This window comes from Phyllobates terribilis, unplaced genomic scaffold (assembly GCF_046119375.1).
Source record: "Phyllobates terribilis strain yellow unplaced genomic scaffold, ASM4611937v1 Scaffold_120__1_contigs__length_5212024, whole genome shotgun sequence".
NCBI lineage: Eukaryota > Metazoa > Chordata > Amphibia > Anura > Dendrobatidae > Phyllobates > Phyllobates terribilis.
In genome coordinates, this window is record NW_027362880.1 from 467,145 (window position 1) to 539,233 (window position 72,089).

General features: G+C 46.5%; 2 protein-coding genes across 2 annotated transcripts in view; both read left to right on the forward strand.

The window, feature by feature from the left end:
- LOC141201622 (uncharacterized) overlaps positions 1 to 1,983 on the forward strand; it is a 9,969-nt gene extending 7,986 nt beyond the window's left edge. Inside the window, exon 4 of the mRNA XM_073663628.1 lies at positions 1 to 1,983. This exon is cut by the window's left edge and continues 4,411 nt beyond it. The gene's annotated coding sequence lies outside the window, so the exon portion shown is untranslated.
- Positions 1,984 to 28,565: 26,582 nt separating this feature from the next.
- Positions 28,566 to 46,625, forward strand: LOC141201644 (uncharacterized). The gene is made up of 9 exons (XM_073663668.1): positions 28,566 to 29,053; positions 29,486 to 29,557; positions 29,716 to 29,795; positions 29,995 to 30,144; positions 30,274 to 30,453; positions 30,536 to 30,659; positions 30,743 to 30,840; positions 31,039 to 31,129; positions 45,362 to 46,625. The coding sequence occupies exons 4-9, from the start codon at positions 30,067 to 30,069 to the stop codon at positions 45,688 to 45,690; spliced, it is 900 nt and encodes a 299-aa protein (XP_073519769.1). The 5' UTR covers positions 28,566 to 29,053; positions 29,486 to 29,557; positions 29,716 to 29,795; positions 29,995 to 30,066; the 3' UTR covers positions 45,691 to 46,625.
- Positions 46,626 to 72,089: the final 25,464 nt, after the last annotated feature.

Here is a 72,089-nt window from a genome sequence, read left to right on the forward strand (position 1 = left end):
TAAGATCTTAGACCAGGATATAAGTTGAGTTCACATGATACTACTGTAATATCTGGCTGTATTACTTTACTTGCTTTATATTCCATGGTTCCACCTAATAGGAATCCTAGAACTGAAAGTTTGACTTACGCCTGTAAAGACAACCCCCAGTTAGGGACTTGCATTGGGATCTGCTTGTTTCGCAATTTCCTACTGTTTTGATATATTCATAATCTATACTTCTTAGACACTGAGAGGTTGACGTTACTATCTACCGTCTATACTTCCTCTTTTCTCTTAACCTTTCTCTCTTCCATTCCCCCTTTTTTCCATATAATATGGCACAACTCAAAACTTGTTCATTGAATGTCAGAGACTTAATGTTCCAGAGAAAGGAGCTCAAGTGTTTTATCGTAGGCACAAACAGCACGTACATTTTCTCTTTCTTCAGGAGTCACACTTTAGAGGCGATCATATACTGTACCTCAGTTTACTAAAAGCATTTTTCTGGGATGCCAAGATGATTAATGTTTTGAAGTCTAAGGTGCTGAGTACAGGCTGCCACAGATCACTGCCGCATACTATTGTAGAAACACTGTCTGACACGGAGGGGAGGTACGTGTTTGTTAAGATCTCCATCTACTCCAAAATTTTGACTTTCGAAAACTTCTATCTCCCTAATTGTGACCAAATTAAGACATGCCGTCATTACTTAAACAAACTAAAATATTTTGCGGAGGACCTTATCATCATTGGAGGTGACTTTAATCTTGTCTTGGATCCTTTTTTAGACGCTGGGCTGGAGTCACCAATCTAAAACACAAACAAAAGCTTTGCTAAACGTGCTCCGGTCTCAACCGGTCGATGTATGCAGGATACTACATCCAGACGTAAAGGATTATACCTATTATTCTCCTTTACACAATATGCATAGCCATATAGTCCTTTTCTTAATTAGCCGTCACTTGCCTACATGGCAACCTACATCTCAGGTAGGAACTGCTGTATGGTCAGATCATGCTCCTGTATGCCGCACTCCACCAAGGCTTCAGATGTTGGAACCTAAATGATAATCTGCTGAAGGACTCTGTGTCTCAGACCTTCTTGAGACTATAGACTCCTTCAAATATATGAGCATGATGAAACTGTCCTACCATTTAAATGGGAAGCACTCACATGCGTCCTCAGAGGGATAATAATAAAACATAGATAAAGGCTAAAAAAAGGAGAGAACAGTTAAAGTCTCCCATTTGCTTGAGCGGATTGATCTTCTTGACAAACAACATAAACGATCTGCTTCCTACCAGGTATATGCAGACCTGCTTAACGCTAGAAGGGAGCTAAAGTAGTTTCATGGATGGGGTACTTGCAAATATTGTGTAATTTCAGGGCACCTACTTATGGAAGGAACCAAGTGGAAGCTTCCATTCTCGGTACTAGATATGGGGCCTCCTCGAGAAAATGACTTAAAATGTCGTACACTAAAGTTAGTACACAAATTATACTCCTTTATGGCATAGCTATAACTTACCAGAGCTATATAAACTAAAAAATGTTAGTGAGTGGAAGGATAGGGGTATATGTTTGGTGTCACAATGTTAAAGATAAGATTCTAAAATCTACTAAAAAACATTATATGAAACTCTGATGTATACTAAATATCTATACTTATATTTTGTTATATGTTATGAATAGTGTTGAGCGATACCTTCCGATATCAGGAAATATCGTATCGGATTGGATCGGGCCGATACCCAAAAAGTATCGGATATCGCCGATTCCGATACCGGAAACCAATGCAAGTCAATGGGACACAAATATCGGAATGAAAATAAACCCTTTCTTTCCTTGTAGGTTAATTCTACATGAAGTAAAACAACTAAGAATAATGTAGAATGACATGAAAAGCCGGCAATTCATCAGCGGCATTCACCGGTACCCGACAATTTACAACAGAAAGAATAGAGCTTCACACATAGATTAGGTAGATAGAAACATGTCAGTCACATATATATGAAGTACAGTGACAGTGTTGATTACTGTACTTGTCATTTAGTGTAAAGGATTTATTTAAAAAAATATTAGTGTTTTCGTGCACCGTCTCTTTAAGAAAGCCGGCCGGCAATTCAGCATCTGTACCCGACAATTTAGAATAGAAAGAATAGAGAATCACACATAGATTAGATAGATAGAAACATGTCAGTCACATATATATGAAGTACAGTGACAGTGTTGATTACTGTACTTGTCATTTAGTGTTAAAATAAAGGATTTATTTAAAAAAAAATTGGCGTGGGGTTCCCCTTAATTTTAGGCTCTAGCGGAGGTTAAGCAGACAGCTGGGGCAAATGTTTGAAGCCTGGGAAGGGGGTAATACCCACGGAGCTTCCCAGGCTACTAATATCAGCCCCCAGCTGAATACCTAGCCTTTACTAGCTATTAAAATGGGGGAACCCCCCCAAAAAAATGACGTGGGGTACCCCCTAATTTAATAGCTAGCAAAGGCTAGGCAGACAGCTGGGGGCTGATTTTAATAGCCCAGGAAGGGTGCCATGAATATTGGCCCCCTCCCAGGCTAGAAACGTCAGCCGCCCCAGAAATGGCGCATCCACAGGATGCGCCAATTCTGGCACTTAGCCTCGCTCTTCCCACTGCCCTGTAGCGGTGGCAGTGGGGTAATAGGGCTGGGGTTGATGTCAGCTTATAATGCCAGCTGACATCAAGCCCAGGTTAGTAATGGAGAGGCGTCTATAAGACACCCCCATTACTAACCCCATAGTCAAAGTTAAAGAAAAACACAAACACCCAGAATAAAGTCCTTTAATTGAAATAAACACACAATTCTTTATTGTTCTAAATTAAACCATACTTACAGTCACGCCCATTCCAGCTGAAGCCAACGATCTCCTGCATTAAAAGAAAAATAATAAAGCAACCTCATCCTTACCTTTCCATGGTTCCCACGACAGCTTCAGCTCTGCTACATCGAGATGACAGGCTGGACCGCAGCAGAACGCTGCCATCCAGCCTGTCATCCCGCAGACACTGAGAAGCGCAGGCTTGCTTGCGCTCCTCAGTGTCTGGCTGTGACGGCATAAAGATGAGCCGAGGTCAATTCCAATGAACTCAGCTCACCTCATGCACGTCACTGACAGCGTGGGAAAATTCTCACGCTGAAGCGCTGAGTGCAGGAGAATTTTCCCACGCTGTCAGTGACGTGCATGAGGTGAGCCGAGTTCATTGGACATGACCTCACCTCATGTATGTCACTGACAGCGTGGGAGAATTCTCACGCTGAAGCGCTGAGTGCAGGAGAATTTTCCCACGCTGTCAGTGACGTGCATGAGGTGAGCTGAGTTCATTGGACATGACCTCGGCTCATCTGGATGCCGTCACAGCCTGACACTGAGGAGCGCAAGCATGCCTGTGCTTCTCAGTGTCTGCGGGATGACAGGCTGAATGGCAGCGTTCTGCTGCGGTCCAGCCTGTCATCTCGATGTAGCAGAGCTGAAGCTGTCGTGGGAACCATGGAAAGGTAAGGATGAGGCTGCTTTATTATTTTTCTTTTATTGCAGGAGATCGTTGGCTTCAGCTGGAATGGGCGTGACGGTAAGTATGGTTTAATTTAGAACAATAAAGAATTGTGTCTTTATTTCAATTAAAGGACTTTTTTCTGGGTGTTTGTGTTTTTTTTAAATACTTTACTAGAAATTCATGGCGGTCATGTCTAATATTGGCGTGACCCCATGAATTTCGGGCTTAGGGCCAGCTGATAATGCCAAGCTGGCCTTAACCCCTTTATTACCCAGTGAGCCACCGCACCAGGGCCCTGGATGAGTTGGGTACAGCGCCAGAAGATGGCGCTTCTATGAACGCGCCATTTTCCGGGGCGGCTGCGGACTGCAATTTGCAGCGGGTGGGGCCCAGAAAGCTTGGGCCTCCCTGCGCTGCAGATTCAAGCCCCCAGCTGCCTAGTTGTATCTGGCTGGACACAAAAATAGGGCGAAGCCCCACGTATTTTTTTTTTAAATTATTTCATGAAATTCATGGAATAATTAAGAAAAAAAGGGCTTCCCTATATTGTTGTGTCCGGCTAGGTACAAATAGGCAGCTGGTGGTTGGGGGCAGCCCGTTCCTGCCTGCTGTACCTGACTGGACACAAATATAGGGCGAAGCCCCACATACATTTTTTTTTAATTATTTCATGAATTTCCTGAAATAATTAAAAAAAAATTGACGTGGGACTTTGCACTATATTTGTGTCCAGCCAGGTACAGCAGGCAGGAACGGGCTGCCCCCAACCACCAGCTGCCTATTTGTACCTGGTTGGACACAACAATATAGAGAAGCCCTTTTTTTCTTAATTATTCCCTGAATTTCATGAAATAATTAAAAAAAAAAAAAACGTGGAGCTTCTCACTATTTTTGTGTGTCCAGCCAGGTACAACTAGGCAGCTGGGGGATGGAATCTGCAGCGCAGGGAGGCCCAAGCTTTCTGCCCCCCCCCCCCCCACGCTGAAAATTGCAGTCCGCAGCCGCCCCGGAAAATGGCGCGTTCATAGAAGCTGGATGCTGTACCTGGCTGGCATACAAAAATATGGCGAAGCCCACGTCAAAAGTTTTGGGAAACATTAATTAAAAAATAAATAATAATTTAGGGACTGCATCTTTATTAACTCCTCAAATGTCATTTAGTGTTAAAATAAAGGATTTATTTAAAAAAAAAATGGCGTGGGATCCCCCATAATTTTAGTCTCTAGCGGAGGTTAAGCAGACGGCTGGGGCAGATGTTTGAAGCCTGGGAAGGGGGTAAAACCCACGGAGCTTCCCAGGCTACTAATATCAGCCCCCAGCTGAATACCTAGCCTTTACTAGCTATTAAAATGGGGGACCCCCCCCAAAAAAATGACGTGGGGTCCCCCCTATTTTAATAGCTAGCAAAGGCTAGGCAGACAGCTGGGGGCTGATATTAATAGCCCAGGAAGGGTGCCATGAATAATGGCCCCCTCTCAGGCTAGAAACACCAGCCGTCAGCCGCCCCAGAAATGGCGCATCCATATGATGCGCCAATTCTGGCGCTTAGCCTCGCTCTTCCACGCTGCCCTGGTGCGGTGGCAGGGGGTAATAGTGGTGGGGTTCATGTCAGCGCCAGCTGCCATGAAGCCCAGGTTAGTAATGATGGGCGTCTATAAGACACCCCCATTACTAACCTACAAAGTGTTAAAAAGAAAAAACACACTACACCCAGAAAAAAATAATTTATTTGAAATAAAACAGACCATTTTATTTAATTCTTAGTTTACTAAAAATAATAGTTACCTGTCCACGTTCCTGCGCTGATCTCCCATGCACAGCTGTCACATCTGGAGATGGTGACAGCTGTGCATGGCTGCTGTAAGCTCACGCTGCCGGGAACACGTCCGCTCCCGGCAGCGGGAGCCCCTGACTGAGGTCACCGGAGTGCATTCAGTCAGCGCTGCTCCGGAGACCTCCTTTACGGCAGTGCTGTACCGTGGGAATTTCTCACGATACAGCAGGGCCGTAAAGGAGCTAACCGGAGCAGCGCTGCCTGATCTCCGGTGAACCCTTACGGCCCCGTCATTCTAACGGCGGCAGAGGTTCAGAGCGGTCACATTCTATGTGGCTGCTCTGAACTGGAGATCTTCGTGGGACACTCGTGGACTACTACGGAGGGGTAAGGATAAGGTTGTGGTTTATTATTTTATATTTTATTACAGGAGATCGATGGCTTCGGGGAATTAGGTGTCTAGGTGAGTATAGGTGTAGTTTTTTATTTTTTACTTTATTTTAGGTGGCGATCGGCGGGGACAGGTAATGTATGAACTAATTTATTGTAGGTAACCACTGGCCACCAATGACATGTATTTAAAATTTATTGGGGCACAGTAGGGCAATTTAAATAGCAGGATCAGGCTGATGGGAACTACTGCTCCCATCGAGCTGATCCTGCTGGCACGAGTGGACGGGGGACAGACATAGGCCGATGGGAGTAGTAGTGTCACATCGGCCTATGTCTGCCTGCATGCACAGACACCGCGCACACCCGCACAAACATCGCACAGACACCCCGCACACACACGCAGACATCGCACACACACCCCGCACACACACGCACAGACACCCGCGCACACACCAAGCATGACCGGTCTGATGGTCTAGGAGGTGAGGCTGACCTGTGCGGCCGTGGGAAAGTTCATGTGAGTTCATGCAGTCAAGCATGAACTCACATGAACCCTCTGAGGGCACCGCGGCTACTTCAAATGAACAGCTGATCGGCATCAGCTGATACCTCAGCTGTTCATTTGAAATAACCGGCGGGAAAGCGCAGCACAGAACGGGAAAGCCGGCGGTGAAGTCTTTTCACTGCCGGCTTCCCCGCCCGGGTCCTTCGCTCCCCGCTCCTTGGTGCTGCGCTCCCCGCCCGGTCCTAACTTACGATCAGGATGGGAGGTGGCGAGGGGAGCGGAGGATCGGGGTGGGAGGCTGCGGGGAAGCAGTATGGGGCTGTGTGATTGTTTAAAAGCCGGCGGCTTTTTACCGCGCGCCGGCTTTTAAACAATCAGGAGAATTCTCTCACGCTGGGATGGCATTCTGTTGACAGGCTGGATCTCAGCTGAGCGCTGCCATCCAACTTGTCATCCTTCACAGACACTGCAGAGCGCAGGCATTATGGGAACTTCCGATTCCGGTATTCGATATTGTAAAAGTATCAGAATTAAGTATCGGAATTCCGATACCGCGAATATCGGCCGATACCCGATATTTCAGTATCGGAATGCTCAACACTAGTTATGAATCTTGTTTTGCATATATCTGTTATATTGGATATCATTTAGTCATATATACCCTCACTTTAATATATAATATGAAAACCTTGATATATATATTAGATATCTGCACTCGTGTGTCACTATATATATATCTATCCTGAAGGAACTAGTTGTAACTGGTTACAGAAGTGGACTTTCAAATTGTTTACAAGAAGAAGACAAAGGATTCAACATGACACCTCCCAAAAGAATACCCTGGTGAATGAGGAGAATATCTGGGGAGGAAACATTTAACCCCATAGGACAACATAATGACACTTAGTCTCTGGCCCATGGTATAGATATTGTGATTGCTTAATTGCCTCAGGGCGACACCCTATTGGGACCTTCCTTTATACTGAATATATATGTTATGCTGGAATAATAAACACATCTTTCCTGCGCCATCTCTCTTCAAGAGAAGTTCAGTATCTGACTCTGTTTGTCCGATATCAAAGCTTCACGTATACACTTGAATAAGTTAATTTGGCAAGGGATAAGCAAAGAGTTGGGGTCCTTTGAATCTCACTTCCACAATTGGCGCAACCAACGTGGGGCACCACACCAGGGCAGACCGAATGAAGGTGTCCACCTGTGGATCGTGGATGACTGGATGGGCCTGATCACCCCCCTTACACGGTAAGTCTAGTTAATTACATTGTAATTACAGACTTGCTTGTGTTTCCAGTCGAGTCGGTCTGTTGTGGTAATCCTTAAGTGGGGGTAGGTGTGACCCTGCTGGTGTTATCGAAACCCACTCACATTCCAATCCACTGTAACCTTTGCTCATTCTAATTTGTTTGTGTTTGAGACTGTGATTTAGTGGATGGGCTGTTGTGTGTGACATATAAACAGAATACTCTCCTGGTTGTAATCTCACATTGCATCTCCATATACCTCCTGTTCTTGAAAAGAAAAAAAAAAAGAGAGAACGTAGGGGGGATGATGTGAGGAAGGTAAAAAGGTTTTGCAGTTCTGTATCGCTCCCTAGAAAACGTCCTGTTCTTGGAAGATAGAACGCACGAGGGTGGATACAGAAGCTAGACTGGCCAGCTAGAATCTGCCGTTATTGTTTATATAAGGGGATTATTCTGTTTCATTGAGTCATACTGACACGAATTCACTCTGTCTAGTCCGTCTTTCTGTTTGTACTGTGTTAACATTCTTCAACCATGCAGAAATTCTTGAGACTGTTCACAAAGAAAGTTGGTGTCGAATAACAGCTATATGGCTCAGACACTGGTGGCTGACAGGGAAGGGGTTAAGTATGTTGCTAGAGTTAAACAGTTAATAGACATTGTAGAAATGAATAAGAGGGGAAGACTTCAGCCGGGGCTGTGGAAAATAGCTTTAAAGGAAAAAAATGGTAGACTAGAGGATACAGATTTATTATCTGCAGCTATGGCCTGGGGTCGTATAGCAAATGACATAGAAAAAGAGGGATGGGAAGAGGAAGAGAGAACAGATGATAATGATGATGTATATTACATGTATGTTAAGCCCCATGTTTTTAATGTTGCTTTGAAAACTGTTGAGCCACCATCTTATAATGGCCTCAGGGGGTGGATATGTTCTAGGAGTGATGTGCAAATGTTAGACTCTCGGGACAATTGTTTATATTGTGGAGTTCATAGCTCATTCCCCCCCCTCCCCGACTGACTTTGTAGCCACAGCTCCTTCTCCTCTCCTTGACTGTTCTCGGACGGACACACCACCCGGGTGCCCTCCCACCTCTGGAATGCATGACTCAAAGGAAGTCGCACCCACAGGTATTTCCTGTGGCGGCCATCTTACTCCACCCAGAAGGCCTGATAACAATGAGACGACAGATATTCCAAAGCCTAATGCCCAATTGTTTTTCTCCACCAGTTTCTTTATATCCAGTTGTGACTATGCAAGGACAATACCACACCCCACCTCAGCAATCTACCTCAGCATCTCCCCCACCTCCGACACCAATGTTCCCAGCTCTTACATCACCTGTCCCTCAGTCAGGTGAAGGGGCTTCATCTGTTGCCCCATCATATCAGCATGTGGATAATGGCAGCTTTGTGTCAGGCCCCCCAGAGGACTGGGATCCTATTTTTGAGAAAATGATTACCCAGGGACAGACGGGCTGGGGTACTAATCTCTGTGGGTGTAGGGAACATGGTCACTCAGCGGGTGGATGCTATAGTGAATGCTACCAATAGCCACCTGCAACACAGGGGTGGCCTGGCTAGAGATATTGTTATGGCAGGGGGAGACAGTATTTAAAGGGAAAGTGATAATATTGTACGACGACATGGTCCTTTCCAGCCAGGAATGGTCACGGTTACAGAATCAGGCGATTTACCCTGTAACACTATTATTCATGCAGTTGGGCCCATCTATGACCCTTCCTATCCAGATAATAGTGCACGGATCTTGCGCCAGACTGTACACACAGAATTAGACACTGCAAACAAGACTGCTGGCATTAAGACTATAGCACTTCCTTTAATTAGCTCCGGTATTTTGGATACCCAGTCAGAGCATGTGCTAGGGAGCTAGTACAGACAGTGATAGAAGAGGCCTCTAAGCCTTCTTGCCATCAAACCGAGATACGCCTAGTCAGTAAACAGACTGACACTGCAAGGGCAATGAAAGATACTTGTCAAACAAATGTGACTCCCATCACACCAGTACCAATTAAAAATGATGTGGATGAAGAAGAGTTGCTGCCAGGCCTACCTAGACCACCATCTAATTTAAACCTTAAGCCTATCACGCCACCACCTGCTCTTGGCAAACCAGAACCTATCATGTATGTAAAATTCACACCGACTGAGGCCATGACACTCTGCAACCAATTGCCAGACCCAGAGAAACAACCCATGCCTTTCTACCGTGCAGTTTTGGCTATTCGGAAGACATATTCAGCTACGTGGCAAGATTTGTCCTCTCTTGTGTCTGTTAAAGCAGGAGAAATTAAGCGACCAGTCGACCAATTTATCAGATATTACACAGGAGGAGAAAGAATCAGTGAAAGGTCAGCCAGATAAATTTAGACTTGTATAAGATCTCAGAGCCATTAATGATGCAACAGTGTTGGAATCTCCAGTGGTCCCAAACCCACACACTCTTCTTTCTGAAGTACCCCCAGATGCCACGCACTTTACCGTTATTGATCTTGCAAATGCTTTTTTCAGCGTACCGCTCCACGAAGACAGTCGTTTCTTGTTTGCCTTTACTTTTCAAGGATCCCAATTCACTTGGACAGTAATACCACAGGGAGCTCAAAATTCTCCAATCAGTTCACTCAGGCCTTGTCAGTATGTCTCCAACCATGGAAAGATTCACATTCAGACTATGCTGCTACAGTATGTTGATGACCTTCTTCTCTGCGCCCCAACCTTTGAGGATTGTGAGAGTCTATCTCTTGATCTCCTTCTATATCTTGCTGCACAGAACTGTGAAGTCTCCAAGAACAAGGTTCAATGGTGCCACCAGAAGGTTGTCTTTTTAGGCCATTGTCTATCCCAGGGCCTCTGACATTTAACGGATGAAAGAAAATAAGCCATTGTGGATATACCTTTCCCTAACGGGTATAAACAACTCCAAACCTTCTTAGGCCTCATCACCTACTGTAGACAATGGATCCCCGATGCTTCAAGACTCATGCAACCTCTATGATGCCCTAAGAGAAGGTAATCTTATCGCCTATGGTCATAACATACCCAGCCAGATGTATGACTCCTTTGAGAAGCTAAAAGAAGCTATCGTATCTGCCCCAGCCTTGGGTATACCTGTTTATACCAAGCCCTTCTACATGTTTGTACACGAAGTCAAGGGACATGCCTCTGGAGTTCTCGCCCAGAAACATGGAGGCAGCATGAGACCCGTTGCCTACTGCTCAGCAAGGCTTGATCCTGTTGCCAGAGCCGCCCCTTCATGTCTCAGAGCTGTTCAGGCTGCTCACTTGCTTCTTGACAAGATGGCTGATGTGATCCTCGGACATGAAACCCGTGTTATGGCTCCTCACGACCTCAAGGCTATCCTTGCTCAGACACAGCCAAGATTCCTATCTGCGCAAAGACATGTCCGTCTTGAGTGTTCCCTTTTGCTTCCTAAGAACATCACTCTCCACAGATGTACAGTACTTAACCCTGCCACTCTGCCTCTTTCCAGGGGGGATGATGTGGACAATTCTCCTCCCGTTAATCTCAGGCCCCATGATTTTGACCCAGACGGCCCGAACATAGAAGATCTCCTTGAGCATGATTGCATTGAACAGATGATGTCAGAAGCACAACATAATTTGAAGATCCAAAAAGAGCCCCTCCCCAATCCAGACCTCCAGATGTGGACGGATGGCTCTAGGTTTGCTGATAAAGCAGGAAGATTCATGATGGACCAGCCTATCTCAATAGGCCCATTGCCTCCGTCCATGTCAGCTCAGGAGGCAGAGCTAGTTGCACTCACAGAGGCTTGCAAGGCAGGGGAGGGCAAGAAGATTAATATCTATACGGATTCAAACTATGCTTTTAGTGTGGCACATGATTTTTGTTATCTGTGGAAGAACAGAGGATTTCTTACAGCCACCGGGACACCCATCAAACACAAAGGTCTTGTAAAGGACCTTTTGGAGGCATTGAAGTTGCCAGAAGAAGTAGCTGTAATCAAAGTCCGAGCACACAGATGCTTGAATACAAAAGAAGCCCTGGGTAATCATTATTCAGATGACGCAGCCCTTCAGTGGTGCCCAGGGAAAGAGACAGCAGAAGTGGCATGACAGGAACAACAAATCCCAGCCCAAACAATGGTTATGACAAGAAGTCAGAGACAAATCCAAGACCAGAATGAGAGTGAACATATAACACCACCGTGGACCTTACTATACAAACATCAGGCAGAAGCTGGAGCAGAAGAAAAAGAAGAAGTCGGGAGCCAAGCAGGACAAGTATGGCCTATGGATGTTAGGTCCAAGAGTATGCCTTCCACGAACACTATATCCAGCGGCAATCTCATGGGCTCATGGAGCCACACACCTGGGAAAAGATCAGATGTTCCAAAAGATAAACAAATTATACTTGGCATCTGGAATAATAGCACCCATTCTGCGATATACAAAGGCCTGCTTGATCTGTGCAACTTGCAATCCAGGAAAAACAGAGAAGACTCCACCAAACATCTGGCAAAACCACTATACCCATTTCAGAGAATCCAAGTTGACCATATTCAGATGCCCAAAGTAGGGAAATATGAATATGTTCTGGTAATAGTGGATATGTTTTCAAGTTGGCCTGAGGCCTACCTAGTCACTAACATGACAGCCCGCAGCACAGCTAGGAAACTGATGACAGAGGTTGTGTGTAGATTTGGTGTACCAGAAGTAGTAGAAAGTGACCAGGGACCATCATTCACGGACCAACTCTACAGGGATCTGAGGAGTATGGTAGGAACCAGCTTAGGCCTTCATACACCTTACAATCCCAAAAGTAGTGGGAAGATTGAGAGACTAAATGGTACTTTAAAGTCCAAATTGTTGAAGATTAATCAGGAGACACAAATTTCCTGGCCAGACGGCCTTCCCATTGCCCTGTACTCAATCAGAAACACCCCGACAGGCCAACACAACCTGACTCCCTATGAAATTTTGTTTGGAGGAGCCCCAAGGTTGGGATGGTATTTCCCCCAAGAGATGGTTGCAGGTAGTGATACCATTGTTAACTATGTAATATAATTGTCCAAAGAACTTGCAATAACACATGCTGCAGTCTTGTCTTCTATCCCAGATCCTGACAGTGATGAGCATACTCACTCAATTAAACTTGGAGACTGGGTGTTCGTTAAGAAGCACATCCGGAAGTCCTGCCTGGATCCCAGATATGAGGGCCCATTCCAAGAGATCTTGATGACACCTACATCAGTCGAAGGGAAGGCCATTTGGATCCACGCTTCACATTGCAAGAAGACCCCAGCACAGCCATGAGACTGTATATCCTTTACTGCATTGTTTTTGTGAGCGCTCAGAATCCCGAGTCCCAGGTAGCAATTACTAAAACGGGAGGTGTACCTACCTTCTGGTATAATGCCACCAGCATTCAAGTGGCAACGTTTAGATTTGATTATTGTAGCATTGTTCCTTGTTATCATGAATATGCTCCACAAATAGGTAGGGCCGCCCAAGTGAGGAGAGGGTGTCAAGAAATCAGAAGGTCTCCATAGGACAAGAAGGGGAGTGGGAATAAAAATCTGGATCCCCATGTCTATATTGATGCTATAGGAGTGCCAAGGGGGGTACCAGACGAGTTTAAAGCCAGAAATCAAGTTAAACAGGATTTGAATCCTTCGTCATGCCCCTGGTAACTATCAACAAGAATGTAGATTGGATAAATTATCTGTATTATAACCAGCAGAGATTTGTAAATGCTACTAAAGATGCCCTACAGGGTTTGACAGATCAACTAGGTGCTACATCAGTAATGGCATATTGAGTTGTTCCTTGTATACGGAAACTAATTCAAAAAACTGTGGATCCTATAATGGTAATGACTGATGAGGAAACTAATAACTGGATAGAAGAATCTTTGACAACAATCCAGATTAAACAGTCAGTCTTAAGTAATAAGTCTAACACTTGATTGTGGCAGCTGTATAGTTCCCTTGTTTGTGGTGGTTTGTGTGTTGGTGTCCATCCGGCAGTGTAGCGGACAGGCTTGTCTGGGGAATCCGGCCTCGGCTGGCTCCTCCCACTAGGGGCGGAGAAGTACGTGGGCGGGTCTGTGTGTCTGCACTTCGGCTGGAGCGTTCACCCACTGCCAGAGGAGAAGGGAGCTGTGAAAGCAGGATTCATTTACTTATATCTAGAATTTATATTATTAAATGTAACCTCTAGATTCTTTTGTGTGAAATTTTTGATATGTATTTCTACAAGTGCTAAGCAGAGAGGGGGTCTGATGAAGGGTTTCAAAAATGTTTTTAGGGGGGACTGTTAAAGATAAGATTCTAAAATCAACTAAAAAAACATTATATGAAACTCTGATGTATACGAAATATCTATACTTATATTTTGTTATATGTTATCAATCTTGTTTTGCATATATCTGTTATATTGGATATCATTTAGTCATATATACCCTCACTTTAATATATATTATGAAAACCTTGATATATATGTTAGATATCTGCACTCGTGTATATATATATAAATATCCTGAAAGGATTAGTTGGAACTGGTTATAGAAGTGGACTTTCAAATTGTTTACAAGAAGGAGACGAGACAAAGGATTCAACATGACACCTCTCAAGAGAATATCCTGAGGAATGAGGAGAATATCTGGGGAGGAAACACTTAACCCCATAGGACAACATAATGATACTTATCTATACCATGGGCGAGAGACTACTGTGATTGCTCAATTGCCTCAGGGCGACACCCTATTGGGACCTTCCTTTATACTGAACATATATATATTATGCTGGAATAATAAACACATCTTTCCTGCGCCATTTCTCTTCAAGAGAAGTTCAGTATCTGACTCTGTCTGTCCGATATTAAAGCTTCACGTATACACTTGAATAAGTTCATTTGGCAAAGGATAAGCAAAGGGTTGGGGTCCTTTGAACCTCACTTCCACAACAACTCTTGAGGGATGGATTATTCAAGAGGTTTGAACAAATAAAGGCAGGTTTTAACCTTCCACATAGGGTATTTTATCAATATTTGCAAATACATCTTGCATATACTACACAACTAAACTAAACACCATACTGATTGATAGACATCACCCAATAGATACTATTACTACATTGTTGGATACAAAAGGTCTAATATCCCTTTTTTATAGGCAGTTACTGGCCCTACATTTGGATAAATATCCTTTGATAGTTAAGACAAAATGGGAGGAGGGTGTGGGTCCTTATCTGAGGAGCAATGGGGGAAATACTGGATTTGACACCGAAACTTTCATTGTCACAGTCACAAAGATTGTCCCGAATTCTTCTCATTCATAGGGTATATAGATCCCCAAGTATTGTATTTAAAATTGAAATACAAATGGATGACACGTGTCCTAGATGTGGTCAAAAGGACGCCCACCTGATGCATATGATGTGGGAATATGTAAATATTGGCGACTAATGGAACGTGGTGATCGCTCTTGTACTATCTGTATTTGGGATACAACTTCAGTTGGAACCTAAAATCTGTATCCTGGGAGACCCAGACTCCATATGGCAATAGGTAGCTCAAGAATATTATTCCAAGCCAGAAACTTGTTGGCACTACATTGGATAGACAATTCTCCCCCAACAATAACAGAACTAAAATCCAGGATATAAAAAGGAACGCTCTCAAGAAATTCATACACATATGGGAGCAATGGTTAATTACCCCAGGTATTGCTTCAGAAATACTATACTGGACCATTTGTACATATCCCTGCAGTAAACCAGGAATTTATATCCTTATTAGTGTTGAGCGAGCATGCTCGACACTGCTCGGTACTCGCCCGAGCATCACGCTACTCGGGATGTTTGAGCACCGAGCATTTCCGGGTTACTCGGGTGGGAGCTCGGGTCTCCGCCCTGCATGTTTGGCGCTCTTTACAGAGCCAATGAACATGCAGGGATTGCCAGCCAGTCACTGTAATGCCGCAGCCATGTTGGTTGTGGGCATTACATTGATTGGCTGGCCGCACAGCGTCACCTCGAGTATTTAAAACCGGGCGCCGCCATCTTGGACACAGACGGCTGGGATCAGACAGTGTAGGGACAGCGCTTCTGATTTAGGGAGAGATATATACTGCAAAATAGTTAGTGTAGGGTCTGCAAAGACTGCCAGATCAAACAAACAGTCCTTCTCAGGACTAATATCCATCCCAGATATCAGGCAGGCAGGATGTATAGGAGACGCAGTGGTTATACCAGCAAACGCTGCATTACAGTCCTGTGTGCTCCTGTTGCTTAAATTGCTGGACTTAGCTCCAGGTGTCGGGGGCCAGGAAAAATCCTTTTTTTTTCATCTAAATCCTCTTTTTTTTCCTCCTTCACACTGTACAAATACCCGTCTTATTAACCTTTTGGTGTCCCCCCCCCCCAAAAAAAAAAGTGTCCCTGATTTTTCAGACACAAATATATCTGTTGAAAATAGTCAGATAATAGTGGTTTTGCTATTCCACAGTAAAAAATCTCTATTATCCTGCTTTTGGCATTTTTTGCTGTAAAGAAAAACAGTAGTGTCTCCTGATTTTTCAGACACAAATATATCTGTTGAAAAGAGTCTGGTGTAGGCCCGAGAAATACAAGTGTGGTTTTGCAGTTCCACGTTTCAAACCTCTGTATTATCCAGCTTTGGGCCATTTGTATCTAAAAAAAATAGTTTGAGTGTGTCGCTCACTGTTCAGCCGCAAATATATCTATTTAAAATTGTCTGGTATACCCCAGTAAATAATAACTGTGGTTTTGCCATTCCACGGTAAAAAATCTCTATTATTCAGCTTTTGGTATTTTTTCCGTAAAGAAAAACAGTAATAGTTTCTCCCTGATTGATCAGATTGTTTAAAAGAGTCGGGTGTAGGCCAGAGAAATAGAACTGTGGTTTTCCTCTTCCACAGTTCTAATCTACTTTTTATTACCCTTTTTCCATTGATAGTGCGAGTGAAAGCTATTTTACTTCCTTTACAATGGGCAAGAAGCGTGGCAAGGGACGTGGAACTGGACGTTCTGGTGATGGTGCGTGCAGAGGACGGGGCCGTGGCCAAGGTGAAAATGTGCCACAACCAACAACCACATCTTCTCGCTCCCACTTCTTGACCGAATTACTAAGGAAAGCACAGAACAACACCAGTATTGCAAACTGATCAGTGTGAACAGGTTATTAATTGGATAGCAGATAATACTTCCAGTTACCTGGGCACCACCACCTCCGGTCTGTCTTCCACACGGTCAACTCTTTGTAGCCGTGAGTCTCGACCGCATACTCCTCCTCACCTTGATGCTCCTTCCTCCCACCATGCCGAGTGTCATCAGACAGCAACTGATCCCACACTTGGACACTCTGAAGAGCTGTTCACTGGTCCATTTCCATATTTGTGCCCCTCGTCTGCTCCGCTTGAAGTGGTGGAAGAGGAGATCCCATGTAGCGATGCCCAAATATTTGAACAGCCACGGCCACAGGAAGTCGACGCTGGCAATTTGTCACAAGAAGTGGACGATGATGAGACACAATTGCCAGGAAGTGAGGAGGAGGATCGTGGTGCGCAAGTGGAAGAGGAGGAGGTGGAGGATGATCTAGTAAATGACCCAACATGGCAGGAGGACATGCAGAGCGAGGCCAGCAGCACACAGGGTGAGGGAGGCAGAGTACCCCAACAGGCAGGAAGAAGCAGTATGGTGGCCGCACTCAGAAGGCGGGCAACAGTTCCCCATAACACCAACACGAGGGACGTTGCCAGTACAACCGGTAGATCTTCCAGAGTCTGGAATTTTTTTAAAGCCTCTGCTGATAACCCTAAAAAGGCCATTTGTACCACCTGCCATGCCAGCATCAGCAGAGGTGACAAAACTACCAGCCTGACCACGACCAGCATGATCAGGCATATGGCAGCAAAGCACCCGACTTTGTGGGGCGAACCCAAGGGTCCACGACCAGTGTCAGCTGGTGTTACCACTGCTTCTTCCGCTGTTGTGCGTGCAATAGAACCCCCTGTTGTGCGTGCAAGGCAGTCCCCTGTCCATACTGCATGCAAAGATGCCCCCTCCTCTCAGTCTTCACTTGTTATGGCAGTTTCTCAAGAAACAGCATCAACGTCCACGTCCCACCGCAGCGTTCAATTGTCCATATCCCAGACCTTTGAACGAAAGCGGAAATTTGCAGCTAACGCCCCACAGGCCACAGTCCTAAATTCGCACATTTCACGGCTGCTTGCATTGGAAATGCTGATTTTTAGACTGGTGGAGACGGAATCCTTCCGCAACCTTATGGCGGTGGCCGTCCCTCGGTACTCGGTCCCCAGCCGACACTATTTTGCCCGGTGTGCCATCCCCGTACTACACAAGCACGTGTCCCAAAAATTCTGCCGTGCCCTCAACAACGCAGTTACTGGGAGAGTTCACCTGACAACGGACACGTGGACAAGTGCTTGTGGCCAGGGACGGTAAATCTCCCTGACGGCACACTGGGTAAACATATTGGAAGCCGGGACCCAGTCGGACCTTGGGACGGAACACATCCTCCCCACACCGAGGATTGCGGGCCCTTTGTCAGTCAGAGTTGCCCCCACAGTGTACAGCTCCTGCGCATCATCCTCCTCCTCCTCCTCATGTTCAGTCTCCATCTCAGATATCACCACATCAGTTACAAGCTGGAAGCACTGCAGTACTGCCTCCGCCAAGCGGCAACAGGCTGTGCTGAAACTCATAAAATTAGGTGAGAAACCTCACACTGCTTGTGAGTTGTGGACAGCTGTGAAAGAGCAGGCAGATCTGTGGCTGAGACCGCTGAACCTACATCCAGGCATGGTCGTGTGTGACAATGGTCGTAACCTGGTGGCGGCTCTGAGGCGAGGCGAGATCACACACGTACCATGCCTGGCTCATGTGCTTAACCTCGTGTTTCAGCAGTTTCTTAAATCGTACCCCGAGTTGCCGGATCTGCTCGTCAAAGTACACCACCTGTCAGCTCATTTTCGCAAGTCGGCTACAGCTTCCGCCGCCCTTGCTGTGTTGCAGCAGCGTTTGCAGCATCCGTCACACCGACTGGTGTGTGATGTCCCCACACGTTGGTACTCTACCCTCCACATGTTGCAAAGGATTTGTGAGCAGAAGAGAGCAGTTTTGGAGTACCAGTTGCAACAAGGCCGTCGATATTCAGTTCAGACTCCACACATAAGACCTCAGGAGTGGACCTGGATGTCTGACATATGTACCATCTTGACAAACTTTGAGGAGTCCACCAAGATGGTGAGTGGCGATGACGCCATCATTAGCGTCAGCATTCCACTTGTCTGTCTTTTGCAACGCTCTCTGCAGAGAATTAAAGAGGAGGCATTGCAGCCAGAGTATGATGAGATGGATCAAGAAGCCGTAGCGGTCGATTACACACAGCCCAGCCTCATCTCATCCCAATGTGCATTGGGGGACAATGAGGGAAAGGAGGAGGAGGAGGAAGAACAGGAGCTTGTATCATGCGCTGTAGATGGTAGTACCTGTACAACTGTCATACCGTCGGTTCAGCGTGGGTGGCCTGAGGACAGGGGAGGAGGAGGAGAGCATGGTCTGTCTTCATCTTGGTGAGGACATGGAAGTCTTGCCCGTTACCAGCCTGGCACGCATGGCTGACTTTATGTTACGCTGCCTTAACTGTGACCCTCGCGTTGTTAAAATGTTGGGTGACAGTCATTACTGGTTGGTGACACTTTTAGACCCCCGCTACAAGGAGAACATTCACTCAATAATTCCTGAGGTGGAGAGGTCTACAAAAATGGGGCAGTACCAGAAGGCCCTTGCTGCAGAACTGTTAAAAAAATTCCCATCTGAACATGCTAGCGGCAGAGGTCACAGTTCGTTGACCAACCAAGGCATACAAGCGAGAGAGAGGCAACTCCAATCCAGCAACACTGTCAACGTTCCGGGACAGTTTTCTGAGACCCGCCCAGCTTACAGGCCCTGAGACGCGGGGTACTCTCACAAGGAGTGGAAAGTTTCAAAAGATGGTGAGGGAGTACCTTGCTGACCGTACCAGCGTCCTCTGTGATTCCTCTGTGCCTTTTAATTATTGGGTATCCAAGCTGGACACTTGGAATGAATTCGCTCTGTACGCCTTGGAGGTCCTGGCCTGCCCTGCCGCTAGCGTGTTATCGGAGCGTGTTTTTAGTGCCGCTGGGGGAATTATAACTGATAAGCGCACTTGCCTGTCAGCTGACAAGCTGACCCTTATCAAAATGAACAAGGGCTGGATTGGGCCAGACTTCTCATCACCACCAAATGACAGCAGAGTAACATAAAGTCAAATCCACTGTGTTATTTTGGGAGGTGTATTCACATGCACCGCTTCACACCCACACATGGGTATACGCTTCCTCATTTCGGCTGTTTTATGTTCTTCTCATTATCCTCAGCCTCCACCACCACTATAGCACCAGGGTGACCATGGTCCGTGTTGCCATTATTGAAAGTTCCTCCGTCCTTATTTTTGTCACCTTTTGCTTGGAAGGCATAAGCAAAGACTGTGGGAGACCCACTCCCCAATAATGGGAATAATATTTTTAAGATGCTGTACTGTATGGCTCTTGTAAGGGGCATTAAAAGCGTCTTGTTAAGCTACTGCGACCTCCACCACTTTTCCGAGGGGCATTAAAAGCGTCTTGTTAAGCTACTGTGACCTCCACCACTTTTCCGAGGGGCATTAAAAGCCTCTTGTTAAGCTACTGTGACCTCCACCACTTTTCCGAGGGGCATTAAAAGCGTCTTGTTAAACCACTCTGAACTCCACAGCTCTTCCAAGGGGCATTGAAATGTTGTTTTTAATTAACTCTAACTTCCACGACTCTTCGAACGGGCATTGCATTTCCTCCTAATTTTTGGCAGCTTTTGCTTGGAAGGCATAAGCAAATACTATGGGAGACCCCCTCCCCAATAATGGGAATACTGTTTGTAATATGCTGTACTGCATGGCTCTTGTAAGGGGCATTGCAAGTTCCTCTGTCCTAATTTTTGGCAGCTTTTGCTTGGAAGGCATAAGCAAATACTATGGGAGACCAACTCCCCAATAATGGGAATAATGTTTGTAATATGCTGTACTGCTTGGCTCTTGTAAGGGGCATTGCAAGTTCCTCCGTCCTAATTTTTGGCAGCTTTTGCTTGGAAGGCATAAGCAAATACTATGGGAGACCCACTCCCCAATAATGGGAATAATGTTTGTAATATGCTGTACTGCATGGCTCTTGTAAGGGGCATTGCAAGTTTCTCCGTCCTAATTTTTGGCAGCTTTTGCTTGGAAGGCATAAGCAAATACCATGGGAGACCCACTCCCCAATAATGGGAATAATATTTTTAAGATGCTGTACTGTATGGCTCTTGTAAGGGGCATTAAAAGCGTCTTGTTAAGCTACTGCGACCTCCACCACTTTTCCGAGGGGCATTAAAAGCGTCTTGTTAAGCTACTGTGACCTCCACCACTTTTCCGAGGGGCATTAAAAGCCTCTTGTTAAGCTACTGTGACCTCCACCACTTTTCCGAGGGGCATTAAAAGCGTCTTGTTAAACCACTCTGAACTCCACAGCTCTTCCAAGGGGCATTGAAATGTTGTTTTTAATTAACTCTAACTTCCACGACTCTTCGAACGGGCATTGCATTTCCTCCTAATTTTTGGCAGCTTTTGCTTGGAAGGCATAAGCAAATACTATGGGAGACCCCCTCCCCAATAATGGGAATACTGTTTGTAATATGCTGTACTGCATGGCTCTTGTAAGGGGCATTGCAAGTTCCTCTGTCCTAATTTTTGGCAGCTTTTGCTTGGAAGGCATAAGCAAATACTATGGGAGACCAACTCCCCAATAATGGGAATAATGTTTGTAATATGCTGTACTGCTTGGCTCTTGTAAGGGGCATTGCAAGTTCCTCCGTCCTAATTTTTGGCAGCTTTTGCTTGGAAGGCATAAGCAAATACTATGGGAGACCCACTCCCCAATAATGGGAATAATGTTTGTAATATGCTGTACTGCATGGCTCTTGTAAGGGGCATTGCAAGTTTCTCCGTCCTAATTTTTGGCAGCTTTTGCTTGGAAGGCATAAGCAAATACCATGGGAGACCCACTCCCCAATAATGGGAATAATATTTTTAAGATGCTGTACTGTATGGCTCTTGTAAGGGGCATTAAAAGCGTCTTGTTAAGCTACTGCGACCTCCACCACTTTTCCGAGGGGCATTAAAAGCGTCTTGTTAAGCTACTGTGACCTCCACCACTTTTCCGAGGGGCATTAAAAGCCTCTTGTTAAGCTACTGTGACCTCCACCACTTTTCCGAGGGGCATTAAAAGCGTCTTGTTAAACCACTCTGAACTCCACAGCTCTTCCAAGGGGCATTGAAATGTTGTTTTTAATTAACTCTAACTTCCACGACTCTTCGAACGGGCATTGCATTTCCTCCTAATTTTTGGCAGCTTTTGCTTGGAAGGCATAAGCAAATACTATGGGAGACCCCCTCCCCAATAATGGGAATACTGTTTGTAATATGCTGTACTGCATGGCTCTTGTAAGGGGCATTGCAAGTTCCTCTGTCCTAATTTTTGGCAGCTTTTGCTTGGAAGGCATAAGCAAATACTATGGGAGACCAACTCCCCAATAATGGGAATAATGTTTGTAATATGCTGTACTGCTTGGCTCTTGTAAGGGGCATTGCAAGTTCCTCCGTCCTAATTTTTGGCAGCTTTTGCTTGGAAGGCATAAGCAAATACTATGGGAGACCCACTCCCCAATAATGGGAATAATGTTTGTAATATGCTGTACTGCATGGCTCTTGTAAGGGGCATTGCAAGTTTCTCCGTCCTAATTTTTGGCAGCTTTTGCTTGGAAGGCATAAGCAAATACCATGGGAGACCCACTCCCCAATAATGGGAATAATATTTTTAAGATGCTGTACTGTATGGCTCTTGTAAGGGGCATTAAAACCGTCTTGTTAAGCTACTGTGACCTCCACGTCTCTTCCAAGGGTCATTCAAACCGTCTTGTTAAGGTACTGTGACCTCCACGTCTCTTTCAAGGGGCATTCAAACCATTTTGTTAAGCTACTGGGACCTCCACGTCTTTTCCGTTGCATTAAAACCATCTTGTTAAGCTACTGTGACCTCCACATCTCTTCAAAGGGGCATTAAAAGAGTCTTCTTAAGCCACTCTGAACTCCACAGCTCTTCCAAGGGGCATTGAAATGTTGTTTTTAATTACCTCTAACCTCCACGACTCTTCCAACGGGCATTGCTTTTCAATGCAAAGGCGAAAACTATGGGAGACCCACTCCCCAATAATGGGTAGAAGGTTTTTAGTACGTTGTAATCCACGTCTGTTTCAAGGGGCATTGCAGTTCCTCATAATTTTTGGAAAGCCTTCTATTCACTGCTTAGGCCAATAGTGTACAGGAGACCCAGTTGCTATAAATTAAAAAAAACGGTTTAGTTAAGGCCCTCTGACCTCTATGTCATTTCCAAGGGGCATTGGAGTGCCTAAAAATTTTTGGTAGGCATTGCACTCACTGTATGCCCTATAACTGTGTAGCCGAACCGCTCCTTTTGTTACAGAAACATATCCTACAAGACATATGTGCTTGACTGGCCTGATATTGATGTGAATGGTCCCTGTTCCTCCTGCTCTTTCTCCTTTGCCACCACCTCATCCATAATTTATCACCTGAAGATTTGTTTTAACGGGAGTCATAGAACTGGGATAGTAGCAGGAAAACATCCAGCAATCCTCGGAGGAGGTAGGATATGCACCAAAACGCTGACCACCTCAGGCCTAGCCGCTACTACATACATGCGCTTGCATTAAAAGAAAACAAAGCAGATGCTAACTTCTATCATCATCATCATGGTCCACACCTTGGCACTCTCAACTCCCCTGATGGAGAAGCCAGGGCCCACCGGAGGAGTCTGGTTCTCTGGTGGGCTCGTCCAATGCTGCCCTAAAGCAGGCCGGGCTAAGAAAAGTGTGTGTGGGATTTTCCAAGGAGAAATAGGGGCGGCTGGGGACTGTTTATGGACATCCGGCTGCCCCCAGGCGGCAGGGGACCGTGAGTGGACACTCGGCCGTGGGGTGGCTGGGGACCGAGTATGGACACCGGGCCGCCCCCTGGCGGCTGGGGACCGAATGTGGACACCCGGCCGCCGAGCGGCTGGGGACTGAGTATGGATTCCAGGCCGCTAACGCAGCCATGACGTGGTGGCCAGATTCTGCCTCCACATGCCTAAAAGGCCCAATTTCAAGTGCAAGCAAGCAGTATGGTATTGCAGCCTGCTGTTGGGTGGGTGGTTGGCTGCACATTTGCGCTTGCATTGCAAGGAATGGGGGAGGTACAATTGAACACTGCCCTGGGACAAGGACTTGCACGGGGATAGTTGCAAGTCTGCATCTTCTGATGCGGCAAGGATGACTTCTGATTGGCACACTTTTAGGCAGTGACCTGGGTGTCAGAGATGCTTCCAGGGGTCTTCCCCATGCTGTTCCCATGTCTTTTCAGTACTGTATGCATGTGTCACACACCACATGGCCAGATAAAGTTGTAAAATGTTAAAATGACATTTCCCGGTGAACGCATTTGTCACGGTTGAAAGCAATACAAAAGTGCAAAAACGCATAAAAAATGCTACTTGTGAACATAGCCCAAGGTGTGGAGGAGTATTTTGTTTTTTGGTTATTTATTTTACCTTATACACAAGTCTTTACCCTGGAAAGGAAATTCCTTAACATATTTCACAGGAAAGCAGTTTCAGTTTCGTTTTTGAACGTTTTATTGTGAGCCCGTAAAAGTGGCTTAATACCTCTGACCACGTTGTTGACAGCAGTGACCTGGGGGTCAGAAATGCTTCCTGGGGCGATCCCCATGCTGTCCCCATGTCATTTGAGCACTGTCACTATCGTTTTGGGCACTTGTTAGGCTTTTAAAAGACTGCCAGGGGTGCCGCCGCAAAAATGCTCGGGTCTCCCATAGACTAACATTGGGCTCGTTGCTCGGGTCGAGCACCCTAGTATCACAGTGAGCTCGGCCCGAGCTTCAAGCACCCGAGCATTTTAGTGCTCGATCAACACTAATCCTTATACCTAAGGTGTCAGCAAATAATAATTGTCTCAGTCCACACAATTGCCCCTTCTTAGATAGATTATTTTTGTTTTGATGTCCCAATAGGGAAAAAAAAGCCGTCAGGAAGTATTCAGATATTTATGTACAAATGTAAAATTACTATTCCAAAACATTGCACTATAGAGCGATATTGGGATTTATATAATTGTAAACAGGTTGTTGTATTGTTTACTGGTTTTTCTTTATTTTTATTTTTTTGGGCACAAAGTTTATATGACAAAAACAAAATGTTGGTCTTTCTTTTGTTAAATAAAAATGATCTGATTGAAAAAAAGAAAGGAGCGAAGGTCTTTACTAGATCAAACGTATACAAAATATCAAGATCGCATGTGAAGGTACTCGTACGAATTCACAGATAAATGTGGTCTCTCATTGACAAGGAAGTTACATCCACGGATGCAAAGGACATACGGCTCCGGCAAAAATGAAGAGACCACTGAACAGTTTTCTATTGGAAAGCATGGAAAGACTGGTGGAAAGCATGGCAAGAGGAATGAAAGCTGTGATTAAAAATCATGGTTAGTCCACCAAATATTGATTTCACACTTAAAACATGAGTAATTTGAAGTCTGAAAACACTTGTTTATTTTTTAGTATTTTGACGCTTTATCATTTGCTGCAAATAAATACAAATTTTTAGCTTTGAATTTCGGAGATCTGTTGTCAGTAGTTTATAGACTAAAACAACAATGTACATTTTACTCAAAAATATACCTAGAAAGAGAAAAATCAGAGAAACTGAAAATTTTGCAGTGGTCTCTTCATTTTTGCCAGAGCTGTATGTATCCAAAACAAAAGGAGCCCCACTGCTATAAATTCATAACCCCACTGACATAGCTGACGCATTTTATTGCTGTTATAGCTCACTACATAATATTCATGGAAAATACCACGACATGCCACCTAATTTTCTTGAAACAAAAATTGACAAGTATATTAGGACACTGCCGTTCCTTCCTTACAGACCCCTGAGCAGGAGATACTAGACAAAGCTTTCACTGAACAACAGATAGGACAGGCCATTAAATCATTCCCTATCGGGAAGAAGAGCCCTGGGCCAGATGGATTCAATAATAGATTTTATAACATGTTTGCACCTCTGTTATTACCATTAGTGTTCAATAATATCTCAGAAGACTCCCCCTTTGCCCCCCAATCACTTGAGGCTCACATAACAGTTTTATCAAAGCCTGGAAAAGAACTAAATGCCTGCCCTAATGTTCATCCAATTTCATTAATATAATTGCACCATGGCTCTCCCACTACCTACCCTCAATTGTTAGCAATGATCAGGTTGGCTTTGTTAAGGGTAGAGAAGTGCGTGATAATACAAATAAAACATTGTTAGTTTCACGTGCAAAAAAACAGGGGCTCCCAATGTGCCTTGTTTCTGTGGACGCTGAAAAAGTGTTTGCCAGAATGCACTGGACTTTCTTGTAGAGCACATTACGAAAAATTGGGTTAGGCTCTTTCTTGTTATCTAAAATTCTCTCCTTCTACACTGACCCTAAAGCGATAGGGTAAACGGCCTTCTATATAACACATTTTCTATTAAAAATGAGACAAAGCAAGAGTGTCCCTTATCACCTCTCCTATACACATTGGTGATGGAACATTTCGCGGTAGCATTACAAAAAAATCCAGATATTAGTGGAGTTACTATAGGCTCACATCACTATAAACTAGCTCTATACGCAGATGACTTGTTGCTCTATTTTCAAACCCAATTATCTAATTTCCTTCTATACTAAAGGAATTCGAAGAATTTGGCCAAGTAAGCGATTTTAAAGCCAACTACTCTAAATCAGAAGCGATAACATAAGACAAAAGCTAATTTTTAACTTTCTCTTTAAGTGGCAGAAAGACACACCTAAGTACCTCGGTACACAAATTCCAGGGAACATGGATGATCTGTATAGTTTAAATTATATCACTGTCTTTGAACAAACTCTTCAAAATTTAATGAATTATAAATTCAAACCCTTGTCCTGGTTTGGTTGTATTTATGTGATAAAATGGACATTTTGGCAAAACTTCTTTATATATTCCAGATCGTTCCTGTCTGCGCGCCTCAGACCTTTTTCTCCCATCTTGACAACGCTATTAGGTAGTATGGGGAAGGTCTAGGATTCGTTTTAAAATATTGTGATGTTCCAAAAAATAAAGGCTGGTACTAGTATGCCTGACCTAAAAAAATTACCATCAATCTTTGATTCTTATGAGAGCAGTGGACTGGTTCACGTCTGTGGAACATAAGCAATGAGTGAAACTGGAAGGGGACCTCTATCCGTGGATACTCACATCTCTACCTTGGATTGACTGACTAAATACATGTACAAACTAAACAATTACCAATACCCACTCAACACTTTTTGAAAACATGGGATCAAGTCTTAATCTCATCGTCTATACCACGTAGGTTGGGTCCATTAATGCCAATGTTTGGCAACCCAGATTTTCCCTCTGCTTAAGGTACAGACTCATTTCTAATCTGGGACTGATCTGATGGGGTTAGATTGAGACACATTCTCATGGGATCAGGCTCTTTTCCTTCCTTTATAGAACTTTGCGGCTCCTTTCCAATTAGGAGTCTATCCTGCCTGGCTTATTTCCAGCTCAGGTCATTTATAAATTCTAACATATTTCTAGTATAAAGGATGAACTCACTCTGCTTGAACCCTTAATCACTCAAGTAGGTCCTTGTACTAAACTTCTATCTTGCATACACAAAGCAACACAAATGGATACCAGCAATGACCCTCTACCCTTTACTAGGGTTGGGAGAAGGAATTGTGTCGTCAAATTTCAGAGAAGGATAGGCAAAAAACATTCATACTCTCAACACAAATTATCTATTACTTGCCGTGCCCAAGAGAAAAACGATAAGATTCTATCTAGATGGTACCATTGTCACACTATGCTACGTAGCATCTTCGGACTTGTGCTGGCAGTGTGGTGGTGCAGACTGGTCTGTATTACATATATGGCGGAAATGCCCATCATCATCGGATTCGGTGGACTACGTTGGACCACCTGCATGCTTTTTTGGGGGGGGTTTAATAAATTAGTGAACCAGGAAAAGTGTTGGGGAGTGTTTATTCAAATTAAGTATTTTTTCGTGGGTGTTTTTATTTTTGATTACTGGGTCAGTAATGGGGTTGTCTGATAGACACCTCTCCATTACTATCACCAGGGTTTGATGCCAGCTGTGAGTTTTGACAATCCACAGCTGACATTAACCCCAAGATACTTTACACCAATTGTCAATGCATCTGGGCAATAGGGAAGAGCAAAGGCAAAAAGCCATAATTGGGGCATCTCATGTGATGTGCCACTTCTGGGGTGGCTATGAGCTGGTATTTTTAGGCTGGGGAGGGCCCAATAACCAGGGACCTTCCCAACTTGATAATATCAGCTCTCAGCTGTCTGCTTTACCTTTGCTGGTTACAAAAAAATAGGGGGACCCCATGACACTCGTCCAATTATTCAGGATGGACATCGGAGCGATTTATAATCCGCTGATGTGAGCGAACTCTCAGCCGGACTCTGAATATAGTCTATCAAGGCCGCCCTCCCTGGAAGGGGTTAAACATACGAGATTTCGGCCTTTTAGCTCCTGGTATGAAGTGGATAGTACAATCATATGCCGCCATATAGTAGACGTCCGGTAACTGGTGATAATCACCTCATGTGTCATCTATTTGTCTCCAAGCAGGAAAATCCCACGTTACATTCACACATAAAACTGTAGAAAAGGCGGCGCGGGGTAATTGTGCCAGTAGTGAGGGGCAAATAATGCCGGAAATGTCACTGACTGCGGAGACGTCTCCATGTAGCGTCTTCGCTCCGGATATCACTGTACAGGAGCTGCACAGTTCACACTGTGCATCCACTGAGGCCCCTGATCATGTGACCCCTGACTCCTCCCCTCCTGTGACCTCATCACAGGTCCTGTGCGCACAGAGCAGCCATATATGTGGTGGCGGCTCTGCAGGTGGAGGTATGTGGAGACCCCCATTACTGGGCGCAGGGGGCATTAACCCCTTCAGCACGGAGACTCTTTTGGGGTCTCTGTGTGGTGTGAACAGTGAGGTAACAGCTGTGGACAGAATGCGGCTTAGGTGGTTCCCGTCCACATTAGATCCATTCAGACGACTGCAGGATGAAGGACAGAAGCCCAGAGAAGTCCTCACACAACGCCATTATTCCTCTCGTAGCTCCAGCACAGTAATGTAGATAGTAGTGATAACCGTCCACACATAGCGGACGATCCAGGACCTCAAATAACATAAAACTTTTATTCCTTCATTTTATAACCTTATGTCACAATAATGATGGGTCGTCATCAGAACATTGGAGGAAAGATCCCAGAGAGAATTAAGGTGGAGGTGACGCGTTTCGGAGTGATACTTCTTACCCAGAACCAAAGGTAAGAATGAAACCCGAGCAGGATATAAATGTCTCTGGAGCAGCCGCTCCTGTGCACGGGATGAATGGCGGCATTAATAGATGTAATAGATATTATACAAAGAAAGACAATGAAGAAACACAATCATCTTACAGTCATCACAATATGGCCCCTTCACCGGTCTGGTAATGTAAGATCAGCTCCGTCCTTCTCTTTATACCCTCCGGTACGATGGATTTGGCCTCAGTGTCCAGGAAGCTTCACGGTTCAGCAATGCCCCTCTGCCATCTCCCCGACACCTGAACAATTTACCCTTTCACTGCCACAAAACAGAAAGGTCTTTCAGTCCCCATTGTGTTCTCTTAGGAAATGTGTGGAAACGTTGGAGGGGTTAATGGCCGCGGGATTATTGGGGTCTCCTATGTGCTCATTAATTCTCTGCCTTATTTACAGGAGGAGCAGCCGACATATCTGACATTACATCCCACACACTGAATACAATATACTACAAATTCTCTGCTGCAGGTGATACACTGTGTAATGAAATGTTTTATTTAATGTGATTAAATCTATTTCTTGTGTTCGGCATATTTACATGGTGGACATTTATCAATGCCGCATTTGTGAAAACCCAGAGGTGTAAGCCAGGTTCTCATTATGTGTTTCTCTTGCGATTAAACTAGGAGACAGGAGTTGTGAAAGGGTCGGGGCCAGAGCAAACAACCATCTCATAAAACCATCAGATAACCATTTTGTGAGAAAGGTATTCAACTACAGACTCCAAGGAAGAAACTGCTTGTTGTCTGTGGCCGAAAATATATAGGTTTTATTACTAGATATAAAGAAAAAACTAAATACTGTAAAATAATAAATCTCCTCATATCTTTCCACTTATCTCCAGTAATTGTATTATTACACAGGATTTTTATGATGTTACATCGGCTCATCATCTTCTCATACAGATCTCTTCAATATCGGATCCTCTCAGTGAAGATCTTCTATATAAGAGAATTTTCCTGATTTACCAATCAAAGATGGATATGGACAGAGACAAGATGGCGGAGAGGATATTACACCTCACCCTAGAGATCCTCTTCCGGCTTACTGGAGAGGTGAGAGATTCTGATGACGTCACATTACATCATTCTTATCTATGGGAATAACAGATGGACAGAACTGGAGAGGTGAGGACTCTGGAAATGTCTGTAGTGAGATTTATTAATGTATCGCTCCATAACCAGGATTACACAGTAGTGAAGAAGACCTCTAGTGAGCGCTGTCAGGACCCTGTGTCTGAGGGATGGAGAAGACCCCTGAGCCCAATCACAGAGCCTCCACCTCACCCCCTCATACATGAGGACATCAATGACCACAAGATCCTAGAACTCGCCTACAAGATGATTGAGCTGCTGACTGGAGAGGTGACACTGCTGGGAATGCTGGGACATTATACAGTAATGCTATGAAGGGATTGGGGGATGACGGTATCATTGTATGTGTCAGGTTCCTATAAGGTGTCAGGATGTCACAGTCTATTTCTCCATGGAGGAGTGGGAGTATTTAGAAGGACACAAAGATCTGTACAAGGACATCATGATGGAGGTTCCCCAGCCCCTCACATCACCAGGTAATAGACAGGACTAAATACACACGGCCTATAATTATCTGTATGTAAAGAATGAATCCAGTCCCTGTATGTGTTTTCTCCAGATCTATCCAGTAAGAGGACAACACCAGAGAGATGTCCCCGTCCTCTTCTTCCACAGGACTGTAAACAAGAAGATCTCAGTGTTCCTCAGGATCATCAGGTAGATGGAGAGAAGGTGTCATGAGATCTCCCCTATGATGTGTAGACGGCTGTGAAGGTCTTGTGTTCAGTCTTGTTTTATCCACCAGTATTATATGTTTTATATTTGTGTAATGAGAATGGTGGAGATGGCAGGATTAGAGTTGATCATAGATGGGACTTCTCCATCTGTCTGTGACTTTTACAATATTTGTTTCAGGGTGAAGATCTGTCCCATATTAATACCACAGAGACATATGTGAGGGGTGATGAGCGGTGTAAAGAGGAGATTCCTACATATGACTACCCAGGTGAGTAGTAACCACTAAATGCAGAGTAGTCACAGATTCTTCTCAGTCACCGGCTGTGGCTGCTTTATCGGTGGTGTAGTCCGGCCGTATCACAATCGTGTGATCACCATTTTGCCTCTAGATCAAAACGTTCTCCTCCACCCAAAACAAAACTGTTCAAATTACTTTGGGCATTGAAAGTCCTTTCTGTGCTGCTGAATGTCCTCATATGGTCCCTACAAGACCAGGTCCAGTCTTTCTGACCAAACTTTGCTTTTATAATCGACAACATCAAATGTGCAGTGAGGGCCAAGTGTGAATTTCTGTACAATAACAACAGAGTTTCCCTTTATCCTGACTTTTCAATTTATTTTAAAAGCAACTAACTTCAAATAGTATTGCGATAAACTACATAAAAACATTACACCTGTGCGATGATATATCTCTAAGCTAAATTTAAGACCCCTCAGCTCTGCAGTATTATAAAAAGTTCTCTTTGAATGTCTAATATTTCTTCTTGACACTCATCTGACAGAAAATATTGTCCCTTACGATAGTTTAGATTGCCAAGAGCCACCGAGCCCCATGCTCTAATTACCCCAGAGAGGTTTCACCACTAGTTACTCATTTATTACTGATGAAAACTGTTGAGTTTGATCATTTCAGAAAATGTGTAATTATCTATACTCACAGTTTTTGACTACAGCAGTTAGTTCCCAAAATACTCTGATTAATCCACTTCCCGCTGCCGGTTTTGTGTTCCTATCAGTGCCCATTTTTTATATCTGACGTGTGTCACATTATATGGTGATATCTTTGGAATTCTTCACAAAGGATTATAAGAAACAGATACACCTTACAAATTATTTTACGGTTGTATCCTACTATCTGTAAGTAAAGATATAAATCACTGCACTCCCTATGAGTGTGCACGAGTAGGGGCCGAACCCTGGTATATCAGATCAAAGAGCCTCGGCACTCAATCGTCCTTTTGCAAGAGAAAATTTATTGACTTTGTGAAATAAATCTGTACACAGAAATAACACCATAACGTTTCGGTCTTAGCGACCTTCTTCAGTTGACTGTAGAAAATAGGACAATGTCATAGACAATTAGATACAGAACGATACAAATATCATTTCTAGATGACATAGTGAAAAAACAGCATATCATAAGTAGTGAAACAGAAATCCTTCCTATTATATTATACAAGTGTGCACAGTAATGCATAAGCGAAATATATAGCTTATAGATGCACAGTATACTTTTCCATAATATGTAGGGAAATCACAAAAGAGGGGGGGGGGAAGAAGAAGGACAGGGAGAAGGGGACAAAGGGATGGAGCACATAGGTATGGGGGGAAGGGGAAGAAAAAATAGAACACAAGATAGCTGGCAGAAGTGGGCACATACCGGGTAATTCTGCGAGAGATGTGAGCAACAAGTGGGTCCCAATAGGGCTGCCTAAAGGTGAGAAGGTGAAAGAAATCAGAGGCAAGGACCTCACAGAGTGCGCCAGAAAGGCGTGCTGTGCCAAAGGTTACCTGCTGAGAAGCGCGTGGGGGCATGGACATCACAACGCGGTCTCCACCGCTAGTTGGAGTAACCATAAGTGCAGAGAGGGAGGTTAATAAAGGGTCTAAAATGCAAAAGACGCACGAATCCGAAACGCCGGACTGCGCATACCGGAAGTGCCATACGACGCAACCGGAAATGACGTTAGCGGGTCACCGTCTGCGTTCCACAGAGGGAGAGGGCAAACCGGAAGTCCCGGTTTGAAGCGAACAGGAAGTGACGAAAGCCGGTGCGTTCCATGAAGGGATCACTTGCGTTCCAGGACGGTGTACATAGCCAGGGGAGGGAAACAATGAGAGGTATAGATGGAAAACGAAGGGGAGGTGGGAGAGGACCACAGTATAAGGTGAATCTGCAACAAAAGAGACATAAGTTAGAGCGCACACGCGAACTTACATAAACACGCCAGTCAAAAACATGGTGGCAAATTGATTATAGGGTAACACTGCGTCAAAACAGTAATAAATAATAATAAATGATAATAAATAAATAATAAACTGAATATTTGAAAATGTACAACAGCGAACCAGATGGACAAAAGAATCTTAGGCCCACATGTATGGGATAATCCACCCCGATTGAGGACCCAGGTGACAGTACATCAAGAGGTGTAACATAGTAACTGTATATAAACAGATAGAGGAGCAGGGGAGACTTTAGTTAAAGGAGAGGAGGTCGTATTCCCTATTCAATCCCCTGGGAGAAAGGGTGTCCAATGTGTGGATCCAGAAGGCTTCCCTCTGTTTAAGGAGTAGGGTCCTGTCTCCACCGCGGCGCGGCGGTACCACTTGTTCCAGAACCTGGAACCTAAGTTGGGAGATGTTGTGTCCTGAAGTAATGAAATGATAGGGGATTGATAAGAGTAGATTTTTACACCTGACCGTAGATTTGTGCTTTGAAATTCTGTCACGGATTGGTTGCGTGGTTTCGCCTACATAGAGGAGGCCGCATGGACATTTGATGAGGTAGACGACAAACGAGCTGTCACAGGTGAAATACCCTTTGATAGTATATTTCCTACCGGTGTGCGGATGGTGAATTGAGTTCCCTTTAGTAACATTGTTACACTGCCTACAATGAAGGCAAGGGAAGGTACCAGTTTTGGGTTGTTGAAGGAAGCGTTGTGTCGAAAGAGACCTATTAGTACCAATATCAGCTCTGACAAGTGAGTCTCTCAAATTGGGGGCACGTTTAAAGCAGGGCATAAAAGGCCTTTGAAAGCCAGTGACAGAATTTCAAAGCACAAATCTACGGTCAGGTGTAAAAATCTACTCTTACCAATCCCCTATCATTTCATTACTTCAGGACACAACATCTCCCAACTTAGGTTCCAGGTTCTGGAACAAGTGGTACCGCCGCGCCGCGGTGGAGACAGGACCCTACTCCTTAAACAGAGGGAAGCCTTCTGGATCCACACATTGGACACCCTTTCTCCCAGGGGATTGAATAGGGAATACGACCTCCTCTCCTTTAACTAAAGTCTCCCCTGCTCCTCTATCTGTTTATATACAGTTACTATGTTACACCTCTTGATGTACTGTCACCTGGGTCCTCAATCTGGGTGGATTATCCCATACATGTGGGCCTAAGATTCTTTTGTCCATCTGGTTCGCTGTTGTACATTTTCAAATATTCAGTTTATTATTTATTTATTATCATTTATTATTATTTATTACTGTTTTGACGCAGTGTTACCCTATAATCAATTTGCCACCATGTTTTTGACTGGCGTGTTTATGTAAGTTCGCGTGTGCGCTCTAACTTATGTCTCTTTTGTTGCAGATTCACCTTATACTGTGGTCCTCTCCCACCTCCCCTTCGTTTTCCATCTATACCTCTCGTTGTTTCCCTCCCCTGGCTATGTACACCGTCCTGGAACGCAAGTGATCCCTTCATGGAACGCATCGGTTTTCGTCACTTCCTGTTCGCTTCAAACTGGAACTTCCGGTTTGCGCTCTCCCTCTGTGGAACGCAGACGGTGACCCGCTAACGTCATTTCCGGTTGCGTCGTATGGCACTTCCGGTATGCGCGGTCCGGCGTTTCGGATTCGCGCGTCTTTTGCATTTTAGACCCTTTATTAACCTCCCTCTCTGCACTTATGGTTACTCCAACTAGCGGTGGAGACCGCGTTGTGATGTCCATGCCCCCACGCGCTTCTCAGCAGGTAACCTTTGGCACAGCACGCCTTTCTGGCGCACTCTGTGAGGTCCTTGCCTCTGATTTCTTTCACCTTCTCACCTTTAGGCAGCCCTATTGGGACCCACTTGTTGCTCACATCTCTCGCAGAATTACCCGGTATGTGCCCATGTGGCACCCCAGGGGTCTGGTTGCCACAGTGGTGGAGATGTTGCGTCTGGGAGCAGGTGGGAGGTCCTTTGGTCAGGGATCCTGTGCATGCCACACCTCCTGCCCAGTCTTGGGAGGGGAAGGACTTCCCCTATATAAACCTGGGGCTGAGGCAGGGTAGGGAGTTCGGAGAGGAGAAGACAGGGAGCAGAGCTGCTCTATGGGCTCTGCTCCACAGGCAGGCCCTGTCCTGGGGCCTGAGCCTGGAGACAAGGAGAGTGGAGAAGAGAAGCAGCATAGGAAACAGCAGAGTTACAAGGAGTCAGGGGCTGGCAGCTACAGAGCTCGCCCTGACTAAGAAGATTCTTTACCGGACCCGGAGTCCGAGGCTGTGGGGACTAAATCCTCCCCAGCAGCAGAATCCGTCGGGCAGGGGATTTCAGGTCCTCTGGCCCAGAAGCCTGAAGGCACGGTCACACGCGTGGGACCAGCACCGCCATCGTGGAGCGGAAGCCATTAGAAGGCCCCGAGTCACCGGCCATACGGGTGAGCACCACACGGTACACTCAGGGACGTGGGCTACTTACATCAGCTTCTAGCAAGGTAGCCAGAAGAGTACAGTCAGCTTGGGAGGCCTACAACTACGCCTGGCCAGGGGAGATCCCATCTGCTCAAGGACTGACCAGGCCCCGTTCGCTAGCAAGTACTCCGGGAGGGTCTAACGTTGTTACCAGTAAAGACCCTGAACGCTACCATACCGTCTCTGAGTGGTTCCTGCTACCCCCATCATCCACGTCGGCTGCCCTGAGGCCATACCCCTCCCGTTGGGGGTTATACTATCACGCTGCACCATCCTTCCACCGGCCTCAGCGGTCTGCCCTGCAGCAGCAGCCCCCTGGCTGCATTCAACGGGTGGCGTAGTCATCAACCATTTTCTACCGCTAACAGACTGCCGTCCAGTTTGACTCCCTGGGCACGGACCGGGTCACCGCCACGAGACTACAACCCTAAACAGATCCGGCTCCGGGTAAGCTCCCGCGTGCGCAACGCAGCGCGACACAGGCCCAGGGGCGCGTCAACTTTGGCGTAGTCGGCAGGATTTCGTGCCCGCAACCACCGGGTACTGCGTGCCTGAAAAAGAGACTTTTCAAACTTACCAGTGGTGAAGATTCCCGCCATCTGTGAAGATTCCCGCCATCCGTGGAGTTTTCCCGCCATCCGGCGCCATCTTCTGCCTTCTTCCCGCCATCCGAGGAGTTTTCCCGCCATCCGGCGCCATCTTCTGCCTTCTTCCCGCCATCCGAGGAGTTTTCCCGCCATCCGGCGCCATCTTGGAGACGCCGCGCGGGAAGAAGAGGGGCGTGGACTCCGAAAGCGCGCGAGAACTGAAGCCCCGCCTCACGTCCGGACGTTGCGTAAGGTCCTGGAAGGAGCCCAGCAGACGCCGACGTCACAGGAGCGCGACGCCAGGTCCTCTACCCCGACGATTGACTGCGGAGCCGCGGCCTACGGAAGAGGATCTCCGGAAGGTAGGCCACGGTCCACTAGGGGGGAGGAGGACACCAGGAACGGACAGCAAGATGGCGGACCGGCAGCAGACTAAGCTGCCCAGCATCGGCAGTGCCCCAGTCGTCGCCGGCCCCGACCAGCGCCGGGAGAAGACGCGTGACGCAGGAGCGGTCGCGGGAGCAGGTAAGAGGAGTCTCCCTGTCCCGGACGCTGCCAGCGTCAGCCTGCTCCCGGGCCCCCTGGTGGAGCCGCCGATTCCGGGCGCTGCAGACACCGACCTGCTCCAGCCCCCGCAACAAGCCCTGCGGCCAAGCCCTCCACGTTAACCAAGGAGGAGCTGCAGTACTACCAATACGAGGAAAGCCAAGAGGACCCAGACGGGTCTGAAGCCTACACACAAGAAGGAGCAGGAGGATGCCGTTACTGAAGTACGGTAAAGTGGAACTGTACATAGTTACCCGTAGGGGTACTTGTGTTGCTAATTAAAATATGGTCCCCGTTGGGACAAGTGTGAACTGTTCCCGTGTGTCCCCTATCCTTAACCAGGCTGAGGACTGTGAGCAGCCATCCCATCTCCCCACAGGCTGAGGACTGTGAGCAGCCAATCCTTATCCCCACTGGCCGAGGACTGAGAGCGGCCATATCTTGTAAATATTGTGTGTTTCCAGTTGTTTGTGGGAGTCCTTGGTGGATTTGCCGGGAGTCCTTTGTGCAGTTAGTGGAGCGTGGCCCAGGATGGACTAAAGGACTGTTGGGGACTCGGGGTGGGGCAGGCCCCTGCCTGGTTGCGTCTCCCTGTTTTGGTGAGGTGGACACCTTGCTTTCTTCGGGGACTGCGCCCGGTTACGGACACGCCGTGACCAGCTTTATGCGTTTCCTTATTGTAATGTTATTGTTTATACTTTGTTATGTTACAAGAGTATGTTTAGTCCCGGAGTACTGGATTTCACTAGGGGGGAATGTGGCACCCCAGGGGTCTGGTTGCCACAGTGGTGGAGATGTTGCGTCTGGGAGCAGGTGGGAGGTCCTTTGGTCAGGGATCCTGTGCATGCCACACCTCCTGCCCAGTCTTGGGAGGGGAAGGACTTCCCCTATATAAACCTGGGGCTGAGGCAGGGTAGGGAGTTCGGAGAGGAGAAGACAGGGAGCAGAGCTGCTCTATGGGCTCTGCTCCACAGGCAGGCCCTGTCCTGGGGCCTGAGCCTGGAGACAAGGAGAGTGGAGAAGAGAAGCAGCATAGGAAACAGCAGAGTTACAAGGAGTCAGGGGCTGGCAGCTACAGAGCTCGCCCTGACTAAGAAGATTCTTTACCGGACCCGGAGTCCGAGGCTGTGGGGACTAAATCCTCCCCAGCAGCAGAATCCGTCGGGCAGGGGATTTCAGGTCCTCTGGCCCAGAAGCCTGAAGGCACGGTCACACGCGTGGGACCAGCACCGCCATCGTGGAGCGGAAGCCATTAGAAGGCCCCGAGTCACCGGCCATACGGGTGAGCACCACACGGTACACTCAGGGACGTGGGCTACTTACATCAGCTTCTAGCAAGGTAGCCAGAAGAGTACAGTCAGCTTGGGAGGCCTACAACTACGCCTGGCCAGGGGAGATCCCATCTGCTCAAGGACTGACCAGGCCCCGTTCGCTAGCAAGTACTCCGGGAGGGTCTAACGTTGTTACCAGTAAAGACCCTGAACGCTACCATACCGTCTCTGAGTGGTTCCTGCTACCCCCATCATCCACGTCGGCTGCCCTGAGGCCATACCCCTCCCGTTGGGGGTTATACTATCACGCTGCACCATCCTTCCACCGGCCTCAGCGGTCTGCCCTGCAGCAGCAGCCCCCTGGCTGCATTCAACGGGTGGCGTAGTCATCAACCATTTTCTACCGCTAACAGACTGCCGTCCAGTTTGACTCCCTGGGCACGGACCGGGTCACCGCCACGAGACTACAACCCTAAACAGATCCGGCTCCGGGTAAGCTCCCGCGTGCGCAACGCAGCGCGACACAGGCCCAGGGGCGCGTCACCCACTTCTGCCAGCTATCTTGTGTTCTATTATTTCTTCCCCTTCCCCCCATACCTATGTGCTCCATCCCTTTGTCCCCTTCTCCCTGTCCTCCCCCCCCCCCCTTTGTGATTTCCCTACATATTATGGAAAAGTATACTGTGTATCTATAAGCTATATATTTCGCTTATGCATTACTGTGCACACTTGTATAATATAATAGGAAGGATTTCTGTTTCACTACTTATGATATGCTGTTTTTTCACTATGTCAACTAGAAATGATATTTGTATCGTTCTGTCTCTAATTGTCTATGACATTGTCCTATTTTCTACAGTCAACTGAAGAAGGTCGCTAAGACCGAAACGTTTTGGTGTTATTTCTGTGTACAGATTTATTTCACAAAGTCAATAAATTTTCTCTTGCAAAAGGACGATTGAGTGCCGAGGCTCTTTGATCTGATATACCAGGGTTCGGCCCCTACTCGTGCACACTCATAGGGAGTGCAGTGATTTATATCTTTACTTACCGATACCGGTCCACTTGCACCCCTTGGGGATATGTCCTCATCTACTTTCTCCTACAATGTGGAAGAAACCAACACAATCCTGGCTCGCACCTGTGTATCAAGCGATTTCCTGAGATTGCCCCCAGGCGAGACGAGAGGGCGCAACCTGGAGAAGGACCACCGCCACCTGGTGAATCTAGAACTACACTGCACTACCTTGACTGAATATCTCAAAGTACAAAGGATCCCCAGGGGCCTTAGAGTACCACTCAGACCCACTCTCTTCTCCGATCTACCTGACTATAACACCAGATTCGAACAGATCCTGAATAAATGCTCCTTTGATCTTATGTTATTGACCGTCGACTACCTGCATAAAGCCATATCATCTACAAAGGAGCTTATCACCAGTACAGAATCACAACTCACCTCGACTCTACCACCGGATGATTGGTCCAACCTGAAAACTAGAATCCAATCCAACGTTGACCAGCATAAGAAAGATACTGAATCCAAGAAAAGGGCCAAGTTCCAACGCGACGCAGAGGACTACGAGGCGAACAGGGTGTACCGGTGGCAGGAACGATATCCACCGGGTGGCCATTCGTCACGGTTCACCCTCCTCTCGACCGACGCGTCCTCCTCTGGCTCCGAACCTGAGAGACGGGACCGGCTCACTAATCCCTCTCGTTTTTTAGGTCATCCGCGGAGATACCCGTCAAGAAGAAAACGAGGAGGGGTGGCAGGCATCGGAGACGGTACGTACTACGGCAGAGTGACCAGGTCCCAGACGCGCCCCACTTGGTGGTAAATATTTCTTCAAAGACTCTAAACATGGCCCAATTATCTGTACTACAAAAAGGTCTTACTTTCTGTCCAACGATGAGGTTTAATACCTTGAAGTTGGACATGGAGTTACAACGATTCTATCGTTCCCTTAGGCTCAAGGTCCACTTCGATCAAGGCCCTACACCCTCCGATGGTACACAACAAGCCCCGACCCCTAACACTGATGTAGCCATCACTGCTAAAAGTTTGGGTCTCTATACCAAGAGCACATACAGGCCCCCCCATAACTCTCATGCTCTTGAAACGTTCATTGGTTTTATTGATTCAGCTTTCAGAGGTTTACGGTCAAATATGGATAGAGGGAAACTACACTTCGAACCCAACCTATCTGCCTTAGACCAACAGGCTCTACGCAGCCTACGTGATGACACTTCTTTGATCATTAAACCGGCAGACAAGGGGGGTGCCATTGTCATTATGGACAAAGCCCAATACATTAGGGAAATTGAACGCCAACTGAGTGACACCACCACTTACCATCAGCTATCTCGGGACCCTACCCCCGAGTTCAGGGTTCTGATACGCGATACCATTGAGCGTCACCTTAAAGCTAGGACTATTGATACCAAAACAAGTGAATACCTCACTAAAATTAATCCCATTACCCCGGTGTTCTACGTCCTACCGAAGATACACAAAAGTCTTATAGAACCCCCGGGCCGTCCCATTGTGGCTTCTACAGACTCGTTGTTCTCCCCTCTTTCCATTTTTGTGGAGAAAATAATCACTCCTCTCATCCAAAAAAGCCCCTCTTTTCTACTGGACACGGGCTCTTTTCTGAAGATTCTGGCCGAACACAGACAGATTCCTTCATCTGCCCTTTTGGTTTCATTGGATGTGAAGAGTCTTTATACGTCTATCCCACATGACATGGGTATTCATACAGTCAAGTCTCTCTTGACCCAGTTCCATACAGACCCACAGATTACTGACCTTGTGATTGACTTATTATCCATCATACTTCACAAAAATTATTTTCTGTTTCAAGACAGATACTATCTACAAATAAAAGGCACAGCAATGGGCTCTAATGTGGCACCACCTTACGCTAACTGCTATATGGCGGCCTTTGAGACCGACGTTGTCTACGCCCATCCTCTTTTCCAGTCACATTCTGTTGTCTAGAAGAGATTTATTGATGACATTTTTTGTATCTGGGATGGTCCTTCATCTACACTTGAAACATTCTTCACTGATCTCAACTCTGCATGGCCCGACCTCACGTTCACCATTACATACGATCTACACCAGATTAGCTTCCTTGACACGCTAGTCATCAAAGATGAGAATGGCGTTCTCACCACAGACCTGTATTCAAAGCCCACGGACCGCAACGGACTGTTGCACTATACCAGTAACCATCCTGTGCATGTCAAGAAATCCATACCCAGATCCCAATTCAAGAGGGTGGAACGCATAGTGTCCGATCCCATCACCCGCCAACACAGACTTCATGAAATGAATCGCAAATTCATTAACAGGGGCTATCCACAAGCGCTTCTCCAATCCTCTAGCGAATCGTCCCGTGCAAGCCCTGATAACTCCTATCGTATCCCTTTTGTCCATACTTTTCATCCATTTGCCTATGTGTTGCACAAAACCATACGTAGACATTGGGGCATACTACGCACTGGCTATCCCTCTGTCACTGGCTTTCAAAGGCCTTTTATGCCCTGCTTTAAACGTGCCCCCAATTTGAGAGACTCACTTGTCAGAGCTGACATTGGTACTAATAGGTCTCTTTCGACACAACGCTTCCTTCAACAACCCAAAACTGGTACCTTCCCTTGCCTTCATTGTAGGCAGTGTAACAATGTTACTAAAGGGAACTCAATTCACCATCCGCACACCGGTAGGAAATATACTATCAAAGGGTATTTCACCTGTGACAGCTCGTTTGTCGTCTACCTCATCAAATGTCCATGCGGCCTCCTCTATGTAGGCGAAACCACGCAAACAATCCGTGACAGAATTTCAAAGCACAAATCTACGGTCAGGTGTAAAAATCTACTCTTACCAATCCCCTATCATTTCATTACTTCAGGACACAACATCTCCCAACTTAGGTTCCAGGTTCTGGAACAAGTGGTACCGCCGCGCCGCGGTGGAGACAGGACCCTACTCCTTAAACAGAGGGAAGCCTTCTGGATCCACACATTGGACACCCTTTCTCCCAGGGGATTGAATAGGGAATACGACCTCCTCTCCTTTAACTAAAGTCTCCCCTGCTCCTCTATCTGTTTATATACAGTTACTATGTTACACCTCTTAATGTACTGTCACCTGGGTCCTCAATCGGGGTGGATTATCCCATACATGTGGGCCTAAGATTCTTTTGTCCATCTAGTTCGCTGTTGTACATTTTCAAATATTCAGTTTATTATTTATTTATTATCATTTATTATTATTTATTACTGTTTTGACGCAGTGTTACCCTATAATCAATTTGCCACCATGTTTTTGACTGGCGTGTTTATGTAAGTTCACGTGTGCGCTCTAACTTATGTCTCTTTTGTTGCAGATTCACCTTATACTGTGGTCCTCTCCCACCTCCCCTTCGTTTTCCATCTATACCTCTCGTTGTTTCCCTCCCCTGGCTATGTACACCGTCCTGGAACGCAAGTGATCCCTTCATGGAACGCATCGGCTTTCGTCACTTCCTGTTCGCTTCAAACCGGAACTTCCGGTTTGCGCTCTCCCTCTGTGGAACGCAGACGGTGACCCGCTAACGTCATTTCCGGTTGCGTCGTATGGCACTTCCGGTATGCGCGGTCCGGCGTTTCGGATTCGCGCGTCTTTTGCATTTTAGACCCTTTATTAACCTCCCTCTCTGCACTTATGGTTACTCCAACTAGCGGTGGAGACCGCGTTGTGATGTCCATGCCCCCAAGCGCTTTTCAGCAGGTAACCTTTGGCACAGCACGCCTTTCTGGCGCACTCTGTGAGGTCCTTGCCTCTGATTTCTTTCACCTTCTCACCTTTAGGCAGCCCTATTGGGACCCACTTGTTGCTCACATCTCTCGCAGAATTACCCGGTATGTGCCCACGTCTGCCAGCTATCTTGTGTTCTATTTTTTCTTCCCCTTCCCCCCATACCTATGTGCTCCATCCCTTTGTCCCCTTCTCCCTGTCCCCCCCCCCCTTTGTGATTTCCCTACATATTATGGAAAAGTATACTGTGCATCTATAAGCTATATATTTCGCTTATGCATTACTGTGCACACTTGTATAATATAATAGGAAGGATTTCTGTTTCACTACTTATGATATGCTGTTTTTTCATTATGTCATCTAGAAATGATATTTGTATCGTTCTGTATCTAATTGTCTATGATATTGTCCTATTTTCTACAGTCAACTGAAGAAGGTCGCTAAGACCGAAACGTTTTGGTGTTATTTCTGTGTACAGATTTATTTCACAAAGTCAATAAATTTTCTCTTGCAAAAGGACGATTGAGTGCCGAGGCTCTTTGATCTGGTATCCTACTATCTGGGCACATGGCAGGTTAAGAAGGGAAGGAGCGCCATTTAGCTATTTGAATGCAGATCTTGCTGGAATAGTTTGCAGACACAATGTATTGGGGGCACTGTTCATGGTCACCTGGCAGCTCAAAAGATGGTCACCATAAACAGGCTTGGCGCTATCTACTCTGTTTTCTCCGTATCTGGACTTACACAGAGGCCCCTAGGCTTGGGCCATGGTGTTACCTGCTGTTCTGCGGTGTGAGATGGGAAGAGGAATAGTCAGGTAGCCGGATCAGAACCAGGAGAGCAGAGAAAATGCAAAATCAGAAGACACAAGAGTAGTCAGTAAACGGGCCGAGGTCACAACAGGAAACAAATACACAAGCCGGGAGCTGAGCACAGAGGACTGAACCAGAGGAGAACAAGGCTGTATTTGGCAGCTTCCGGCAATATGCTTCCAGCTTTAGTAGGGTGTGGTGCTTTCCAGTTGGCTGAAGTAGGGAGCAGATTACTTCAGCTGGACAGCATACACACCCATACTGCCAGACTGGATGGTACTACAGGTCCCAGGCAACCTAATCTTAGTGGCTGGACAGGGCCTGTGCCGCCCAGAGCTTCTGGTTCTGACGTCTCCTCCATCACCAGCGCTGCCTGCAGAATGAATAAGGTGGCGCTTGGTGACAGAAGCTGACGTCGCAGGAGCAGGTCCCAGTGGAGATGGGTCACACCATTTGCAGAAGCCCTTACTATGACAAAAGGCAGAAAACTAGAGCAGTAGAAATCCCCATAAAGTGACCCCATTTTGGAAATTATAACCGTGAATGAATTAATCTTTAGAAGTAGGGAATATTTGGACTCTACTCTACTTTATCGGAAATTAGCACTCAGTGGATGTTGCAGAGTGAAAATTGTGCATTTGCCATTTTGTTACCCAACACATAGTGCCCAGATTGTGCTCCAGGAGACACATGACTTGCCCAGGGGGATATGGGGGAAGCTCGGTACCCGGGCCTTGACCTTCTGTGGGATGTCACGGCAGTCGGCTCCCGGCCCGTACCCTGGGGTCACTCTTTAAAAGGGGGTTTGTTAACAGTTTTGTCTTGTGACGCCACCTGTGGTTCCCAGTAATGAGTACCGGCGCTTCTGCAGACCTCCGGGGGTGATGGGATGGCAGCTGGAATGTTTCTGCTCCCCACAGGCGGAGCGGGCCCCCAGGGCAGAGTTGATGGAAGGGATGCAAGTGAGAGGTGGCCCGGTCGGGTCAGGGGGAATGATGGTCACGCACACAGGGGATTCGCTTCAGTACCTTTACTGGTGTAACGGCAGGTATGGTCCAGGGTACCTAGTAGGAAGGGTGCACTTCTGGACTCTCCCCAGTGAGCAGGTAGTAGGCCTCCTGGTCCGTTTCTTCCTTTCTCTAAAGTTTCTGGCCAGCCTGGAACTAGGCCTAGCTTCTATGCTGTTTCACTCTCTCACCTGTCTGCTTGGTAATAGAACTTTTCTCCGGCTACCACTATCCCTGGACGCTGGGGCCTTCGTGGTTCCTAGTTCTGTAAAATGATGGTAGCTTCAGGTTGACCAGGGATCTGGAATCCTCCTGGTATGCCGGTTGTCCCTACTGGGTGTAGAGGACCCTGTAGGCGCGGACCCGGTGTCCGGCTTGTGTCCTGGGGTGAGCTTCAGATGCTCCTCTGCCCCCTTAACTCCTCTCTCCTCTCCTTGCCTTGGCCACACTCGGGGCCCTCAACACAGCAGCAGACGTGCTGCTCCTTCACTGATCTAAAGTGTCTGCACACTCCGACTACCTAACTCCACCCTCCAATATATATATTCCTAAGATGGGCCTGAGTGGGGACTTGTTCTTTGTGGGATGAGTGGAAGTTTTTATTGGTATTATTTTCCCCAACATAACAGGTTCATCCTATGAGGTTTTCTATTAGACTGTGAACTGTCATTGTCTTGCTGAATAATTCATATTTTTACAGAGAGTTTAAGTAGAAATGTTAAAAAATATAAAATTCAAGGATATTTTATTGAAAAATAATAATTGATTTTTATCATAGCAGATGACTGTACCAGGAGATCAGACGGACAGCTGACATCTTCAATTTTTAAATCAGATGATCTTGAGATCCCACAGGATACAATTGAAGTGAATACCATTACTCCAGATATCCCATCATCCCCTCACAGCAAAGATCTGTCATCTGATCCTTTGAAACAGGTCCGGTCTTCTGATACATTACCGACTACTAAGGAAAATCAAAGTCACAAAATAAGCATTAAAAAACAAACTGCTCATATAGCAAAGACGCCATGCAAAGGTCCTCAGTGCTATCCGTACCAACCTCATCGCGAGACATCACGTGACCTGACGTCACGCAGGTCCTAGCCCGGACGAAAAGGTACCGCCACATCTGGGTGCCCGCCTCCACTGGAGCCTCCGGCCGGGACTCCGTGTACGGCGAGACACCCACACTGCAGAGCGTCATACGCTCCCACCCGCAGGTCAGTAAAGTGACAGGCGCCTGGAACGACCACCGACTACTGCCAGCTAATACCGCTACCACAAGGTACGTGATCGGTACCGTTAAGCTGCTGTCTGTCACGCACGACCTCAACCACATTGCGTGCCACCTTTTACTATCAGTAAACCAACGTTAGTCTAAAGTACTGGCTGCCCATCCCTGTCAGCCATCTACTGACAGACCACCTTGGAGCAGAAAGAACACAATAATTTCATGCTCGTCCTGCATACAAGTGATTAGCAACTCTCAATTTTATCCGCCAATCCAGGACCTCACAGGATTGCGCTTTCCAGGAGAGAAACGCCACTTACCAACTCAGGGTAATTCACCACATCACCACCCAGTTACCATTCTGAATTTAGTATAATTCCTATTTATAATTTTTTAACCCTTACCCAGATACAGTGTAAAGCCGGCAGTGACCTAATGACCTTGGAGCCAATTACACCTGTGCCTTCACTCCTTCTATAAATCCAGGTAAAACCCTGTTATACCGCTATTAACATATCAACCCTGAGTATGCTCCTCCTTAGTTTCTCCTCTGTCCCTACAGACAGCTGACCTACAGCATCCCTACGGATCTGAAGCCACCACTAGAACCGCCCTCTCACACCAAGCTCTAATACTCCACATTAATATTATAACCTATGTAAAAATCAAATAGTGATTAGGGCATCCTCTAACTGCCATTCCCTTTCCTTTCAGGTGATCCTCACCCAACATCAAGCCTCCTACCCACTAACCCCATCTAGCAAATTCCATCAGGAATTTGTCTACTATGTGGTTTTAAAACGAACTTGGTCAGCCATCTCTAGTCTGACAATTTTATTCTACATGTGCTTTTAGACAAACTACTATTTGAGCCTTTTTAACCATTGAATAAAATAATATAAGTTTTACCTCACCCGCTCATAGCCTGTTTATTAGTACCTAAAGCTGACCAGGACCAGCGCAGGTACTCTATACACTTACTACTTAAACCCTTGCAGTCTTTTTTGGTTTACTGCGCGTATCACCAGCAGGTCACGGTTGTGAGTCCACCAGCGCCCCCTAAATATTATTTATATAATAAAACATCACATTTACAGGATTTAAAAAAACACCCCCAACCCTCCCCACCAGAACCCCCCTTTTCATCCCTTACCCATCTGATTTTGCATAAGACTGTCGTCCCTCCTTGACGTACAAATACCAAATGTATCATGAATTGCACAACATTCTATCCATCCTATTATGTTGCTATTAAAGAACTAGCATATCAAATATTATGTCTCTGACCAACTCATCCAACACCACACTTGAGCATTTAACCCAATTCCCCCACTGTTTCCCCAGCTGAAAACTGCTGTTCACAAACGCCCTCCATCCAACCTCACTGAACTTGAGCTGTTTTGCAAGGAAGAATGGGCAAGAATTTCAGCCTCTCAATGTGCAAAACTGATAGAGACATACCCCAAGCGACTTGCAGCTGTAATCGCAGCAAAATGTGGCGCTACAAAGTATTAACTCAAGGGGGCCGAATAATATTGCACGCCCCACTTTTCAGTTTTAAATTTGTTAAAAAAGTTTAAAATATCCAATAGATTTCGTTCCACTTCACGATTGTGTCCCACTTGTTGTTGATTCTTCCCCAAAAAATTAGAATTTTATATCTTTATGTTTGAAGCCAGAAATGTGGCAAAAGGTAGAAAAGTTCAAGGGGGCCAAATACTTTCACAAGGCACTGTAAGATGCATAATTGTTATAGGGGCACTGCGGCTATTGTGACTGTCAAGTTTTATTATATATATTTTATATTATTTTCTATGTGAAAAATGTGGGCACTGTTTTCGGGGGCACAGTTTTACCATCTAAGGGTACAAAGGAGGCATTTTACTTTGCAAGAGGCACATTGGTGGGCATTATTATGTGAGCAATAAGAGGATCAGGAATAGGGACACAGCAGTGGTTCAGCATTGGGGTGACAGCGGGATGAGGAGTTTGTGCAGGTTGGGAATAGATGGGGACGGTGCTGGAGGTGTGAGAAGTCAAATGTTTCTTTGTTGTAATCTCTGCAGATGTTGCTGGAGAAGTTGTGATATCGGCCCGGCCCAGATGGAAAAGACGGGAAAAGTGAACGACTCCATCAGAAAGAAAACGTCAGCTGTGAGTTAATTTAATATAACATATATGTAGCATCGGCGTCCCTGCCCTCTGCTAGGCAGGGACGCCGTCCCTCTCACCTCCGCGCTCCTCACGTGGGTCCCTCCAGCGCTTCTCTCTCTCGCCCCCCGGCTCCTGGCGCGGCTTCTCCCTGCGCTCCGTTCCCTGCTGTGGCCGGCGCGCGTCCCTCCTCCAGCAGAGTGCTTAGGGCGCGCGCGCACGCACTCCCCCCCTCTTAAAGGGACTGCGCGCGTCTTCCTAAAAAGTCCCCGGCCAATGGCCAGAGGACTTCCCACATTTAAGGCACCTCCTCCAAAATGGAGGTGCCCGAGCAACAGTTGTCGCACTGTGTCTTCACCTCTGCTTCAGCCCTCTGGTCCCTCCGCTAGCCTGACTAGTCCAGCCTGATTCCTGCCTGTCACCTGTCTGCTACCTGGAAGCACCTGCCAGCACCCGCTGAGTTTATCTACCTGCTTATCCGGAAGCGCCCGCCAGCACCTGCCGCTGCTATCCACCAGCTTACCCGGAAGCACCTGCCAGTACCTGCCGTATCGATCTGCCCGCTGGGTTGAAGGTACCTGCCGTCTACTCAGAGACTGTCCCCGTCACTTGCCGTGACCACCTGCCTGTCTACCCGGAGACTTTCCCCGTCACATGCCGTGACCACCTGCCTGTCTACCCAGAGACTGTCCCCGTCACTTGCCGTGACCACCTGCCGGTCTACCCAGAGACTGTCCCCTGTCACTTGCCGTGACCACCTGCCTGCTTACCCAGAGACTGTCCCCGTCACTTGCTGTGACTACCTGCTTGCCTTCCCTGGGAGTCACCCGCTTCCTTACAAGGACTTCCCCTTTGTATTGAAGCTCAGAGTTTCCACCTCCCGGTCCCGTTACAGTTTGCTCGGGCCATGGAACCCGGTGGCACCCAAGCTCCCTCGCTCTTGGACCTATGCCATGAACTTTCCCGTCAGAGGTCCCAACAGGAGTCCATCCTGAGCCACCTGCGTAATGTTAACTCCCGCCTGGACACACTGACTGCCTCATCGGGACCTGCTTCCAGTCACACGACTCCTACCCCAGCAGCGTCGCTGCCCATCAATACCATGGCATCCCTTCCCGGTCCCCGCCTATCCGCCCCGCCTCGTTTTGGTGGAGACCCCGGTCTGGCACGAGGCTTCATTAACCAGTGCACCCTGCACTTCGAACTTTTGGCACACCAATTCACCACCGACCGGGCCAAAGTGGCCTTCATCATGTCCCATCTCACTGGGGAGGCACTGGCTTGGCTAAATCCCCTATGGGAAAGAGGAGACCCCCTGGTGTCCAACCTGCCAGCCTTTCTCACGGCTTTCTGGAAAGTCTTCTACGAACCAGGACGAAAGACCTCATGCGCCTCCTCTCTGCTACACCTCCGCCAAGGGAGTCTCACCGTGGGCCAATATGCCATACAGTTCCGTACCCTTGCTTCCGAGCTTACCTGGGATAACGAGGCCCTGGTGTCCGTCTTCTGGGAAGGCCTATCCGGCCAGATTAAAGATGAACTTGCCGGTCGGGACATTCCAACCTCCCTGGATGACTCAGTAACACTTGCCACCCGGATTGACATCCGGTTCCAGGAGCGTACCAAAGAGGTCATCCGTGAGAGGAGGTTTCCCCGCCTTGCTTCCACTTTCCAGAGACCCGTCTCTTCCTCTGTAACTCCCCGGGCGCACTCGCCAGAGTCCATGCAGGTCGACCAGACCAAGATGGTCAGAACCCGTCAAGAGTCACGCCGTGCCAAGGGGAGCTGTTTCTATTGTGGCAGTAAGGATCACCGGATCCGTTCCTGCCCGGAGAGGCCTGGAAACGCCAGTGTCTAGGATCGCTCGGAGAGGTCATCCTAGACAAGAGTAAACACTCTCCAGCTCTGATGCTGTCGGTCTCTATCATCTGCGGGGAGAACCGCTACTTTGAACTAGCTCAACTCGATTCTGGAGCTGTCAGAAACCTCATTTCTCAGTCCCTGGTAGAGAAATACCGCATTCCCACTAAACCTTTGGCTGGACCCTTATCTGTCGCCTCCGTGGATGGAGGGCTCTTACCGCTAACCATCCAACTCATCACCGAACCCATAACTCTGCAGGTGGGAATGCTGCACTCTGAGAGGATCTTCTTCCATGTTCTACCTGGACTCTCTCATGCCCTCTTGTTAGGCCTTCCTTGGCTCCAGAGACATGCACCCATGCTGAATTGGCAGACCGGAGAAGTCCTTCTCTGGGGGCAGGACTGTCATAAAACTTGTTTAGTTCCTGTTCGTCCTGCTCGTCCTTCTCCTACTCCAGCCAATCTACCCGGTCTACCGGTTCCTTATTGGTCTTATGCTGATGTTTTCAACAAGAAAGAAGCAGAGACATTATCCCCCCATAGACCATACGATTGCCCAATCGACCTGGTACCCGGCGCTACTCCACCCCGTGGGCGTATTTACCCGTTGTCCGCTGCCGAGACCCGGGCCATGTCTGAATATATCGAGGAAAATCTGGCCCGGGGATTTATCCGGAAATCTACCTCCCCGGCGGGAGCAGGCTTCTTCTTCGTTAAAAAGAAGGATCGCTCACTTCGTCCTTGTATAGACTATAGAGGTCTTAACCAGATCACGGTGAAGAATAAATACCCCCTTCCACTCATTCCTGAATTATTTGACCGTCTGAGGGGTGCCAGAATCTTCACCAAGCTGGATCTCCGTGGGGCATATAACCTCGTCTGTATCGGCCAGGGGGATGAATGGAAGACAGCATTCAACACCCAGGATGGCCACTACGAATACCTCGTAATGCCCTTCGGCCTCTGTAATGCTCCCGCCGTCTTTCAAGAGTTGGTCAATGACATCTTCTGTGACCTTCTCTACTCCTGCGTGGTGGTGTACCTGGACGACATCTTGATCTTCTCTCCGGATCTTCCCACACACCGGAGGGACATTCGTCAGGTCCTGCTCAGGCTCAGGCAGAACCATCTCTACGCAAAATTTGAGAAGTGCCTCTTTGAGCAGACCTCGCTTCCATTTCTGGGCTACGTCATCTCCCAGACCCGCCTACGAATGGATCCTGAGAAACTTTCTGCCATCCTGAAGTGGCCCCGACCGGAGGGGTTGAAGGCTATTCAGCGGTTCCTGGGCTTCGCCAATTACTACCGCCTCTTCATTCCGCACTTCTCTTCCCGGACTGCCCCTATCTCCGCGCTCACCCGTAAGGGCGCTAGTCCCAAAGAATAGCCGCCCGAGGCTGAAGAGGCCTTCCTTTCTTTGAAACAAGCTTTCTCCTCCGCTTCTGTGCTGCACCGTCCGGACTACAACAAACAATTCTTCTTAGAAGTAGATGCTTCCTCCTCCGGAACCGGAGCGGTGCTCACCCAAAAGTCGCCATCCGGGAGAATGGTAACCTGCGGCTTCTTCTCCAAGCTCTTCTCTTCGTCTGAGTTCAATTATTCTATAGGAGACCGAGAATTGTTAGCCGTTAAATTGGCACTGGAGGAGTGGCGTTACCTGCTCGAGGGGGCTCTTCACCCGGAAATAATTTATACGGACCACAAAAACTTGGCTTACCTCCAGAGTGCCCAAAGACTTAACCCGCGCCAGGCCCGGTGGTCCTTGTTCTTCGCCCACTTTGATTTCATTCTTCATTTCCGCCCGGCAGACAAGAATATCAAAGCCGATGCCTTGTCCAAATCCTTTCTGTTCTCCGATCTAGAGGAGGAGCCTAAGCACATCATCGACCCCGCCAAGGTAATGCAGGTGGCTCCCTTGGATCTGAATCGTCTTCCACCCGGTAAGACGTTCGTGACAGTACCTGATCGTGAGAAGGTTCTGCACTGGGGACATTCATCTAAGCTAGCCGGCCATGCTGGCCAAAAGAAGACCCTCCAGCTTATTGCCCGGCATTACTGGTGGCCTACCCTGCGCAAGGAGGTAATAGACTTTGTCTCGGCCTGTGCGTCCTGCGCCCATAACAAGGTTCCTAGACATCTGCCAGCCGGCCGCCTTCTGCCTCTTCCCGTACCTGCTGCCCCGGACTTTATAACGGATCTCCCTGTCTCTGCTGGTTGTACGGTCATTTGGGTGGTCGCTGATCGCTTCTCTAAAATGGCTCACTTAATTCCCCTGCCGGCTCTTCCGTCTGCATCTGAGTTGGCTAAGGACTTTATTCATCATATTTTCCGTCTCCATGGTCTTCCTCTCCACATCGTGTCCGATCGAGGGGTTCAGTTCACCTCTCGCTTCTGGAGAGCCACGTGTAAACTGCTGGGGGTCACCTTGGACTTCTCTTCTGCTTATCACCCACAGTCCAATGGTCAAGTAGAGCAGATCAACCAAATCTTAACCAGTTACCTCCGGCACTTTGTTAATGCCCACCATTCCGATTGGGTGGATCTTTTACCGTGGGCCGAATTCTCCTACAATAATCACGAGAGCGAATCCTCTTCCAAATCCCCGTTTTTTACAGCCAACATCCCCGAATCCCGTTTCCCATCTCCGCCTCGGTGGACAACCCATCCGCGGAATCTCTTGTTAGCGAATTCTCCACCATTTGGGAGAGTACCAGATCCGCACTTCTTCAATCCTCCGAGCGGATGAAGAGACAGGCTGACAAGAGACGTCTGGATCCGCCCCAATTCCGTCCTGGAGATAAGGTCTGTCTCTCGTTCAAATATGTCCGGCTCAAGATTCCTTCCTACAAGTTAGGACCCCGGTTCATCGGCCCACTGGAAATTATCAAGCAAATCAACCCGGTGGCCTATAAATTGAAACTCCCGGCCAACTTGCGGATCCCCAACTCCTTCCATGTATCTCTGCTCAAACCCGTGGTACTTAACTCTTTTTCCAAGACTACAGGTACGCCTCCTGCTCCGGTTTCCGCTGAAAACGAGTTTGAGGTAGAGAGCATTCTGGCCACCAAGAGGGTAAGAGAAAAGACCTTTTTTCTAGTGGATTGGAAGGGGTTTGGTCCTGAGGAAAGAACGTGGGAGCCCCGGGAGAACATCCATGCCCCGCTCCTCCTTGATAAATTTCTTTCTGGCCTAAAGAAGAGGGGGCATAAAGGGGGGGTACTGTAGCATCGGCGTCCCTGCCCTCTGCTAGGCAGGGACGCCGTCCCTCTCACCTCCGCGCTCCTCACGTGGGTCCCTCCAGCGCTTCTCTCTCTCGCCCCCGGCTCCTGGCGCGGCTTCTCCCTGCGCTCCGTTCCCTGCTGTGGCCGGTGCACGTCTCTCCTCCAGCAGAGTGCTTAGGGCGCGCGCGCACTCCCCCCCTCTTAAAGTGACTGTGCGCGTCTTCCTAAAAAGTCCCCGGCCAATGGCCAGAGGACTTCCCACATTTAAGGCACCTCCTCCAAAATGGAGGTGCCCGAGCAACAGTTGTCGCACTGTGTCTTCACCTCTGCTTCAGCCCTCTGGTCCCTCCGCTAGCCTGACTAGTCCAGCCTGATTCCTGCCTGTCACCTGTCTGCTACCTGGAAGCACCTGCCAGCACCCGCTGAGTCTATCTTCCTGCTTACCTGGGAGCACCTGCCAGCACCCGCTGAGTTTATCTACCTGCTGATCCGGAAGCGCCCGCCAGCACCTGCCGCGGCTATCCACTAGCTTACCCGGAAGCACCTGCCAGTACCTGCCGTGTCGATCAGCCCGCTGGGTTGAAGGTACCTGCCGTCTACCCAGAGACTGTCCTCGTCACTTGCCGTGACCACCTGCCTGTCTACCCAGAGACTTTCTCCGTCACTTGCCGTGACCACCTGCCTGTCTACCCAGAGACTGTCCCCGTCACTTGCCGTGACCACCTGCCAGTCTACCCAGAGACTGTCACCGTCACTTGCCGTGACCACCTGCCGGTCTACCCAGAGACTGTCCCCGTCACTTGTCGTGACCACCTGCCTGCTTACCCAGAGACTGTCCCCGTCACTTGCTGTGACTACCTGCTTGCCTTCCCTGGGAGTCACCCGCTTCCTTACAAGGACTTCCCCCTTTGCATTGCAGCTCAGAGGTTCCACCTCCCGGTCCCGTTACAATATATATACAGTTGAAACCAGAAGTTTACATACACTATATAAAAAGACACATCTGCATGTTTTTCTCAATATCTGAAATTAAATCAAAATAAACCTTTCCCGTTTCAGGTTAATTAGGATTACCATAATTTTCAATATTTGCCAAATGCCAGAATAATGAGAGAGAGAATGTTTAAGGCGTTTTTATTACTTACTGCAAAGTCAAAAGTTTACATACATTTCATTAGTATTTGGTACCATTGCCCTTAAACTGAATGACTTGGGTCAAACGTTTGGGATATCCTTCCACAAGCTTCTCACAAATAGTTGGTCGGAATTTGGGCCCATTCCTCCAGACAAAACTGGTGTAACTGATCCAGGGTTGTAGGTTACCTTGCTCGCAGCCTTTTCAGCTTTGCCCATACATTTTCAATAGGATTGAGATCAGGGCTTTTGTGATGACCACTCCAAAACATTGATTTTGTTATCCTTAAGTCACTTTTTTAACATTTTGGCAGTATGCTTTGGGTAATTGTTCATGTGGAAGACCCATCTCCGCCCAAACTTTAACCTCCTGGCTGATGTGTTGAGATGTTGCTTCAGTATTGCCACATAATCTTTTTTTCTCATGATGTCATTGAGACAACACAGCTTTTCTTCTTAATTATGCCAGACATACTTTCTGATGGCAAGAGCAATATACCTTTATTTTTATGTTGACTTTTTAACCTGTGATCTTCTGTGGTTGATTAACACAGACTATTGTTTGAATAATCCTGATTGTTGACACTTGAGTTAAGATTATCTACAACTTATTGTCTGCAAATCTTGCAAGATAGGGTGAGCAATACTGTTTGATAATATGCTGATTACATATTATACCAGCTAAAGGGAGTTGTTGATTTGCCGAGCAATAGAGGACAAACTATTCAAGTTGATTAAATGCACAAACATGAGCTCTTTCCACCTTCATCCCTGACCCTTGACTTGTGAATGATGGCTGCAAGGAAAATTGTGATCTATAAAAAGGGATTCTCTGTCTCTATTCGGTGAGCATGTCAGCTTAGGGGACTTCGGCCCCAGCTGGAGGAATACAGATTGGCTCCATTGACCATTGCTGAACCCTCAGAGACGTCTTAAAGAATCAAGGTTGGGACAAACAGGTCACCTGGCCCCAGACCTCACTGCCCTCGGCTAGTTTCCTAAGCTTGTCATTACCTCCTCTCTTTGGGGGCCTGCAAAAAGCGGCGTGCCACTGGTGGGGGTAGTCAGCCCTGGAAGCCCCAAAATCGCGACTGTTCTATCCTAGATGGGCCAGCGGAAGGGTGAGGACTCTGTAACTTGCGCCATCTTGGGTACTTGCTGGGACTGTTCTATGTGTTTATTGTCCTGTTTTGTGGTTCAATAAAGTATTGCCACACTGTTTAACCCTCACCCTGTGTTGTCTGAGTAGTGTTACGCCCACGGAAAACCCCGGGTCTTCACGGCCATCTATTTTGTGAATTGCACCAGTCCCTCCTGCAGCAAAACAACCCCACAACATGATGCTTCCACCCCCGTGTTTCACAGTTAGGATGGTGTTTTTAGGCTTACAAGCTTCTCCCTTTTTCCTCCAAACGTACCGATAGTCATTATGCCCAAAAAGTTAAATTTTAGTTTCATCAGACCACAGGACATGTCTCCAAAAATTAAGGTCTATGTTCCTGTGTGCATTTGCAAACATTAATCTGGCTTTTTATATTTCTTTTGGAGCAATGACTTATTCCTGGCAGAGTGGCCTTTCAGCCCATGTTGATACACTACTCATTTCACTGTGGATATTGACACACTCTTAACAGCTTCCGCCATCATCTTCACAATGTCTTTTGCTTTTGTCCTTGTGTTGATATGCAATTATCAGAAAAAAGCATGTTCATATCTGGGACACAGAACCCATCTCCTTCCTCAGCGGTATAATGGCTGGACATTCCCATCTTGTTTGCACTTGTGTATAATTATTTGTACAGATGAACGAGGCACCTTCAGGTATCTTGAAATTGTACCCAAGGATGAGCCAGATTTGTGCAAGTCCACAATTCTCTTCCTGATATCTTGGCTGATTTCTTTACACTTTCCCATGATGCTACACAAAGAAGCAGTGTGTTTCAGGTGTGCATTTAAAAACATCAATAGGTGTGTCTCTAATTAACTCAGATGTTGCCAAAAAAAAAGAAGCTTCCAAACGCTTGACATCATCATATGGGCAGTCCAGAATTGTTTAAAGGCATAATGATCTTAGTGTATGTAAACTTTTGACTTTGCAGTAATAAAAATGCCTTAAAACATTCTCTCTCTCTCTCTTTCTTTCTCTCTCTCTCATTATTCTGGCATTTGGCAAATATTAAAAATTATGGTAATCCTAATTGACCTAAAATGGGAAAGGTTTATTCTGATTTCATGTCAGATATTGAGTAAAACATGCAGATGTGTCTTTTTATATAGTGTATGTAAATTTCTGGTTTCAAATGTATATATCCAGAGGTGGGTTAAGGATAGCCAGGCCCTGGGCAGTTCAGACTGTGGACCCCCGACGGGTCACGTGACGGGTCATCATATACCTGAAACAGATTATTTCTGAAAAAAATAGCTGCTGAGTGAAACTATAACCAAAAAAACCATCAATTTATATAAAATTTACCTACAGTTAAAAGATTGTTTAAGCCATAGTATTGAACAGACCAATTGTAATATGTAACAAGTCTTTTTCCAGTTGTCACAAGCTTTTCATATCGATAGTGCAGCACAAACACAGAATACTGTAGAAAACATTTACACTATCACATTTCCACTACAATAGAAACATCAGTCATTATATCAATAAAAAAATGTCAAATGTATAATGTAAAATAAATATATATACAGTACAGACCAAAAGTTTGGACACACCTTCTCATTTAAAGATTTTTCTGTATTTTCATGACTATGAAAATTGTACATTCACACTGAAGGCATCAAAACTATGAATTAACACATGTGGAATTATATACTTAGCAAAAAAGTGTGAAACAACTGAAAATATGTCTTATATTCTAGGTTCTTCAAAGTAGCCACCTTTTGCTTTGATGACTGCTTTGCACACTCTTGGCATTCTTTTGATGAGCTTCAAGTGGTAGTCACCAGAAATGGTTTTCACTTCACAGGTGTGCCCTGTCAGGTTTAATAAGTGGGATTTCTTGCCTTATAAATGGGGTTGGGACCATCAGTTGTGTTGTGCAGAAGTCTGGTGGATACATAGCTGATAGTCCTACTGAATAGACTGTTAGAATTTGTATTATGGCAAGAAAAAAGCAGCTAAGTAAAGAAAAACGAGTGGCCATCATTACTTTAAGAAATGAAGGTCAGTCAGTGCGAAAAATTGGGAAAACTTTGAAAGTGTCCCCAGGGGCAGTTGCAAAAACCAGCAAGCGCTACAAAGAAACTGGCTCACATGAGGACCGCCCCAGGAAAGGAAGACCAAGAGTCACCTCTGCTTCTGAGGATAAGTTTATCCGAGTCACCAGCCTCATAAATCGCAGGTTAACAGCAGCTCAGATTAGAGACCAGGTCAATGTCACACAGAGTTCTAGCAGCAGACACATCTCTTCAACAACTGTTAAGAGGAGACTTGTGCAGCAGGCCTTCATGGTAAAATAGCTGCTAGGAAACCACTTCTAAGGACAGGCAACAAGCAGAAGAGACTTGTTTGGGCTAAAGAACACAAGGAATAGACATTAGACCAGTGGAAATCTGTGCTTTTGTCTGATGAGTCTAAATTTGAGATCTTTGGTTTCAACCACCGTGTCTTTGTGTGACGCAGAAAAGGTGAACGGATGGACTCTACATGCCTGGTTCCCACCGTGAAGCATGGAGGAGAAGGTGTGATGGTGTGGGGGTGCATTGCTGGTGACACTGTTGGGGATTTATTCAAAATTGAAGGCATACTGAACCAGCATGGCTACCACAGCATCTTGCAGAGGCATGCTATTCCATCTGGTTTGCGTTTAGTTGGACTATCATTTATTTTTCAACAGGACAATGACCCCAAACACACCTCCAGGCTGTGTAAGGGCTATTTGACTAAGAAGGAGAGTGATGGGGTGCTACGCCAGATGACCTGGCCTCCACAGTCACCAGACATGAACCCAATTGAGATGGTTTGAGGTGAGCTGGTCCGCAGAGTGAAGGCAAAAGGGCCAACAAGTGCTAAGCATCTCTGGGAACTCCTTCAAGATTGTTGGAAGACCATTTCCGGTGACTACCACTTGAAGCTCATCAAGAGAATGCCAAGAGAGTGCAAAGCAGTCATCAAAGCAAAAGGTGGCTACTTTGAAGAACCTAGAATATAAGACATATTTTCAGTTGTTTTACACTTTTTTGTTAAGTATATAATTCCACATGTGTTAATTCATAGTTTTGATGCCTTCAAATGTACAGTTTTCATAGTCATGAAAATACAGAAAAATCTTTAAATGAGAAGGTGTGTCTAAACTTTTGGTCTGTACTGTATATATTTCATAAAGCCACCAGAACCATAAACTGTAGAAAGTATCCTCTCACTAAGCCTAAGCTCAAGCACAGCAGATAGTTTGGGGTTTGTTACTTGTTACATTTTATAAGTTAATTTGACCTTCAACCAAGGGGACTTAGTAGAGATTTGTCTCTGGAAGCGTTACCCTTTTCCCCTGTATGATGCTGACCAATCATAAACTGGAGGCAACATGGAGGGAAAAAAAGAAAACACCCCCAGATTAGGTAAGACCTGACCTTTTCTGTGTAATAGAAGACTCGTGTTTGAAGCACTACTCCAGGAACTTCGTTTAGTTGCACCATTCCAGCACTGAAATAAAAAACAAAACACTAGACCATAGCTTTAACCAGGTCACAAAACTGTCACTAGCGGTGATTACTGTGCAGGGGAGGAGAGCGGAGGAGTGTGACTCCATGTACTGCTCTGTATCTATCCCAGGCTGTGTGGAATAATGTCCTGGGACCTGGGGTAAACGCTGAGCGCTGTATGTGACACGTGCTGATCGGACACTTCAGCTCTCATCTCAGCCCTGTCCTGCTGCTGTGAGACTAGAGCTGTAGTGTGCGATCAGCATTTATCCCAGGTACCGGGAAGTTATTCCCAAAGCCTGGGACGGATGCAGAGCAGTATATGGAATCTCACATCTCAGCATAGTAATCGCTGGAAGTGAGATTTTTTTAACTAGTTAGACGTGTATTATATCAGATACAGAGAAAGCCAGTTCTGATATTCTCTGGGGGTGTGCTCTTTATCCTCTGCATGACACCTCTTGCATATTATTGGACAACGTCATACAGGGGAAAAGTGAACGCCCCCTTAGTTGAATGGAAAATTGGCGTAAAGTTTACAAGTTGATATCTCTGCAATGGAGATGAGAAATAAAAGAAACCATGTTTTATTCATATCTTCAGTCACTTGAATGTAAAGTAACTAGTTCCTCATTTAAAGGGAATCGTTTAATAATATGAACCTGGCCCAAACCACATATATAGGCATGCAGGTCCTTGAAACCTAAATCCAATGACAACTTTATATATTTTATCTGCTGCTGCATACCCAAGAAATCAGTTTTGTAACTGGACTTGAAATATGATAACTAATGGGTGACTGGTCTGGTGGGCATTGTTTTCCTTAGACTAATTGTTCCACAGTCCCACTAATCATGTTATCATGCCCTGTGGGTTTAAGTGATATTATTTGCAAGAGCGGTGCCACTAACAGCTCTTTGTAAATTTCAGCATCACTGATAATGCACAGTAAGCCAGGTGTCTACCTTGGCTTCATTGGAACACTGAGCATGCCGGGTATGCAGCACGGACGCAGGACAGAGCCAGCTGCGGAATTTGCAGAGAACCGTCTGTGAAGGCTGGCTGTGTCCTGTCATCATTGCCTGCAGTTAATACACTGTGCCCTGATAAAGTTGGGGTGCATACGCCTGGCTGACTGCGCAATGTCAAAGAGCCAGTGGTAACAATGCTCTTGTAAATAATCTGACTCATGCTCACAGGGGTATAACGTGACTAGTGGGACAATTAGTCTGGGAAAACAACACCCCCACAACTAGTCCCCCACTACTTAGCAAATTGCAAGCCATGTTATAAAACTGATTTTATGCATAGGCAGCAATTAATAAGCCCAAAAAAAGCCTTGTAAGAAAGGTATAAAGGGATCAATACCAGGGATTGAAGCTTGAAGAGGACAATTTGCATATTCCAGGTGCCTTCTGGGAAAAGCGAAGAGTCTCCTTCAGCTAGAAGATCGTTGGGTACAGCCGGGGCCAGCTGCTTGGAAAGCATCGCCAAACCAGGGATGGAAGCTTGAAGAGGACAATTTGCATATTCCAGGTGCCTTCTGGGAAAAGCGAAGAGTCTCCTTCAGCTAGAAGATCGTTGGGTACAGCCGGGGCCAGCTGCTTGGAAAGCATCGCCAAACCAGGGATTGAAGCTTGAAGAGGACAATTTGCATATTCCAGGTGCCTTCTGGGAAAAGCGAAGAGTCTCCTTCAGCTAGAAGATCGTTGGGTACAGCCGGGGCGCGAATTTGTTTAATTTGTTTATCCTAGGGTATCACAAGAAAGAAGACAGACATAAAGTTAGCAGGGACAAGGAGCAGCATGGCAGATGTGACAACCTACATGGTGAGCTGCAACATGTGCTACATGTTCACAGATCGACCAGAAGCTGAAACCAACTTCACCTGCCAGAAGTGTAGACTACTGGCTCTTTTAGAAGAAAAGGTGCCGGGACTGGAAGAAAGACTTGTGACATTAAAACTCATTAAGGAAAATGAAGACTTCCTGGACAGAACAGAAGCGTCACTACTGGTCACGGAAAGTGATGGAAGTGTCAGAGAACCTCCAGAGGCAGACAAATGGAGGCGAGTGACCAAAAGAAGCAAGAAGACCATGGAGACACCACCAACCACAGAACTGAGAAACAGATTCCAAGGACTTGTGGAGGACGAAGATGGCACACCTAAGGATGAGGAACTACCAGCAAGCAAAAAAGAAAAGAGTACCCAGAAACACCCAGAAGCGACAAGAAAAAGGACAGCCAAGAAGGGAAGAAGAGTGGTGGTGGTGGGAGACTCACTACTGAGAGGAACAGAAGCAGCTATCTGCAGACCGGACATAACCGCAAGAGAAGTATGCTGCCTCCCAGGGGCGAAGATCAAGGATGTTACCGATAGGATACCGAAGCTCATCAGTTCCAAGGATGTCCACCCATTTCTTCTGATACATGTTGGCACCTATGACACGGCAAAGAAGGACCTACCGACAATCTGCAAGGACTTTGAAGCATTGAGGAAGAAAGTAAAAGAACTGGATGCGCAGGTAGTTTTTTCTTCTATCCTTCCAGTAGACGGGCATGGCCTCAGGAGATGGAACAGGATCCTTGATGTGAACAACTGGCTGAGACGATGGTGCAGACAACAAGGATTTGGATTCCTGGACCACGGTGTGAATTACCTCTATGACGGACTCCTTGCCAGAGACGGACTACACCTCAACAAACCCGGGAAACACACATTCGCCAGGAGACTCGCAACACTCATCAGGAGGGTGTTAAACTAGAAGAAGAGGGGATGTGAAGAAAAACGCCGGACACGAACATGCAACCAGAGAACATACTAATGAAAGATATGAAGTGCGACAAAGAAGGTCCAAGACAAGATACTTGGAAGGGAGGTAAGAAAATTTCTAATACAATCCACAGGGAGAAGATTGAAACAAAACAAAATCGTGTAAACTGCGTGCTAGCAAATGCCAGGAGCCTGACAAACAAGATGGATGAACTGGAAGCAGCAATATCTACAGGTAACTATGACATAGTGGGAATAACCGAGACATGGTTAGATGAAAGCTATGACTGGGCAGTTAACTTACAGGGTTACAGTCTGTTTAGAAGGGATCGAAGAAATCGGAAAGGGGGTGGAGTCTGTCTATATGTAAAGACGTGTCTAAAGCCTACAATACGGGAGGATGTATGGGAGGGAAATGAGGAGGTTGAGTCCTTATGGGTGGAGATACATGGGGCAAAAAACAATAATAAAATTATCATAGGAGTCTGTTATAAACCACCAAATAGAGCAGAAGCCACGGAAAGTCTATTAATGAGACAAATAGACGAAGTAGCAAAAAATAACGAGGTGATTATTATGGGGGACTTCAACTACCCCGATATAGACTGGGAAACCGAAAGCTGTGGATCTCAGAAAGGAAACAGGTTTCTGTCAATTATCAAAGACAATTATTTGTCACAACTTGTGCAGGAACCAACTAGAGGGATGGCCCTTTTAGACTTAATATTAACTAACAGGCCAGACAGAATAACTGAGGTGCAGGTCGGGGGGCACCTGGGAAATAGTGACCACAACATTATACAATTCCACATGTGCTTCAGTAGGGTGCCCAGCAAGGGAGTCACAAAAACACTGAACTTCAGGAGGGCAAAGTTTGATCAGCTAAGAGATGCCCTTCACCTTATAGACTGGGATAGTATCTTCAGTAATAGGAGCACGGAGAGAAAATGGGAAATTTTCAAAACAGTCCTACATAGTCACTGTAGAAGGTACATACCTTATGGGAATAAAAGGGCTAGGAATAGGAGGAAGCCAATGTGGCTAAATAAGGAAGTCAAGAGGGCAATGAAAAACAAAAAAAGGGCTTTCGGTAAACTTAAACAAGAAGGCAGCGAGGAAGCGCTAATATCTTATAGGGAAAAAAACTAAATCTGTAAGAAACAAATAAGAATAGCAAAAGAGGAGACAGAGAGACTAATTGCCAAGGAAAGTAAAATGAATCCCAAACTGTTCTTTAACTATATAAACAGTAAAAGGATTAAAACTGATGGAGTTGGCCCATTGAAAAATAACCTTGGTAAAATCATAGAGGGCGATGAGGGTAAAGCAAACCTACTCAATAGCTTCTTCTCCACTGTTTTCACAAAAGAAAACAATTTATCGGAGGAAATGCAGAGTGATAAAGTAAACCCTCCGCTAAATATCACCCACCTAACCCAGGAGGAAGTTCAGAAACGCCTAAATAATATCAAAATAGACAAGTCACCAGGCCCAGATGACATACACCCCCGGGTACTAAAAGAATTAAGTAATGTGATAGACAGGCCGCTGTATCTTATATTCAAGCACTCTTTAGGAACAGGGACTGTCCCACTAGACTGGCGCCAAGCAAATGTGGTACCAATATTCAAAAAGGGGTCTAAAAGTGACCCTGGGAACTATAGACCAGTCAGCTTAACGTCTGTTGTGGGTAAATTGTTTGAAGGATTTCTTAGAGATGCTATTGTAGAATATCTTAATGATAATAACTGTCTAACTCCATATCAACATGGATTCATGAGGGATCGCTCCTGCCAAACAAACCTGATGGCCTTCTACGAGGAGGTGAGCTCACAGCTGGACCGGGGAGAGTCAGTGGATGTTGTATACCTTGACTTCTCCAAAGCGTTTGATACCGTGCCACACAAAAGGTTGGTATATAAAATGAGAATGCTTGGTCTGGGGGATAATGTATGCAAGTGGGTAAATAGCTGGCTGAGTGATAGAAAGCAGAGGGTGGTTATCAATGGAGTAAGCTCAGGGTGTGTCAGGGTTACTAGCGGGGTGCCTCAAGGGTCTGTCTTGGGCCCTATATTATTTAATATATTTATTAATGATCTAGTGGAAGGGTTGCATAGTAAAATAGCAATATTTGCAGATGATACTAAACTTTGTAAAGTAGTTAATACAGATGAGGATAGGGCACAGCTACAGGAGGATTTAGATAAATTGGGGAGTTGGGCCAAAAAATGGCAAATGGGGTTCAATGCCGATAAATGTAAGGTCATGCACATGGGAAAGAAAAACAGCAGTCACCCATACATATTAAATGGGAAACCGTTGGGGAAATCTGACATGGAGAAGGACCTGGGCGTCTTGGTTAATAGCAAATTAAATTGGAGTGCCCAGTGTCAGGCAGCCGCTGCGAAGGCAAATAGAGTCATGGCATGCATCAGAAGAGGAATAGGGGCATATGATGAGAACATTGTTCTTCCTCTGTATAAAGCGCTGGTAAGGCCGCACTTAGAATATTGTGCACAGTTCTGGGCTCCGGTGCTCAGGAAAGACATATTGGAGCTAGAGAGGGTACAAAGGAGGGCGACTAAGGTAATAAAGGGAATGGAGGGACTAGAATACCCAGAGAGGTTGTCAAAATTAGGCCTATTTACATTGGAAAAGAGAAGGCTTAGGGGAGACCTCATAAACATGTATAAATACATCAGGGGGCAGTACAGAGATCTCTCCCATGACCTGTTTATACCAAGGATGGTGACAAAGACGAGGGGGCACACTATGCGTCTGGAGGAAAGGAGGTTCCTGCACCAGCATAGAAGGGGATTCTTTACGGTCAGAGCCGTGAGACTCTGGAACTCTCTGGGAGAGGAAGTGGTGATGTCCAACTCACTTAATGAGTTCAAGAGAGGCCTGGACGCCTTTCTTGAGAACAATAAAATTACATCTTATGCTTAGTGATAGTTAATTAATCCAGGGATTTAATCTGACTGCCAGATTGGTGTCGGGAAGTGAATTTTTCCTCAATGATGTAAATTGGCCTATACCGCATGGGTTTTTGTTGCCTTCCCCTGGATCAACGCTGCGGAATAGCTGCAGTGCACAAGAAATAGGCTGAACTGGATGGACGCTTGTCTTTTTTCAGCCTTATAAACTATGTAACTATGTAACAAAGTGACAAGGGAACTGTTCAAATTGCTAAAAATTAAACAATTGCGCACCTCGGTGTACCACCCTCAAACCGACGGGCTAGTAGAACGGTTCAATAAAACCCTCAAGTCCATGTTAAAAAAGGTGGTTTCTAAGGACGGAAGGGATTGGGACATGTTGCTACCCTATTTGATGTTCGCCGCCCGTGAGGTACCCCAGGCTTCCACAGGGTTCTCTCCCTTTGAGTTATTGTACGGCAGACACCCTAGGGGTCTGTTGGACGTAGCAAAGAGACATGGGAACAAGAGCCAACTCCACATAGGAGTATAATTGAACACGTGGCTAGTATGCAGGACCGGATCGCGGCGGTCCTGCCCATCGTGAAAGAACATCTGTTAGATGCCCAAGCAGCCCAGAGGCGCACATATAATAAAAGAGCCAGAGTCAAGTCTTTTAACAAGGGCGATCGTGTGTTAGCACTGGTACCCACAGCCGAGAGTAAGCTCATGGCCAAGTGGCAAGGGCCATATGAGGTTCGAGAAAAGGTGGGGGAGGTAAATTACCGGGTATATCAGCTCGGAAGGAGGAAACCTGAGCAGCTTTACCATGTAAACCTGCTAAAGCCTTGGAAAGATCGAGAGTGTTTAGTTACAGACGTCACTCCGGGCATATCGCCAGAGAGTTCTCTACCTTAAGCCAGGGAAGCGTCCGAGGGGGAGGTCAGGATAAATGATGCCCTCACTAAACAGCAGCAATGGGAGGCTCGCTCGCTGGTGCAGCACAATACCAACGTGTTCTCAGAGCTACCGGGTAGGACTACGGTTATCCAACATGACATTGTCACCGAACCTGGGGTAAGGGTGCGAATGAGACCGTACCGGGTACCCGAAGCCCTGAGGCAAGCCATCACGGCTGAGGTAAAACAAATGCTTCAGTTAGGCGTTATAGAGGAATCACGGAGTGAGTGGGCTAGCCCCATCATACTGATTCCGAAACCAGACGGATCTTTACGCTTCTGTAACGATTTCCGGAAATTGAATGAAGTGTCGAAGTTTGACCTTTATCCAATGCCCAGGGTGGATGAGCTGATTGACAGACTGGGGCAGGCCCAGTACTTTACCACGCTCGATCTCACCAAGGGTTACTGGCAGGTACCTCTCACAAAATCGGCGAAGGAAAAGACTGCCTTCATAACTCCGGAGGGTCTGTATCACTATGTGGTCTTACCTTTTGGGTTACATGGGGCTCCGGCTACATTCCAGAGGTTGTTGGACATAGTGCTCAAGCCTCATCAGGAGTACGCGTCCGCGTATCTAGATGATATTATCATCTTTAGCACCGACTGGCATACGCACCTATCACAGGTACAAGCGGTGCTGGATTCTCTCAGAGCCGCGGGGTTAACGGCAAACCCCAAAAAATGTGCGATAGGGCTAGAGGAAGCCCGATATTTGGGGTATGTGATAGGCTGAGGAGCTATCAAGCCCCAAATCAATAAAGTTGAGGCCATAAAAAACTGGCCTAAACCGTCAAGTACAAAGCAGGTGAGGGCATTCCTTGGCATCCTTGGGTATTACCGCTGGTTTATACCTAATTTTGCTGGGCGAACGGCGGCCCTGACCGATCTCTTGAAAGGGAAAAAAAAAATCGGTAATGGTCCGGTGGAACCCTCAGGCAGAAGAAGCTTTTCAGTCCCTGAAGTTGGCCCTGTGTGGACAGCCGGTCCTCATCAGCCCCAACTTCAAGGAAACCTTCATTGTACAGACAGATGCCTCGGAGGTAAGCCTAGGGGCGGTATTGTCACAAAAAGTGAATGGTGAAGAGCACCCGGTCACTTACTTAAGTAGAAAACTTGTCCCGGTAGAGAAAAACTATAGCGTGGTAGAGAAGGAGTGTTTGGCTATTAAGTGGGCCTTGGAATCGCTACGTTATTATTTACTCGGGCGTCAGTTCCTCTTGGTGACGGACCACTCACCTTTGGTATGGGTGAGAAATGCCAAGGAGAGGAATGTGCGAGTCACCAGGTGGTTCCTATCACTGCAAAATTTCAGTTTCTCTGTAGAACATCGCCCCGGGAAGTCACAGGGAAACGCGGATGCCCTGTCCCGGGCACCGTGTATGATGGCAAAGGTTCAACCCCACAAGTTTGAACAGAGGGGGGGGATATGTGAGGCAGTGACCGGGATCGTATACGAGGGACATTATATCTCCCCCAGAATGTGTACAGAGACCTATTAAAACCATTGGAGTGCATTGCATTCATAGACACAGCTGCAATGCAGGAATGAAGGTGAGCATTGACCTTGTCAGACTACCTGGCTAAGGCAGATTAAGTAAAACCTGGAAGGGCCTTCATTTCTTGGAGGAGGTCACAGGAGGCAGTGGGGCGGCCTCCTCCCTCCAACCCGGGTTTTCCAGTGGCTCTTGCCACAGGTCCTTTAAAATCCCTGCACTAAGGATTATTGTTGTTCTATGTTGGAACCTGCTAGGAGCACAGCAGGGGAGCTCAGCAGGATTAAGGGTGGCTGAACCCACTCCTGGGAAGCCTCTGCACCTGTCAGGCTTTGAGCGGCCCGGCGCGGCCGTTGCCCCCGGCAACTTTTTGTTTATGGACTCAAGCTAACCCGGCTGCGAACCGGAGGACTTTCTGTTTACCCGTGAGTTGCTGAATAAAAGCTGTTTATGTTGGACTTGCTTGGGTCACTTCCTCAGTTACTGCACGGTGTGAACACCGCCACCTTACAATACGTAGGCTAGTGCAATGCCTGCACATGAGGTAAGTGACATAGCTAATTAGGAGAACTATACTAAATTTCTAATTTGAGGTATTTGCTAATATTACTATACTTACTACATATTGGGATAGGATCTTAGAGATGGGAATACCCCTTTAATTACATAATGTCCTCCTCTATATACAACACCATCCCTAATTACATAGCATCCTCTCTACCTATGTATAGCATTGTCCCTTATTACATAGCATCCTCTTTAGCTATGTATAGCACCATCACTTATTATGTAGCACCCTCTCTAGCTATGTATGGCGCCGTCCCTTATTATGTAGCATCCTCTCTAGCTATGTATGACCCTGTCACTTATTACGTAGCACTCTCTCTAGCTACGTATAGCGTCTTCCCTTATTATGTAGCATCCTCTCTAGGTACTTATGGCACTATCACTGATTACGTAGCATCTTCTCTAGGTATGTTTGATGCTTAGACATATTACGTAGCATTCGCTCTATGTATGGCGCCGTCCCTTATTACGTAGTACCCTCTCTAGGTATGTATGGCGCCGTCCCTTATTATGTAGCACTCTCTCTACCTATGTATGATGCCTTCTCTTATTACGTAGCACCCTCTCTAGCTATGTATAGCGCCGTCCATTATTACGTAGCACCCTCTCTAGCTATGTATGGTGCTGTCCCTTAATACTTAACATCCTTTCTAGCTATGTATGGCGCTGTCCCTTATTACGTAGCATCCTCTCTAGCAATGTATAGCGCCACCCCTTATTACGTAGCACCCTCTCTAGCTATGTATGGGGCCGTCCCTTATTACCTAGCATCCTCTCTACCTATGTGTGGTGCATTCCCTTATTACGTAGCATCCTCTCTACCTATGTATGGCGCTGTCACATATTTCGTAGCATCTTTTCTAGGTATGTATGGTGCTGATACATAATACGTAGCATTCGCTCTATGTATGGAGCCGTCCCTTATTACGTAGTACCCTCTCTAGCTATGTATGGTGCTGTCCCTTATTGCGCAGCATTCTCTCTAGCAATGTATGGCGCCGTCCCTTATTACGTAGGTATGTATGGTGCTGACACATATTACGTAGCATTCGCTCTAACTACATATGGTGCCGTCCCTTATTATGTATCATCCTCTCTAGGTATGTATGGTGCTGTCCCTTATTACAGAGCACCCTCTCTAGCTATGTATGGTGCCTTCCCTTATTACGTATCATCCGCTCTAGGTATGTATGGTGCCGTCCCTTATTATGTATCATCCTCTCTAGGTATGTATGGTGCTGTCCCTTATTACAGAGCACCCTCTCTAGCTATGTATGGTGCCTTCCCTTATTACGTATCATCCTCTCTAGGTATGTATGGTGCTGTCCCTTATTACAGAGCACCCTCTCTAGCTATGTATGGTGCCTTCCCTTATTACGTATCATCCGCTCTAGGTATGTATGGTGCCGTCCCTTATTATGTAACATCCTCTCTAGATATGTATAGCGCCGTCCCTTATTACGTAGTACCCTCTCTAGCTATGTATGGCACTCTCACTTATTACGTAGCACCCTCTCTAGCTATGTATGGCTCCTTTCTTTATTATATAGCGTCCTGTTATGTTCAGAACCTGATATGTAAAGGACAAGAAAGTGCACCATGTAATATTATGTTACATATACAGGTGCTTCTCACAAAATTAGAATATCATCAACGACTTAATTTATTTCAGTTCTTCAATGCAAAAAGTGAAACTCATATATTATATAGAGTCATTACACACAGAGTGATCTATTTCAAGTGTTTATTTCTGTTAATGTTGATGGTTATGGCTTACAGTCAATGAAAACACAAAAGTCATTATCTCAGTAAATTAGAATACTTTATAACAACAGCTTGAAAAATGTTTTTAAAATCTGAAATGTTGGCCTACTGAAATGTATGTTCAGTAAATGCACTCAAGATTTGGTCGGGGCTCCTTTTGCATCAATTACTGCATCAATGCGGCGTGGCATGGAGGCGATCAGCCTGTGGCACTGCTGAGGTGTTATGGAAGCCCAGGTGGCTTTGATAGCAGCCTTCAGCTCGTCTGCATTGTTGGGTCTGGTGTCTCTCATCTTCCTCTTGACAATGCCCCATAGATTCTCTATGGGGTTAAGGTCAGGCGAGTTTGCTGGCCAATCAAGCACAGTGATACTGTTGTTTTTAAACCAGGTATTGGTACTTTTGGCAGTGTGGACAGGGCCAAGTCCTGCTGGAGAATGACATTTCCATCTCCATAAAGCTTGTGGGCAGAGGGAAGCATGAAATGCTCTAAAATTTCCTGGTAGACGGCTGCGCTGACTTGGGTCTTGATAAAACACAGTGGACCTACAAACCATCACTGATTGTGGAAACTTCACACTAGACCTCAAGCAGCTTGGATTGTGGCCTCTCCACTCTTCCTCCAGACTCTGGGACCTTGATTTCCAAATGAAATGCAGAATTTACTTTCATCTGAAAACAACACCTTGGACCACTGAGCATCAGTCCAGGTCTTTTTCTCTTTGGCCCAGGTAAGACGCTTCTGGCGTTGTCTATTGGTCATGAGGGGCTTGACACAAGCAATGCGACACTTGTAGCCCATGTCCTGGATACGTCTGTGTGTGGTGGCTCTTGAAGCAATGACTCCAGCAGCAGTCCACTCCTTGTGAATCTCCCCCAAATTTTTGAATGGCCTTTTCTTAGCAATCCTTTCAAGGCTGCGGTTATCCCGGTTGCTTGTGCACCTTTTTCTACCACACTTTTTCCTTTCACTCAAATTTCCGTTAATATGCTTGGATACAGCACTCTGTGAACAGCCAGCTTCTTTAGCAATGACCTGTCAACTGGCACATAATAAAAATTAATTATTTTTATATACATACTGACACATGAGGTGATTGATATTACTGCACTGTATACATATGCACTATGCTTTCCTGATGTATAGTGATTAATCACTGATTATGGGGTGTAACCTATTGTGATGTAGCAGACATCCCTTTAATGGTTCAGTGTGTTTGAATGACCATGTACCTTCCCCTTTAATTGACTGGTCACATGACCGTGACATCACACAGGTCCTTATGCACACAGAGGGTGTGGACACATAACTCGGACATCAGTTAAGGTCCTATCTGTGGATGTGTGCATGTGTGCAGCAAGATATAAAAACCCTGTGTGTTCCGGTGTGTAGGAGTTCCTGTGTGTTGGGAGTTCCTGTGTGTTGGGAGTTCCTGTGTGTTGGGAGTTCCTGTGTGTTGGGAGCTCCTGTGTGTTGGAAGCTCCTGTGTGGGCACCGTGTGAGAGGCACGAGGCTGTTCACTGTGTGTATGGGGGAACACCGCTCGTGTGAGGCCTGGTGGACTCCGGTGGAGGTGAAGCCTGGATCCCTGTGAGAGTGTGGGGGATGCCAGTAAGCCTCGGAGTGCCACACAAGCGTCCTGGAGGGCAGAGCCTGGATCTGAGTATGTGAGAGATGCCAGTGGCCTTGGACGGGTGGAGGGCTGGAGACCACGTGTGGTCAAGCCTTAGAGTCACAGTGGTGGCGGACTAAAAGCAGCTGAAAGCCGATAAAGGTAATACTCTTTATGTTATGGACATTTTCATGGACATTGTTTTATTACCTTGCGGGAGGCTGTAATTAGAGCTAAGTGGGCCGGTCTGCCACTTGGGCTCGTGGACATGTTGTATGGGAAATACGGTTTATGACGTGTAATAAACTGTGGATTGTGAAAAACGGCAAAGTAGTTGCTGGTGTGCAGTGATTGGCGCAGCAAAGCGAGTATCCCCCAGGATAATGACAATCGCTGCCTTACATGTGGTTTGAGAGTGCGGGCAGCTGCAGTCTGGTTGCTAGGGGCAACTGCAGTCTGGTTGCTAGGGGCAACTGCAGTCTGGTTGCTAGGGGCACTCTGCAGTCTGGTTGCTGGGAGCAATTGCAGTCTGGTTGCTAGGGTCAATTGCAGTCTGGTTGCTGGGAGCAACTACAGGTCGACTAGTGTGGTGGAGCATCTGGCTACAACTCGGCGGGGTTGTGAAGGTCGTCGTCGCACTCAAACCTGGTTTGCTGTGGCTCGGCGGGGCTCACAAAAATCAAAGCATCTTGCTGCAACTCGGCGGGGTTGCGAAGGTTGTCGCCGAACTCAAACCTGGTTTGCTGTGGCTCGGCGGGGCTCACGAAGTTCAAAGCATCTTGCTGCATCTCGGCGGGGTTGCGAAGATTGACATCGCACTCAAATCCTGTGTTGCGGTGGCTCGGCGGGGCCACGAAAATTTTTCGGGGAGAGCGGTGAAGTTCAAGTGTGAACAGTGTACCGTGATTTCTGTGAGCAAAGCAGCAGATGTGTTTGGAGCTGTTGAGCGATTGAGGGACCGGTTGGGACCGGATCAGGTATTTGAGAGACTTTCGCAGGACATGGTGCGGGAACCGCAGGAGCTGTGGGCACCGTATAGAATGGCGGCGGTGGACCATTCTATGGATTCTCCGGGGGCGGCCGTGTTGTCCCAGAGTGCCCGGGGAGGTGGTAAGAGGTCTTGTGAACTGAGTCCTAAGACTGTCGCTGATGTTTTTTGTAAAA

What these genes read in the sequence shown, in the direction of transcription:
- LOC141201644 (XM_073663668.1), top strand. Translation starts at nt 30,067, where the DNA reads ATGGATATGGACAGAGACAAGATGGCGGAGAGGATATTACACCTCACC. An exon ending in TCTTCCGGCTTACTGGAGAG is followed by an intron (nt 30,145 to 30,273) that starts GTGAGAGATTCT and finishes CTCCATAACCAG; the next exon opens with GATTACACAGTAGTGAAGAA. An exon ending in CCAGCCCCTCACATCACCAG is followed by an intron (nt 30,660 to 30,742) that starts GTAATAGACAGG and finishes TGTTTTCTCCAG; the next exon opens with ATCTATCCAGTAAGAGGACA.